The sequence below is a fragment of the Arachis hypogaea genome, chromosome 3 (genome assembly GCF_003086295.3).
Source record: "Arachis hypogaea cultivar Tifrunner chromosome 3, arahy.Tifrunner.gnm2.J5K5, whole genome shotgun sequence".
In the NCBI taxonomy this organism is placed as follows: domain Eukaryota; kingdom Viridiplantae; phylum Streptophyta; class Magnoliopsida; order Fabales; family Fabaceae; genus Arachis; species Arachis hypogaea.
In genome coordinates this window covers 99,080,692-99,152,780 of record NC_092038.1, presented here as the reverse complement: position 1 = coordinate 99,152,780, position 72,089 = coordinate 99,080,692, and the positions used below count along the sequence as shown (strand labels likewise).

At 37.8% G+C, this 72,089-nt stretch overlaps 2 protein-coding genes and 1 non-coding gene across 5 annotated transcripts; all 3 read right to left on the bottom strand.

Annotated features, from left to right (window-relative positions):
- Positions 1 to 21,940: 21,940 nt before the first annotated feature.
- LOC112779111 (uncharacterized) lies at positions 21,941 to 24,759 on the bottom strand. Its single transcript, XM_072233187.1, has 2 exons — positions 22,931 to 24,759; positions 21,941 to 22,614 (listed from the first exon to the last, which is right to left on the bottom strand). Exon 1 carries the CDS (start codon positions 24,256 to 24,258, stop codon positions 23,521 to 23,523), a length of 738 nt encoding a protein of 245 aa, XP_072089288.1. The 5' UTR covers positions 24,259 to 24,759; the 3' UTR covers positions 21,941 to 22,614; positions 22,931 to 23,520.
- A 169-nt stretch (positions 24,760 to 24,928) lies between these two features.
- Positions 24,929 to 31,430, bottom strand: LOC112790785 (uncharacterized). Of its 3 annotated transcripts, none has more exons than XR_011880059.1 (12): positions 30,809 to 31,430; positions 30,390 to 30,550; positions 30,146 to 30,223; positions 29,544 to 29,623; positions 29,171 to 29,255; positions 27,248 to 27,667; positions 26,704 to 26,811; positions 26,201 to 26,275; positions 26,000 to 26,087; positions 25,816 to 25,887; positions 25,672 to 25,725; positions 24,929 to 25,332 (listed from the first exon to the last, which is right to left on the bottom strand). XR_011880059.1 is itself a non-coding variant. In XM_025833341.2 (12 exons), the coding sequence occupies exons 1-12, from the start codon at positions 31,239 to 31,241 to the stop codon at positions 25,252 to 25,254; spliced, it is 1,728 nt and encodes a 575-aa protein (XP_025689126.1). In that variant the 5' UTR covers positions 31,242 to 31,430; the 3' UTR covers positions 24,929 to 25,251. The 3 variants fall into 3 exon arrangements, 2 of the variants coding, with proteins under 2 accessions (XP_025689126.1, XP_072089287.1); XM_025833341.2 differs by having other exon boundaries at positions 26,208 to 26,275; XM_072233186.1 differs by lacking the exon at positions 29,544 to 29,623 and having other exon boundaries at positions 26,208 to 26,275; positions 29,171 to 29,277; positions 30,154 to 30,223.
- Positions 31,431 to 31,489: 59 nt separating this feature from the next.
- Positions 31,490 to 31,562, bottom strand: TRNAA-CGC (transfer RNA alanine (anticodon CGC)). Its single transcript has one exon. It is a non-coding gene; the product is annotated as a tRNA-Ala (tRNA).
- Positions 31,563 to 72,089: the final 40,527 nt, after the last annotated feature.

Genomic DNA, 72,089 nt, shown 5'->3' with positions numbered 1-72,089 from the left:
GTTAGGGTTGAGATATCCTCAACCCACAGGTAGGGTAGGGTAAAATTTTATTGAATTTTTTAACCTGTTGATGAGTGAGCATCTTTTCTATCTTTTCCTAGTGAATTTGCATTTAACTTAATAAGTTTAAGAAAGAATTCATTATCTTTTAGCCACTATGGATGCTACTTTGAGTCTTGTGCAATTCTATTTATTTTAGGTAGCATTTGGTTGGATTCGATGGAAAGGAAGTATGCAAAAATGGAAGGAATCGCAAAGCTGTCCAGCCTGACCTCTTCGCATTAAATCGATCATAACTTGAGCTACAGAGGTTCAAATGAAACGGTTCCAATTGCGTTGGAAAGCTAACATTCGGGGCTTCGCAACGATATACAATTTACCAAAGTTGACTTAATGTTTAAGGGTGCGCACGCGCACATCACGCGCACGTGCACATTGGCGAAAAGTCCATCGGCGTGCACGCGTACCTGGCGCGTACGTGCGACATGCACGACGTACTGCAAACTAAGAATTCACCCCCAGTGATTTCTGGGCTGCTTTTGACCCAGTTTTCAGCCTGGAAAGCACAAATCAGAGGCTGCAGAGTGTAGGAATCAAGTGGTCCCCATCCATCAATTGAAGGCTTGCTGATTGTCATAATTAATTCCATTTTAAATTTAATTTTTAAATAGGAAAAAATATTATTTAGTTTTAGAAAAGGGTAAGTATGGTTTTGGTCCCTAACATTGAAGGGCAGAATCAAAACCGTCTCTCATCTAATTTTTGATTTAGAATCGTCCTTAACGTTTTTTTCGTATTAAAATCGTCCTATTTATTTTATTCTTAAACTACCCCTGCTTTAAAAAATTATAAATTTTTTTTTTAAAAAAAAAGGGGAGACGGGGTGGGGATGGGGGGAGGGGGGAAGGGGACACGGGGGGTGGGGGGAAGAGGAGAACGGATAAGGGGAGGAGGAGAATGGGGACGGAGTGGGGGAAGGGGAGCTGGGGTTGAGGTTGGGGTGGGGGGAGGCAGAGGGTATTTTTGTCCAAAAAAATAAAAAGGACGATTTTAATACAAAAAAAATATTAAGGACGATTCTAAATCGAAAATTAGATGAGGGAGGGTTTCGATTCTGGCCCTCAACGTTAGGGACCAAAACCATACTTACCCCTTTTAGAAAGTAGATTTTAAATTTATTAGGATTAGATATAAAAAGATATGCAACATTGAACTTTTCATGGAATTCCATCTCAGACAATTTATCTGAATCCTTATTTTTCACTCTTTTCCATGAGCAACTAAACCTCCACTGTTAAGGTTAGGAGCTTTGTCTATTGTATGGATTGATACTATTATTTTTCTATTTTAATTCATATTTTGATTCATATTTCAATAATTGTTTTCGTTCTTTATTTTATGAATTTGGGTGGAACGGAAGTATGACCCATGTTCTAATTGAGTTCTTGTATAACTTGGAAAAGCTCTTTACTTGAACAACAGCTTGAAAACATATTATCCTGAATTTCTAATTGTTTGTATTTAACGGGATACGTGACATATAATCCCCTTATTTTTGGATAATTAGGATTCGTGTGGCATATAAATTGGAATTTGATCATCACCCTCTAATTGGAATTAATTGACCAAGGAATTGGCAGTTGATGAATTTTAGAGGAGACTAGGAAGGTCTAAGGAATTAGGGTCTAGTCACAAACAGTTTGCCATGAATTAAATCTTGTATGATTAAAATAGTTAATAAGAAAAGTCAACCAGGAAAATAGATAACTCTGAAGCCTTAACTGTTTTCTCCTATATTTTATTTTCAACTTGATTACTTGCTGCCTTCTGATATTTGGAAGTCACTTTTTAAACCTTTTGAACATCTCAAAACTATTTTCTGCTTGCCTAACTAAGTAAATCATTTAACCATTGTTGCTTAGTCCATCAATCCTCGTGTGATCGACCCTCACTCACCTGAGGTATTACTTGGTACGACCCGGTGCACTTGCCGGTTAGTTTGTGGGTTGTAAATTATCGCATCAAGTTTTTGGCATCGTTGCTGGGGATTGATAGTGATTAACAACTATTAGTTGTTTGATTTCTTAGATTAGGCATTTTTGCTTATTTCTTTAAATTTTCAAACAAAATAAAATAATTTTCTTAATTTCTGAAATTAAGTTTGGTGTCCCCTTAGTTGTTTTATTCTTCCTAATTAATTATTGAGTTTAAATCTCCTCTATGTTCTTTCTTTGTTGTTTTCCTGTTTACCACATGGTGCATTTAATTCTGTTTGGTGTTTTGTGCTAAGGAAAAATAATAGAGAGAGATCACATGGGTTACTACTCACACCCAAGTAGTGATTCATATTATGATAGATGGAGGAACTATCCAAATTTTGGTTGGCAAAGTCAAAACCAAAGAGACTTCAATGCTCCATGCTCTAACTATCAAGAGCCACCACCTCCATATTCATATCAAGAACCATCATCTTTCTATCCATACCAAGAACCATCATCTCCTTCTTATTCATATCAAGAGCCACTATCTCCTTATTCATCTCAAATACCATCAGATCTTGAGCTCCTCATGAAAGAATTCCTACATGATATAAAGACGAATGTCAAAAATGTAGAGAAACATGTGCGGTCGCTAATCAAGAACCAGGAAGAGGAACAAGCAAATTCCTTCCCAAAAGATACAATGCAAGATCCTAGGGAAGAAAGTGAGGAAATCAATCAAAGGAGTTTATACTCCAGTGAATTAGAGAACTTTCCACCCTCACATATAGAAGAAGAGGAAGATGCATAACCTGCCATGCCCTTGGTAAGCAATGAAGAAGAGATTGAATTAGAAGAAAGCTACCAAGAGGAAGAGGTTGAAATTGAGGAAGCTTACAAAGAGGTGGAAGAATTCAAAGAAGAACACAAGGGAGTGGAGCTTGCAAGACCTCTCCCAAAGCCATTACCATCCAATACAACATTCAAATGGGTAAAATTTCTATCCTTAACCCTTACTTTCCAACTTGAATATGGGCTACTAGAGACGGATGGTCAACTTAGAGCTCTTTGTGGCATTAAGAGTAAGAGGAAGATGGTTAGTGGTAAGAGTTGTCAAGCAAGGTTCAATATGGTTGCATGCTCCAAATTGAAGTGTAAGGATTAGTGTAGAGCTCAATTAAATGGGTCTAGAAGGCTGTTTGGATGTCTCTGTGAGAATTCAGATTGCTTGCCACCCGGTGGAAACAATGTGATCCACAAGAAGATGGGTGTAAAAGCAAGATTTGGGACCCTGGAATTCATTCCCACAATCAACACTTTTAGGACCTTGTCACTTGCTTTAACTTGCTCGAAGGCGTTATGCGCCTAGTTTGGAACCCCGGTGGCCATTGGAATTACAAATATTGGTGGAGATTCCTGGATCAGTACAAGCACAAGCCACTATGACAAGGAGCTCACCACATGTCCAACTTAAGGACTTTAACTAAAAGTGCTTGGTGGGAGACAACTCACCGTGGTATGATCGTTCCTTTTCATTCTTAGTTGTTTTTCGTAGTAGTAGTTTTCTTACTTATTTGAATTTTATTGAGTTTCCACTATTTTTCTGATCATGCAGCTATTTTAGAACAGGAACCGGATATTCAAAAAAAAAGAGGGGATCGACACGTGTGCGCCTAGTGCGCATCCGCGTCCATAGTGAATGCGAATTGAGGAGATTAAACAGAAATTTGCGCTGGACTTGTGCAGGAACTATGCCTCGCGCATCAGCTCACCCACGCATACGCGCACCAGACGCATACGGGTCCCACTGGTTCTCGGCAATCCACGCGGGAGCACACATGGCTCACACACGTGCCTTGAAAAATTGACGTAAATGGGTGCATGGCCGATAGTTGGGCTGACCTCGCGCTGGATTTATGCTAGAACCACAGATTGACCCACGCGTACGCGCCCTTTTCACCACTTGGCAATCCACGCGCAGGCGCACTGGACGCATCCGCGTCCCTTCCCTTTTTTGCAACCCGCGTGTACGCACGCAGTGCGCGTCCGCGTCGGTTGCGCCGCATCAATTACTCAGAGCGCCGCCTTGTTTTCATTCTCTCTCCTTCCAAATCCTAATTCTCTCTCATTCTTTTCCCCTCTTATTATTCTTTTATCATACTAATTGTTTTTTTCTTTTCCCTCTCTGTTTTCAGTTCTTCTTTGCTTGAGGACAAGCAAACCTTTAAGTTTGGTGTTGACGCTTCGCTTATGGCTTTTCTGTTTAGCACCAAAGGGAGATGAATGTTCTTTATCGAGGAATGAGATGGCCACCAGCATAACTGAGGTGGTTGAGTTCCTTTCATTCTATTTCTCTTCCGTTCTTATTGTGTTGTCTTCTGTTCTCTGTTGCTTTGATTTCCTGCATGATCTTTAGTACTATATATATATAAAATATTGTCTCATGTATTACTCACTAAGCTTGAATTCAAAAGAAAAAGAAGTGATGTATTGCATGAGAGATTGAGTTTAATTTTTAGAGTAGTCTTATTTACTTAAATGTGGTGGTATTATTTATAATTTGAATGCATGACATGAACAGTGCGTATTTGAATGTGAATCAAAGAATGTTGATGTATAAGGAACATGAATTTAGAGAATTATTATGACTTCTCTGAAATAAACAAAAATTTAATCCTTGAAGCAAAAGAAATAGCAAAAGAAATAGCAAAAGAAAAAGAAACTATAAAAGCAAGGTCCAAGGCTCTGAGCATCAATGACTAGGGAGGTTAGACATGATTAAAAGCTCAAAGAGTTATTTTTCTAGTCATCTGCTTGTGGTGTGATTGTGTCAAGTAATCCTTGAGACAGAACACTTAGAGTCGAGACCAAGTCCGTTCAACAGAATATGCCAAAGGCTTTGAGAACCACTGTCTGGGAGTAACTAAAAGAAAAATCATAACTTAAAGAGAGTTTCCCAGTTAAGTGCTTGTGGTGTTTCTGTATCAAGTAACCTTGAGACAAAACATTTAAAGTCACGGCTAGGCTCAAGGTGAAAAGCACCAAAGAAAAATAAATTAAAGAAAATTATGCTGTGTTCAAGGATTAAACTGAAGTATAAAGATCAGAGAATTCATAATATGATCCGGATTCTAATTCCGATGACACTGACGTTCCTCTGATTCAAAGGAGAGTGAGATGCCAAAACTGTTCAAAATTACAATGAATAAACCCCATTTTAAGAATAGACTTGAGCTTAATCGAACTATCATTCTCATGCAAATTCACATTCTAAGCCTATATTAGTTTGGTTGCTTGAGGACAAGCAACAATTCAAGTTTGGTGTTGTGATCCGTGAGCATCTTTTCTATCATTTCCTAGTGAATTTGCATTTAACTTGATAAGTTTAAGAAATAATTAATTATCTTTTAGCCACTATGGATGCTACTTTGAGTCTTGTGCAATTCTGTTTATTTTAGGTAGCATTTGGTTGGATTTGATGGAAAGGAAGCATGCAAAAACGGAAGGAATCGCAAATCTATCCAGCCTGACCTCTTTGCATTCAATCGATCATAACTTAAGCTACAGAGGTCTAAATGAGGCGATTCTAGTTGCGTTGGAAAGCTAACATCTGGGGCTTCACAATGATATACAATTTGCCATAGTTGACTTGTAGTTTAAGGGCACGCACGCGCACATCACGCGCACGCGCACATTGGCGAAAAGTCCATCGGCGCAAACGTGCACCTGGCGCGTACGAGCGACATGCGCGATGTACTGCAAACTCAGAATTCGCCTCCAGCTATTTCTGGGCTGCTTTTGACCCAGTTTTCAGCCCAGAAAGCACAGATCAGAGGCTGTAGAGTGAAGGAATCAAGTGGTCCCCATCCATCAATTGAAGGCTTGTTAATTGTCATAATTAATTCTAATTTAAATTTAATTTTAATAGGAAAAGATATTATTTAGTTTTAGAAAGTAGATTTTAAATTTATTAGGATTATATATAAAAGGATATGCAACATTGAACTTTTTAAGGAATTTCATCTCAGACAATTTACCTGAATCCTTATTTTTTACTCTTTTCTATGAGTAACTAAACCTCCACTGTTAAGGTTAGGAGCTCTGTCTATTGTATGGATTGATACTATTATTTTTCTATTTTAATTCATGTTTTGATTCATATTTCAATAATTGTTTTCGTTCTTTATTTTATGAATTTAGGTGGAACGGAAGTATGACCCATGTTCTAATTGAGTTCTTGTATAACTTGGAAAAGCTCTTTACTTGAACAACAGCTTGAAAACATATTATCTTGAATTTCTAATTGTTTGTATTTAACGGGATACGTGACATATAATCCCCTTATTTTTGGATAATTAGGATTCTTGTGGCATATAAACTGGAATTTGATCATCACCCTCTAATTAAAATTAATTTACCAATGAATTAGCAGTTGATAAATTTTAGAGGAGACTAGGAAGGTCTAAGGAATCAGGGTCTAGTCACAAATAGTTTGCCATAAATTAAATCTTGCATGATTAAAATATTTAATAAGAAAAGTCAACCAGGAAAATAGATAACTCTGAAGTCTTAACTGTTTTCTCCCATATTTTTTTTCAACTTGATTACTTGTTGCCTTCTGATATTTGGAAGTCACTTTTTAAACCTTTTGAACATCTCAAAACCATTTTCTGCTTGCCTAACTAAGTAAATCATTTAACCATTGTTGCTTAGTTCATCAATCCTCGTGGGATCGACCCTTACTCACCTGAGGTATTACTTGGTACGACCCGGTGCACTTGCTGGTTAGTTTGTGGATTGTAACTTATCGCATCACCCGCGGGTAGGGTTAGGGTAGGGTCCAAACCCTACCCTACCCTACCCATTTCCAGCCCTATATCGCATGCCCCATACCTGGTGTGTTGCACACCCACTCCTTGCCTTGCCCTGAGAGACTTGTTTTAGGCGTGTGGAATGCCCTATGCCTGGCGTGTTGCACGACCCTTTTAGTGCAAGAGTTGGCCCTTTGGGAGTTTAGCCCAGGGTGCCACTTACTGTGACTGGCATGTGGCACGCCAACTCCCTTGTTTTTGTTGTGTGGGCCTGTGGCAAGCCGTCTTGCTGGCATGTTGCACGCCACCCTCTTTGCCTCCTAGAGGTTGCTTTCCTTGTTGGCTCTCTTTGGTCATGCTTTGCTCTCCTTTTGCTATCATTCACCTACAATTATCAAGAAATCAAAAAAGTACTCATTCTCCTTTTGCTATCTTCTCTTATCTTATCATCAATTACCAACCTCAAAATTCTTCTCATTTAATCTCATACATCATTCTTTAATTAATCACTTTAAGGACTAACTAAACCCAACTTTCAAGATTCTCAAGTTCCATTCAATTTATAGCTAAATTTTCTTAGCTCTCATCTCAGAATTCTTAAAAAAGCATAACTTATTAAATAAAACTCATTTTTGTTTAACCAATTCCCAAAACAAATTTCAACTTCATTCTTGACTTTGACTTTTCCAAAGGACTCAAAAATCATTTTGTTTCACTAATCAAATTCAATTTCTTTTAAATTCACTAAAAACTTCTCAAAACATAATTCTTCAATCCAAATTTTCCAAATAAAGCTTCAAAAAATGTCTTTAGTGTTTTATGAAAATAAAAACCTTCATTTGAGTCAACCTATTTTTAACATAACCCCCATTCTTACACTTATTATTTCCAAAACCCTTAAATTGATAATTAATTAACTTTTTAATTCTTTAATCAATTACACTTCTTTGCAAGTTAACTTTAATTATTTATATATATTCTTTTCATTATTAATCTAATCAAGTAAGTTAATCCATCGAATAACTTCACAATTCAACTCAACCAAATAGAAACTCATTTGATTTTAACAAAATTATCACACTAACTTCAACTCCATGTTAAACTTATTTTAATCACCCCTTACTTTAAATTCATTCAAAACCCACAAAGGCATAGCCCTTCAATAGAAATTAATCAAGTTAAATTCCACAAAATATCTAGTCTTTATAGACATAACGATTCTCATCATCCTTATTATTCAATATCATTCAAGTCTTATTAAATGTCTGCAGCATATCTCCTAAAATTTTAACTTTTCCACCCTCCAAAGGTTTCCTCCAAACCAACATCTCTCAACCATTTCCAATACCAATCCAGTTTTCAATATATACCAATTAATTTCTATCAAATTTTCACTAAACCACTGCCACAACAACACCAACTCAAAGAAATCAACATAATCACCAACTCAAGGAAATCAATAGAATCTAGAATTCCAACAACCAAATCAAATCAATCACTTTCAAACAATCAGGTAAACAATCACTGTTCATAACCACAAATAATCCAACTTCTCATTTAATTTTATTGCTTAAAGACCAAAATCACTTAACCTATTCCATTTATCGAAAATAATTCAGTTTAATCCATAAAACTCACATAGTCACAAAGTTATATTTTTCACGTTGATATCAATTTATAACCATGCCTTGAAATAAAAGTGAGTTTTGAAAAAAATCCTACCTCAATTAACCAAAACCCATTTAAATGCAACAATTTCTCTTTTATACTTATTTCACAGTAGCAACTGATGTGTGGAAAACGATCCAACACAAAACTCACCGGCAAGTGTACCGGGTCGCATCAAGTAATAAAAACTCACGGGAGTGAGGTCGATCCCACAGGGATTGAAGGATTGAGCAATTTTAGTTTAGTGGTTGATTTAGTCAAGCGAATCAAGTATTGGTTGAGTGGTTTATCTTTAACAGAAGCTAAATTGCTTGGAATGTAAAGGGAGAGGGGAGAATTGCAGTAAATTAAAGAGCAGGAAAGTAAAGGATGCTGAATCTTAAAGAAAAAGAAATTAAATGACTGAAACTTAAAGTACAAGAAATGTAAATTGCAGTAACTTAAAGTGCAAGAAATATAAATTGCTTGAATGGAAAAGGGAATTGAGGACTGGGATTTCAGAATTTAAACAAGGGAAATTAAACTGCAACAATTAACTAAACAAGAGATGAATTGAAACAGATTAGCTCCCAAACAGAAATGGAAATTAACTTGCAGCAGAGGTTCACAGAAGAACCAAAAGAAATTAAAATGGAATCTCAGGACTCAAGAGACTAGATAGCCAAGTCTAGACCTCACTTGCCTTCCCAGATCCAAGTTCACAAAGTAATTAAGCAGAATTTAAAGAAGAAGCAATAAAGGAAACGAAATTCAACTCAAGTATGCAGAAAAGGAATTAAAGAGATTTTTGAATGGAGATTGAGACAGAATTTCCTCAATTCTTCACACCCAAAACTCAAAACAAGAAAAGTAAAAATGCTCGAGCAAGAACGAGGAAGAAGAGAGATCAATTCTTCTCCCCAATTCTCTAAAATTTAGTGAAGTCTCCAAGAGAAAGTTAAAAATAAAAATGAAGATTCAAAGCTCAAAAGAAAGATCAAAGTTCAAAAGTAAAGGAAAAGGTCCTAATTACATCAAACTATCTCCTATTTATACACTTTCTATTCTTGGATCTTGGGATTTGGATGGGCTTATGATTTGGTGAAGAAATGAGTTAAATTGGATTTTTAATCCAATTTTTAAGCCCATGAAAAATTGCTTCCAGGAGGCTGCCCTGCCCTTGTGGAGGGCAGGGCAGAAAATGGTGCATCTGGCCCATGGTGCGTGCGTGTGGTGCGTTGTTGTGTGCAGGACGCTGCCCTGCCCTTGCGGAGGGCAGGGCAGAACTTTTTGGCGCGCCAGAATGGTGCCCGTGCGTGCTGCTGGTGCTGCCGAGTGATGCCTGTGCGCCAGAATGATGCTGCCGAGCCTTCCCTTGGTGCGCCAGAATGGTGCGTGTGTGTGCATCACCAAAATGCTGCCCTGCCCTTGCGGAGGGCAGGGCAATGTTTCCAAACTGAAGCCCCGTGTTCGATCCTTGTGTGACGCGCACGCTACCTCTTTTCTTTTGATTTTCTTGGCACCAAAGTAAGGCTTAGTTTCTTGTTTTCTCATGGTTCCGTGTTCGATCCTTGTGGCAAGCAATGGTGAACTTTTTCTTTGAATTTCTCCCCTTGGTGAGCCCGATACTGCCCTTGAGGAGGGTAGGGCAATGTTTTTACTTTCCTTGATCCAAGGCACAGATTTGTGCTCTGCCCTTGTCGTGGGCAGGGCAGCGTTGCCTCTCAAGGCTTGCTTGCTCATGTTGCCCTCCTAGAGGGCAGTGTGCCCTTGTGGAGGGCAATGCTTGCACTCCTCCTTTATGCGCCACACCTTTTTCTCCTTGGGCCACGCTTTCTTAAGCCACGCTTCTTCTTTTCTTCTTTTCTTCACCTACAATAAACCAAAACAACTACTCAAAGTATCACTAAATTCACAAGGCTTATAAATCAATTAAAATTCAATTAAAATTAGCTTAAACCTCATGAGTTAGCATCAATTTAATGGTAGTTGCTTGATTTAAAGAAGTTGTGCATTTTTATTCCAAATCACTTACTTAGGATGTAAGAAAGTGCATAAAGACTAATAAAACAAGTGAAATTAGCTTGAAAAATAGGTATATGATGACTTGTCATCACAACACCAAACTTAAACATTGCTTGTCCCCAAGCAAGCATCAAAATTAAGAGAAATTGAAATGAACAAGAAGAGAACACATATCCTTATTAGGCATATAGCAGAACTTGATTTATGGAGTCTTTATGCAGACAATGATAACTCAATTATTGTTGCTGTTACATAATATATATCTTTCCTCAAAGGCTTGCTAAACTTGCTGTTATAAGACTTACTTTTTAATTACTCCCTTGCTAACTTTTCTTTTCTTATATTGCTTAACAAGCTTATTATTCTTTTGGAGGTTTGGTGTCTAATGTTGCAGTAGTAGCCTTTGGCTTTAATTTTTTTTTTCTTTTACTCAACATCTTTCCACCACAGACACATGGCTCACTATTTCTTCCTGGGATCATTGATGCCCAGCATCTCTTTGGATCACTAAATGTTCTGTATCTAAGTTGCTCTTTATTGTGGACTTTCAATTGGCCATCCCAAATCAGTTGATCTAAGTGACCGGGTTTTAAAATACCCCTTAGAATTTACTTATCCAAGCATATCTTAGTACAAGAACACCACAGGCATATGTCCTAGGGTCCAAGCTATTGGTGTCCAACCTTTATTCTTTGTTTTTCTTGCCACTTTGGCTTTTTCTTCTTTTTTTTCTTTCTGTTTTTGTTCTCAAGGGCTTTTTCTTTATTGATAAGAATCTTTATAACAGCAAGCTAACTCACACTTTAATGAAAATGATATTATGCAACAATTATTTCATGAGTTATGCATTTAATCAAACACATATACCACCATTAACTTCCATTCTTACTTATGCAACATTGGATATTTCACTTTTCAATTCTAACAATTCTCTTTTATTCAAGCTTATGGGAAACAAAACAAAATTTAACTAAGTGATGGATAACAAACAACATGCAGATTTAGCATTTCTCTAGCTATTTATTAAATGACTAAAAGAAAAGCAAAGAACAAAAATTGCATGAAGTAAAAGAAATAAACAATGGAGGCATATCATGTTTCAGACATGCATCTCCTTATTAGAGACATGAAAGAGGAAGTATGAAAGAACTTTGCCACCTTCTAATGATTGTGGCTGCTGCTTGATTCTCCCTTTTTCTTCTTTCTCTTTCCTAGCTTGGAGTAGTCTCAGACTTCTTCACTAGGACATCTTCTATCCCAAACAGAATCCAAGAGCCCTGAGAGTCCAACTTCTTCCAATCTGTTAAGTGTTAGCTCCGTATAATGATGAGACCTTGCTTTTTGCTTGGCGTCAAATTCAGGGCATTGCTCAAATGGCTTGATCTGTGGATTGAGTGTTGGCAAATTGTGGGTCAAGTACTCCAACCTTGCTTGTATGTTTTCATCACTCTCCATTCTTTGCACATATCTAACTTCTTCCATGGTGTGATGAATATTCTTCCATTGGTACAGGTTGTGACTATATTCCCCTGCTTTAGCTTGACTAAAATACAGCTTATCATATGATTCTTTGAATTCTTTGTATTGCTCTTTTTGTCCTTCAAGAATCTGTGCTTGAAATTCTTGCTGCTGAGTCATCATTTGTTGTTGCCATCTCTCTTGCTTCTCCTCCATTTGACACTGCCAAGCTTCTCGTTCCTCTTTATCTTTTAAATATTGCTCCCTAAACTCTGGATGGGGCTCTAGATATTGCTCTTGGCGCCCCTAATTTTGGCCTTGTTGAGCCTGCATGAGTTGCTGAGATAGTTCTTCAATTGATCTTTGTAACTGGCTCATGTCTATGGCATCATGAGCTTGATTTCGTCCTTCCTCTCTTTGTGATCTCCTTTGTCTGGGAGCTACCACCCCCTCTTGATCATCGTCTTCATTCATTCCTTCCATACTTTTCTTGGTGATTCCTTTCCCTTTTTTTTACCTTTTCTGTGTCCTCATCTTCAAAGATCACTCCCGCATTGTTGCATAGCCTAAGAATGGTACTTGGATGTCCAAGACCACTTGATTTACTTGTGCTGTTAGCCATCTCTTGAATACTGTTGGCTATGAGTTGTGCGAGGTTGATTTCACCTCCATGTAGGATGCAGTATGTCAAGAGTGCTCGTTTGATTGTGACCCAAGATGCGTTTCCAGTAGGGAGAATAGACCTCCTCACTATCTCATACCATCCTTTGGCCACAGGAGTAAGGTTTATTCTCCTCAAGTGACTTGGAACTCCTTTTGAGTCTCTCTCCCAGTCTATATTTTCCACACATAGCCCTTGCAAGATCTCATCAGGATTGTTTTCCATTTGCAATCTGGTCTCATAACTAGGCTCTGCATAAGTTATGGTTCTCAACTTTAGAGCCCTAGTGATGGCTGCTGGACTGAAGCTCACTTCAACTCCTCTGACATAACTTGTGTAAGGAGCACTATCTTTATTTTCTTTTACAGCATTTGCATAGAACTCCCTGATCATGACTGCACTGATGTCAATGAGAGGAGCACATAAGAGTTTCCACCTTCTTTCTTTAGTGATTTGCCTAATGATGGGGTATTCTCCTTCCTTCAACTCAATGCCCTTCTCATAAATAACATTCTTTGTCTCCATGAATCTATGATATCTTCCTTCATGGAACTGTGACCTAAATTTTCTTGTGTCAAACGATGGAGGCTCGGTCACCATTGGTTCCTTTCCTGGCCTTCTTTTTGAACTTGAGGAGGCCATCAGATTTGAAGTGAAAATGAGGTAAAAATTGGAAGTAAGAGAAGAATGTGTTGTGTTTGGGATGAAGCTCGGTTTTGTTGTGCAAGAGAAAGAAGTTGTTGGCTTTAGTTTTTGGGAGTAGAGGAAATTATGGCTTACAAGTGAAAGTGGTTTGTCTGAGTGTGTAAGCTATTTGGTGCTAACGGCTATTTATAGGCAAATTCCTCAGACCTTCTAACAAAACCATAATGAATGAGGAAAGAGTTCGTTGGTGTTCATGAAGGGTTGAGATTGAGTTGATCATACAAAAGGTTCATAGATTGAACGGTCTGCATGCCTTGTTGAGGCTTTGACGAGGATTCTCTTCTCATTGGTTGCATGCATTTATGTGTTTGATGGTGCATGCATGCAGATTCTGCTTCCCAAGGAGCGCATTTCTCTAGGCACATGTGACCATCCTCTTTTAGCCTATCCTAGCCGTGGCCCCTCCTTGCTTTTGTCGCAATCTCTTCCTCCTAAATAAACCAAAACAGCTAGCCTTAGAACATTAATATAAACGTTGGCAATTGACTTGTAATAAAGAAGAACGTTGTTTTGTTTTGTTTAATTATTATTTGAAATTTTTTGATCAATTGTGTCCCTTAATTAAAGATGCTAAAAGTTGGTGAACACCAAACTTATCTCTTATTGAGGGGATGGCTTAGCAATGCAAACCATTCTTCATAATTGATGTATTTTATATTAAAAAAATAATGATGCATGATCCCTTTCTGTATGGTTTTGATTCCATGAATAGGAAACTGATCTGTAGAACAATATTACATTTGTAGACACCAAACTTAGTGTTTGGTCATATGCTTCATCAAAATGACGTTTCATATGTTATAAGAATAGCCCCCTTTCTTTTGAAAAGCAAAAGTTGAGTGTGCCTTAAGGGACACCAAACTTAGAAGTCTGACTTGTGTATGCATTTATCAAATATGAAAGTTCAAAATCATACTCAGGGGAATCATAGCTTATTAGATGAAAGAAAAGACAGAAATCTTAAATCATGGGTTGCCTCCCATGAAGCGCTCTTTTATTGTCACTAGCTTGACATTGAACTCCCTTTAGGGTGGTTGATGCTGGTGATGTCTCAACTTGTCACCTCTCACTGTAAGCTTTCTCTGTGTGCCGTGATGCTCAATTTCAATATGCTCAAGAGAAAGTACTTGGTTGACAGTGTAATAATCTTCTGTTCCCAGCTGTTGATACACTAATTGCACCTTATCACCTTTGGAAAATCCTTCAGTTGGGATTTTCTTATTCTTCCACCCTTTGTGAGCCTTCTTCTTGTTCTTCATCTTTGTTTTTCTTATTGATCTTTCTTCCTTGACAGTGGCCTGGGTTGTAATACCTTCCTTCTTGTTTATCATCCCAACTTCTTTTTGAATTCCTTTTTCTTCTTGCACCTGCTTATTTTTCTGTTCTACTACCTTGTTGGTTGCTTGCTTTGGAGGGAAGTCACTACTTGTCTTGCTTGTTTCTTCATTACTTTGTGATTCTGGAAAGACTTTCAAGGTGATGCTCTCCTCATGCATCCTGAGGGTTAGCTCTCCCTGCTCTATATCTACAATGGCTCTAGCAGTGGCCAAAAATGGTCGACCAAGTATTATGGAGTCATTCTCATTCTCTGCTGATTCTAGGATCACAAAGTCTGCTGGAAAGATGAACTTGTCAACCTTAACTAAAAGGTTTTCAATCAACCTTTTAGGATATACCACTGATTGGTCTACCAATTCCAAGGACATCTGTATTGGTTTCACCTCTCCTATGCCAAGCTTTTTCACTAAAGAAGATGGAATTAGATTTATACTTGCTCCTAAGTCACACATCCCCTTGTTGATGAATAGGCTTCCAATAGTGCAAGGTAGGAAGAAGCCTCCAGGATCTTCAAGCTTGGGAGGAAGTCCTTTTCTGATTAATGCACTGCATTCTTCACTGAGCATTACAGTCTCTTTCTCACTCCAACTCCTTTTCTTATTGATGAGCTCCTTTAAAAACTTGGCATACAGAGGCATTTGCTCCAATGCCTCAGCCAAAGGTATGTTGATTTCCAGTTTCTTGAAAGTCTCAAGGAATTTGTGGAAATGTTGATCCTTTGTCTCTTTGTGGAATCTTTGGGGATAAGGCAATGGAGGTGTCAAGCTTTTCTCCACTTGTTGTTGTCTTGGAATTGGTTCTTCCATGATCTGCTTTCCCTTCTTCAGATTTTGTGGTCTATTTTCTTTCTCTTGAGGTTGATTCTGAGAGTGAATGAGTGATTGCTTGCTGTTGCATCTTCATCATTTGCTGCCTCATTTTCAACTTGTTTCTTGTCACTTTCCTTGGGCTTCTTGGTGGCTTCTTCATCTTTCAGCAGTATTTTTCCACTCCTCAAATGTATTGCCTTGCATTCCTCTTTTGGATTAGGAATGGTGTCACTTGGTAGTGAGCTTGATGGTTTTTCAACAGAAATTTGTTTGGAGATTTGCCCAATCTGCCTCTCCAAGTTCTTCATGGAAGCTTCTTGGTTATTTGTTGTCAATTCTTGGTTCTTCATCATCTTTACCATGAGCATCTCTAGATTAGTGATCCTCTGAGAGTCTTGTGAGATTGGTTGGTTTTGGGGTGTTGATGGATGGTGATAGGTGTTTTGATTAGTTGGGTGGTTATTTGGTGGATAATGGTTAGAGTTGGGATATGTATTTTGTGGTTTTCTGTATGAGTTTTGGGTAGCAGTTGGTTGGTTGTTGTGGTTTGTGTTTTCCCAATTGTTTTGAGTTGAGTTCCTTTGCCATGGCTGCTGAATTTGATTGTGGTTGTCTCCCCATCTGAGGTTGGGATGGTTCTTCCAAGAAGGATTGTAAGTATCTCCATAGACTTCATTAGCTCCAGGATTTTGGTTGTGCATGTATTGGACTTGCTCTTGCTGTTGCTCTTCTTGAATTTCTTCATTTTGCCCCCAAGGAGTTGATGGTTGGCTTGTGGCACTCACTGATGCAACTTGCAGGCCATCAATCCTTTTGGCCATTTGCTCAAATTGTTGTTGAATCTGCTGCTGCATCATTTTGTTTTGAGCTAAGATTGAATCCACTCCTTCCAACTCCATTACTCCTCTCCTTTGTGATGGTTGGCGTTGCCTTTGGTGAGCAAAGAAATATTGGTTGTTAGCCACCATATCAATGAGATTTTGAGCTTCCTCTGTAGTTTTCATGAGTTGTAATGAGCCTCCAGCTGAATGGTCAATTGCTTCTTGAGCCTTCAGAGTGAGTCCCTCATAGAAGTTCTGCAGCTTATCCCACTCCGTGAACATCTCTGGTGGACATTTCCTCAATAGTGCCTTATATCTTTCCCATGCTTCATATAAATTTTCAGCCTCTATTTAAGTGAATGTCTGCACCTCAGTCTTCAATCTTATGATCCTTTGAGGGGGGTAAAATTTGGCAAGAAACTTACTCACCAAGTCATCCCAAGTGTTGATGCTCTCTTTTGGAAATGTCTCTAGCCATTGAGTGGCTTTGTCTCTGAGATAAAATGGAAAGAGCAACAACTTGTAGCTGTCAGGAGGCACACCATTGGTTTTCACAGTATCACAAATCCTCAAGAAGGTGGATAAGTGTTGATTTGGGTCTTCCAATGGCCCTCCTCCAAAAGAGCAGTTGTTTTGAACCAAAGTGATGAGTTGTGGCTTTAGTTCAAAATTGTTTGCATTGACATTAGGAGTAAGAATGCTACTTCCACAGTGTCTAGCATTTGCAAATGTGTATGAAGCCAGGACTCTTCTTTGTTGTGGGTTATTGTTCGCCCCTCCTCCTGGTTGATTAAGATTTGATGGATCTCCTTCCATTTCTTGGAATTCCTCCTCAGATTCTTCCTCTCCAATAACGTTCTTCCCTCTTTCAGCTCTTCTTATTCTTCGAAGAGTTCGTTGGTCAATTTCAGAGAGGATAGGGGAAGATCTTCCTGTACCTGACATACAAACACACAACAATAAACACACAGATCCAGAAAACTAATGAAAACTTCAATCTATTGCTAGAATGAAGTTTTAGTTAGTTTGAGCAAAAATTCAAACAGTTAATGTGTTAGTCAAAATTAGAGAAACAGAAAAAAAAAAGTGCTTGATCTAGATCTCCACTTCACTTAATCATTGTCAATCTATTTCAATCCCCGGCAACGGCGCCAAAAACTTGATGTGTGGAAAACGATCCAACACAAAACTCACCGGCAAGTGTACCGAGTCGCATCAAGTAATAAAAACTCACGGGAGTGAGGTCGATCCCACAGGGATTGAAGGATTGAGCAATTTTAGTTCAGTGGTTTATTTAGTCAAGCGAATCAAGTATTGGTTGAGTGGTTTATCTTTAACAGAAGCTAAATTGCTTGGAATGTAAAGGGAGAGGGGAGAATTGCAGTAAATTAAAGAGCAGGAAAGTAAAGGATGCTGAATCTTAAAGAACAAAAAATTAAATGACTGAAACTTAAAGTGCAAGAAATGTAAATTGCAGTAACTTAAAGTGCAAGAAATATAAATTGCTTGAATGGAAAAGGGAATTGAGGACTGGGATTTCAGAATTTAAACAAGGGAAATTAAACTGCAACAATTAACTAAACAAGAGATGAATTGAAACAGATTAGCTCCCAAACAGAAATGGAAATTAACTTGCAGCAGAGGTTCACAGAAGAACCAAAAGGAATTAAAATGGAATCTCAGGACTCAAGAGACTAGATAGCCAAGTCTAGACCTCACTTGCATTCCCAGATCCAAGTTCACAAAGTAATTAAGCAGAATTTAAAGAAGAAGCAATAAAGGAAATGAAATTCAACTCAAGTATGCAGAAAAGGAATTAAAGAGATTTTTGAATGGAGATTGAGACAGAATTTCCTCAATTCTTCACACCCAAAACTCAAAACAAGAAAAGTAAAAATGCTCGAGCAAGAACAAGGAAGAAGAGAGATCAATTCTTCTCCCCAATTCTCTGAAATTTAGTGAAGTCTCCAAGAGAAAGTTAAAAATAAAAATGAAGATTCAAAGCTCAAAAGAAAGATCAAAGTTCAAAAGTAAAGGAAAAGGTCCTAATTACATCAAACTATCTCCTATTTATACACTTTCTATTCTTGGATCTTGGGATTTGGATGGGCTTTTGATTTGGTGAAGAAATAGGTTAAATTGGATTTTTAATCCAATTTTTAAGCCCATGAAAAATTGCTTCCAGGAGGCTGCCCTGCTCTTGTGGAGGGCAGGGCAGAAAATGGTGCATCTGGCCCATGGTGCGTGCGTGTGGTGCTTTGGTGTGTGCAGGACGCTGCCCTGCCCTTGCGGAGGGCAGGGCAGAACTTTTTGGCGCGCCAGAATGGTGCCCGTGCGTGCTGCTGGTGCTGCCGAGTGATGCCTGTGCGCCAGAATGATGCTGCCGAGCCTTCCCTTGGTGCGCCAGAATGGTGCGTGTGTGTGCATCACCAAAATGCTGCCCTGCCCTTGCGGAGGACAGGGCAATGTTTCCAAACTAAAGCCCCGTGTTCGATCCTTGTGTGACGCGCACGCTACCTCTTTTCTTTTGATTTTCTTGGCACCAAAGTAAGGCTTAGTTTCTTGTTTCCTCATGGTTCCGTGTTCGATCCTTGTGGCAAGCAATGGTGAACTTTTTCTTTGAATTTCTCCCCTAGGTGAGCCCGATACTACCCTTGAGGAGGGCAGGGCAATGTTTTTACTTTCCTTGATCCAAGGCACAGATTTGTGCTCTGCCCTTGTCGTGGGCAGGGCAGCGTTGCCTCTCAAGGCTTGCTTGCTCATGTTGCCCTCCTAGAGGGCTGTGTGCCCTTGTGGAGGGCAATGCTTGCACTCCTCCTTTATGCGCCACGCCTTTTTCTCCTTGGGCCACGCTTTCTTAAGCCACGCTTCTTCTTTTCTTCTTTTCTTCACCTACAATAAACCAAAACAACTACTCAAAGTATCACTAAATTCATAAGGCTTATAAATCAATTAAAATTAGCTTAAACCTCATGAGTTAGCATCAATTTAATGGTAGTTGCTTGATTTAAAGAAGTTGTGCATTTTCATTCCAAATCACTTACTTAGGATGTAAGAAAGTGCATAAAGACTAATAAAACAAGTGAAATTAGCTTGAAAAATAGGTATATGATGACTTGTCATCAGCAACATCAGTTCCAACCGTTTTGTGACAATAACCGCCACAAACATAGTATGCAATGACATTAACTCAACCCCTGATACATTAATGTTGCAAAATCCTTAATAATCTATAATAAAACACTAACAATGAGGGTTCCAGAACAAAAAAAACATAATGTACTAAAAAGGGATAAAGAAATCAGGCAGCAACACCTCCGACGGTGCTTCCGGCGACCACAATGCCATTTTTTAACGACCAAGCACGATTCGAATAGAACCAGAAGAAGTGATAGCGATCCCAAGAAATTTCGGTGAACTCCAGCGATGACGGATTCCACTGGTGACAACCCAGACAGCAGCGATAACGCAAAAGGTTCAGCTGTGACGATTGAGTGGCTTGACAGTGACAGGAACGATGGTAACGAAGCTGGCTCACGACTTTCTCTCTCCTTGCGCTCTGTTCCTCCTACGTTGATTTCCTCGATGACGGCCATAACCAAGATGACGACGACAATCTCGACGGCGAAAGCTTCTCATGGTAGCAGCGGGGCGCAACGACGACGGCCAAGCTCCTTCCTCTCTTCGCGATTTTTCTCTCATGGGTGTGTCACTCTCTCTCCCTCTCTGTATTGGTGATGGCACACCAATTCCTACCGACGTTGTCGGAAAAGGGGTGGCGGCAATAAGGTATGTGTGTGTGTGTGTGTTGAGTTTAAGGTTAGGGTTTATTTTGGGTAAAGGAGTAATAGCAGTTTGGTAATTTTAATAAAATTAGGGGATATAGTAGTAATTAAAAAACAAATATAATTATTTTTGAGAATACTATTTAATTATCAGCTTAAAAATTATTTTTAGATAAATACTCTAATTTAAAAATTAGAGATAATCAAATTAATTTTTCTTTATTCATAAAATAATACTCAATATCTCAATATTTGATTTAATTTATTTTGGTATATAATTTTCTGAAAATAAAATCATAATTAAGTATAATAATTCACAAATAACTCGTTATTTAATTTCTAAAAATTTGGGGTCTTACAAGAAGCATGATGGTAGCTGAGTACACCTGAAAGTTTGGGAACTTGTGTCGATTTTCAAAGGTATGCCAATAAAATCTTGCAGAATATAAAGAGTAGAAGTGTATTAATTATGAAGGAGGACTTAGGAAGGAACTAATGGCTTCAGTGGGACCGATGGAGATTAAGAACTTTGCGGAGTTGGTAAATTAGAGCCAGATAACTGAGGAATGCACCAAGAAGTTGGTAGTGACCTGAGCAAACCGTCAGAATTTTTTCTTCAGGAACTTCAATAGAAACCTGGCACCGCATAGAAGGAACTTTAAAAGCAATGGTTAGCTACAATGTCGAGATCCACCCAGCAGAAACCCGAACCCTCGACTTAATTTGGCAAGTCAAAACTAGAGACAGGATCCAAGGAGGCAGCCCCCCGATAGCTCAGGTAGATCCTACTTGTGCTAAGTGCGGGAAGAACCATGAGAGCAGGTCATGCTAGCATGGAGCGAGTATTTGCTATAATTGTGGTAGGCCAGGGCACATAGCGAGAGATTGCCATGTTAAGTGGAATGGACCAGTATCCCATTAACCTCAAAAATAGGGAAAGTTTTTTGTGATGACCACCGAGGATGCTTCTACGTCGGATTCCCTCATCCAAGGTGAGTGGTGCACGAAATTGTGATCAATACTTTTCACAATTCAAATAATCCCCGGTAATGAAACCAAAAACTTGGTGTTCAATACCATGGCATAAACACAACTTCGCACAACTAACCAGCAAGTGTACTGGGTCGTCCAAGTAATAAACCTTACGCGAGTAAGGGTCGATCCTACAGAGATTGTTGGTATGAAGCAAGCTATGGTCACCTTGTAAATCTCAGTCAGGCAAACTCAAATGGGTATGGTGATAAACGCATAAAACATAAAGATAAAGATAGAGATACTTATGTAATTCATTGGTAGGAACTTCAGATAAGCGTATGAAGATGCCTTCCCTTCCGTCTCTCTGCTTTCCTACTGTCTTTATCCAATCCTTCTTACTCCTTTCCATGGCAAGTTTAAGCAAGGGTTTCACCGTTGTCAGTGGCTACCTCCCATCCTCTCAGTGGAAATGTTCAACGCACCCTGTCACGGCACGGCTATCCATCTGTCGGTTCTCAATCAGGCCGGAATAGAATCCAGTGATTCTTTTGCGTCTGTCACTAACGCCCCGCCCTCAGGAGTTTGAAGCACGTCACAGTCATTCAATCATTGAATCCTACTCAGAATACCACAGACAAGGTTAGACCTTCCGGATTCTCTTGAATGCCGCCATCAGTTCTAGCCTATACCACGAAGACTCTGATCTCACGGAATGGCTGGCTCGTTTTGTCAGGCGAGCACTCGGTTGTCAGGCGATCAACCATGCATCGTGTATCAGGAATCCAAGAGATATTCACACAATCGAAGGTAGAACGGAGGTGGTTGTCAGTCACACGTTCATAGGTGAGAATGATGATGAGTGTCACGGATCATCACATTCATCAAGTTGAAGAACAAGTGATATCTTAGAACAAGAACAAGCGGAATTGAATAGAAGAACAATAGTAATTGCATTAATACTCGAGGTACAGCAGAGCTCCACACCTTAATCTATGGTGTGTAGAAACTCCACCGTTGAAAATACATAAGAACAAGGTCTAGGAATGGCCGAATGGCCAGCCTCCCAATGATCTAAGAACTAGATGTCCAAAGATGATCTAGAGATCTAAAGTGATCAAAAGATTATAATACAATAGTAAAAGGTCCTACTTATAGAAAACTAGTGGCCTAGGGTATACAGAGATGAGTAAAAGACATAAAAATCCACTTTCGGGCCCACTTGGTGTGTGCTTGGGCTGAGCAATGAAGCATTTTTGTGTAGAGACTCTTCTTGGAGTTAAACGCCAGCTTTTATGCCAGTTTGGGCGTTTAACTCCCATTTTGGTGCCAGTTCCGGCGTTTAACGCTGGAATTCCTGAGGGTGACTTTGAACGCCGGTTTGGGCCATCAAATCTTGGGCAAAGTATGGACTATCATATATTGCTGGAAAGCCCAGGATGTCTACTTTCCAACGCCGTTGAGAGCGCGCCAATTGGGCTTCTGTAGCTCCAGAAAATCCACTTCGAGTGCAGGGAGGTCAGAATCCAACAGCATCTGCAGTCCTTTTTTGGTCTCTGAATCAGATTTTTGCTCAGGTCCCTCAATTTCAGCCAAAAAATACCTGAAATCACAGAAAAACACGCAAACTCATAGTAAAGTCCAGAAAAGTGAATTTTAACTAAAAACTAATAAAAATATACTAAAAAACTAACTAGATCATACTAAAAACATACTAAAAACAATGCCAAAAAGCGTACAAATTATCCGCTCATCACAACACCAAACTTAAATTGTTGCTTGTCCTCAAGCAACTGAAAATCAAATAAGATAAAAAGAATAGAATATGCAATGAATTCCAAAAACATCTATGAAGATCAGTATTAATTAGATGAGCGGGGCTTTTAGCTTTTTGCCTCTGAATAGTTTTGGCATCTCACTCTATCCTTTGAAATTCAGAATGATTGGCTTCTCTAGGAACTCAGAATCCAGATAGTGTTATTGATTCTCCTAGTTAAGTATGATGATTCTTGAACATAGCTATTTATTGAGTCTTGGCCGTGGCCCAAAGCACTCTGTTTTCCAGTATTACCACCGGATACATACATGCCACAGACACATAAGAACTGGGGTTTTTTCAGTATGCCCAAAGCACTCTGTGGTTTGATTATGTGGTTGGTTAAGAACTGGGGTTGGGGTTTTTCTCTTCGAAGATTGGGCAGGAGTTACTTGGGATGTTTGGACCTCAAGATTGGGTTGGGCTGCAGAACTAGCCTTGAATTTTCTCATCTGGCTCCCTGAAAGGAATTCCTTTTGTATTTCATCCACTTGACTCCGAATAGGGGACATGGGTTGTACGTTGGGGTTGCCTGAATCATTTGCTGTGTGGTCCCCATTTCCTTTTACTAAAACCTCATAACGTGACCTCTCTCCTACTGCTTCCATTTCGCCCTTCTATGTCTCTTCGTTGTCTATTGTCATTTTTCATACCATTGTTGTCCTTTGTGTTGTTGCTCCTTTTTGTCCTATTCTATCCATTGATCACCATCCATGCACTGTACTTAGAATACTCGGAAATGACTTCCTTGCCCTTGACGGTTTGGTTCCCTCCTTCTTGCATGTTCTGGACACTTCCTTCAGTTGCACCCAGAATATTCTCTTCTCCGTCCTGGTTCAGGACACCCTCCCTTTCTTCTCTACTGTTAGCTTGACCAGATGTGTTCATACAGCTATCATGCACATGGCCAAATCTCCCACAACTAAAATAAATCATATGAAGCCCTTCATATTCAATGTAGTAAGTGCTACCATTCACAATGTATTTAGCTTCCAGCAGCTTGCCAGGGTCCAACTCGACACACAATCTTGCAAACTTGCCTCGAGATCGGTTAGCCGTGTTCATGTCTACCTTTAACGTCTTTCCTATTTGATCACCTACTGTTTCCAAGAATTGTTTATCGTAGTACTCTATCGGCAAGTCCGGTAGTCTAACCCAAGCAGTGACTTTGTTGATCTCAGCACCAAATGCATTGAAGTCAGGAGCCCATTGATGTATGGTCAGATAGTGGTCGAAGAGGAGCCATAGACCTCCCTCTAATACGTTCCAGTAGTCTTCTTCGCTATAGAATCTCACCACAAAGAACCCGTTCCCCACATCAATGAGGTTGATCCCGCCAGATTTTGCCCACATAGTATCCAGCCTTCTTTTGAGGATGCCATAGGCAACTTTTCTCCCAAGGAGCTTGACTGGCTCTGTGCCCCACACCATTTTGTAACCTTTTCACCGTGATAGAAGACTGGCTCTTTGCCTCTCACCAGGTATTCTAGATGGCTTCCCTTTGGGCTTGACTCATCTCAAGCAACTCTTCCATACTAACACGATATTCATCTTTAGACAAGCTGTCTTCCGAATCAGACTGTGACTCAGTGCTACCATTTATCACCAGATTAGCATATGTTCTTTTCCTGCCGTTAGCACCTACAAATGCTGCCTTATCACACATCTAGTCTTCATCTCTAGCGAATCGATGGTTGCAATAGGATAGGTCGGTGGAATTGAGCCAAGCAGAAGCTATTCCTTTTATGCCATTCATTTGTCAGCGAAGAATTAGCTTCCTTTTATCCCATTCATTTGTCAACGAAGAATGAAGGTGGTCCGTTTTTTTTTTGGCTCCAGTTACATTAGATGAGGCTCGAACTTGAGAACACTTAGCAGGGAGGGGGGACATATGGCGTCTGAGCTATGGCTCATTGGCAAGATGGTCCTAGTTGATTGGGCATCATTGCATAAACGGATAATTTAAGTGGTATCAAGCCGGGTTGAATTGCTGCTGGCCTTTGTTTGTTTTGATGCATATTTCATTGCTCGACTCTTTTTCATTGTACTATTATTCAATACCAAACCTCCAATTAAACCCATGTCAAGGAGAAGTTCTGCGGGAGGAAATCATGCAACAAGTGACATGATTGATTTTCATTAATAATTTTCCTGTCTGACGTAGCATTTTCAGTAGTTTTTAGGACCCCTAAGGATGTTTTCACTTTCCAGTGGCAACAAAGATATTTGCATCAGATGCCACATTGACACTGACACCCTTTTCCATATATGATCACAAGAAAAAGACAAAAAAAAAATGCAAGCCTTCTCCAGACAAAGTTGACCCTTGCTGCTTTATTACTCAGTCAAGAATAATAGGCCATTAAGCTGGGGAGTTAAGCTCAAGTGATGATGCAGCAGCACGAGCCAGTTGCACATACGAAATTAAACGTCCTCAGAAGGCATAGGTTGAGAACTAAGGATTCTTTCGGCCTCGTCATTGGCTTCTGCTTCTATTTTCCATCTCTGCATAAGAAAAATGGTATGGAGCACGTGTAAATAGTACTGTAATCCATTGAAGGATATGCTGCAATCTTAATTGCTTAGCCAGGAATTCAGGTCAAACAAAAAAGTCCAAAATAGAGATGGTATCATTGTTGGCTTTCTACTTCCTACCCTAAGAATTTGATATTCATCTCGGAGATATTTTTCTAAGCTATTGTGGAAAAAAATATATCAAAATCATTAGAAAGAGCATGAGAGGTATAATCATTGATAAAAGTTTACACATGACTAATGAAAAGATCCATTCCAATTTTCTTCCTACAAATCCAGGTAAGAGGTTTGCATTTTAGGAGAATATACCTCCTCCAGATTTTCCATCTCCATAATTTGCTCTATCTGTTCTGTGATAGTATCCTGCAAAACAACCATCCCTCTGCTAGGTAATTAAACTGTTATTGGCGAGATATTATGGCCCAAAAATAAAGAGATGATTAAGTGGTTCACCGCATTGCTAGCAGTTTCAGCAGCAAGAACATCTGTTTCCATCTCCACTTCAATTTCAATCATTGAAGAAATCTGGGTAAAGAGAACATTCAACACATATATTTATTCAAATTTTGCAGAGAACTACCACGTAATTTCAGGATGAGAAAATATTTCCCATTATACTTTTTTCTGAGAAGCATACCCTGGCATAGCTATCAATTAATTCAATCCTTCCCCCGAGGGAGTTTTGCAGGCTCTCTCGCACCCTTTTGACTTTACTTCTACGAGTCCTGCATAAATGGTCAATGAGGAGAAAATGATTATTTCAACAACATATTTATTTATTTAAAAACTATTTCATGAACATATCAGAAACAAAGAATCTATGATGCTGCGGATTCACAGTTCACCGATAAGAAGGTTCTCCAACAGCTGAAATTTTGTTCTCGAGTTGGCACATTCGAGCTAACATCCAGATCTACAAAGGAGGAAGTAAATATAACTGGTACAGGTAAAAATCCACATAAGGATAGGAAACAAAGTGCCTTTTTTCAATAAAGATTTTCGCACACTCTTTTATTCGGTGATAAATAAAATATACAATCAATGAGCTGTACTCAGACAATTTCTGGAGGAAACTGTGACATATTCAAGTATTTTCTATATGTTACTTATAATTAGATTGCTAGTGTATTATTTAGATGATTCAGTTCAGCATTCTGCATTCCTTTTCAATCAGGATGATTTTTCTACAACATAATGTAAATTATAGTCAGACATAACTATATCTTTCCCTCTTTACAGCAAAATATTCACACGAACATGCAGGATGGTTCAAACTGGATTATGTATGAATTATCAAATCATATATCACCATGCTAATTTCAAATCATGAATGTAGCACACCTCTTTTTCAGCAGCCTCTTTTAGGTCTTTGATGCGTGACAGAATCACATCATACTGAGATAGAAGTCGTTGTTTGATAGCAGTAACCTCAACCGACCCTTGTGGAAGCTGTGGTGGACAGAATAAAGAGCAGATGAACTAATTATATCTTCTTGAGAACCCTCATAATTGAGTAATGTAAGCAAAGTTAAGATAAGGGGAAATCAAGCCACACTGATTCCTCCATATTGCAATAACTTCCATCGAAGGAGCCCACAAGTCATGAACTAAAAAACGTTGCACCCTTTTGTTTCCTATTTCTCACATTCAAGGACGAGTAGTAAAAAAACAAAGCACAAACCGATGTGGATAGAGTTTAAACCACCAAAAGAGTGAAAGTAACAACTGCAGACATATTGCCATTCTTAAGTTATCTTTTCAAAGGGGAAACAACAATATAAGCATCATCAACAAGATTGCCTCTTTTAAGTAAAACTGGATAGACAAAAGATAGGCAAACAAGCATCTATCAATGGGACCAAAACTGATGAACTAACAGCAGTACCTGCTTCAACTGTGGAAAAACTACGGAATTTAACGTGGCTCCAACAGCAAGCGATGAAACTGCAACAACTGATAGGACTTGGGGCAAGCCGGGGTCAATAAGTCCAGAGGCAGCATCACCAGTGGCAAACACAGCAAGAAGGGGAAAGAGGACTGAGGGATTAAGTAATGATGAATTTCCTTCTTTCGTTGGGGCTCTTAACAGAATTGATTCTCGCCCATCTTTGTGGTTTGTTATGCACATAGCCTCGCCAGGATAGAGATCAGGGGCCCTTGGGCTAAATTTAAAGGGCCCCACCTTTCTATATACATTTAATGGAGCTGCCACCGCAACTGTTACCCTTTCACCTTCTTGTGCTGGAACATCAACCGTCTCGGTTGCAAATCTGTGGGTGCGAGCCATACCAGAAGGGGTTTGCACCTAAATGGCAGGAAAGTTATAGGTGGAAAGAGACATAGAAGTAAACCATCATAAAAAGAATTATAGCAACAATTTTTTGTTTTAAAAATTAAGAAATTCAAGCAATAGTTTCTCAAATCTAAGAGCTCGCTTTTATATGACATATTTTCATGACAGGCTTGCGACATTGTAAAAAGTAGATAAAAAGAAAAGAAATGTTGAAATAACAAAAATCTTGCATCAAAATAACCTTTGCATGGTAATAATTGTTGACTTAAGTCTCAAAGTAGCCTTTGAGGCATTTTTCTTTCATTAGAATCTTAAAACGACGTTGTTTTAAAAATAGAAAAAAAAGATAAAAGATAAAAGAAAAAGCATAGAAAAACGTCTCCTCCCAAAATTCCCAACCCGTTCCTTTCCCCTTCCCCTCCCCTCCCCCAACCCGTCCCCTTTTCCTCCCCCAACCCTTCCCCTTCCTCTTCTGCTTCCCCAACCTAACGTTCTTCTCCTTTTTTGTCCTCTTTTGCTTCCTCAATCTGAGATCCTTCCCCATTTCCTTCTTCCCAACCTGACGCCTTCCCCCTCCCCAACTATACTCTCATACTCACAAGAGCTCTCGTTAACCCTCGTTGTCGTCGCGTCTCGCCAGCCTCCGTTTCAGTGTCACGCCGCTCATCCCCCACCCCAACCTAATCTCTCACACTCACACAAAGCCTCAACCTTCTCTCTCATCGTTGTGCCATTCGCCAGCCTCCATCTTCGCTCTGTCACAATTCTCTCTCTCAGCCATAATGATTTATTTTTTAAGTTTTTTAGTTATTCAATCATTGTTCTTTAATCTTCTTGGTGCTTGTTGCTGCTGATCCTGTTTCAATATAACAATAATGATTAATTTTAGTTGTTTTCTATTCTATAATTATTACTGTTTTTTTTATTGTTGCTATTTTTTCGCTTGTTGCTGTTTAGATTGATTGATGCTTGCTATTTAAGTTAATTGATCTTTTCTGATTAATGCTGATTTTTTTGTGATATTTTGTGTTGGTTTTTATTTTTGTGATCTGTTGAAGAAGAAGAAGAGAATTGAAGAAGAAGGGGATTTTTTTTTAATATAAAACGACAATGTTTTTCTAATCTTTTTTTTTTCAAAACGTCGTTTCAAGGTTCCGATGAATGGAAAATGTCTCAACGACTACTATGAGTCTTAGAGTGCAACTTCGAGGATAAATTTGGGCAATTATTAACTTCAGAAATTACTTTAAGACTCGAGTGCAACTTCAGAGACTACTTTGAGATTTAACTCAATAATTGTTTGCAGTGAAAGTTTTACTACTTGAACAATGAGCATGTATTTGTATGTCATGGAAGCTATAGGTAAGGTGTCTGTTGTTTAAATGGCTTCTCTCGGATGACTAACCAACTTATACACAAGTCATATATAGGTCCTTGATTACAACTCTTGCATTAATCAGAGAAAGACGCCAACATTAGATGTCAAAGACTCAAAGGTGAGTGGAGGGTATATACCACCATAGAGTGAACAGCCGCAGGAATGCTTTGCTTCTTCAATTTCAGGAATCTTAACCCCCTTTCCCACGCTGTAATGTCCATGCTGCGTTCGGCAGGAGGAGATCCTTAGAAAAAGTGAATATTCCATGATCAACACCATGCACATACATAGCATTATATTAACTTAAGAGACAGACACTCAGACACTGGTTATACCAAAAATAAAACGGGAAGAAAAAAGATGATATTGAATGGCTCATGTATGGTGCTTCGAGCAGCAAATATAGAAAATACAAAAGTTTATAAAAACTCAAATCATCCAACAAAAAGGTTACATATATCCTAACTAAAAGTAAAATCAAAGGGAAAGAAAAAAGAGGACGATACCAACCTGATTTCTTCTGACTGAATACTAACTATGTCACCTGAAACAAGCTCATACTGGTAGCGACACTTTGAACAAGATACAATCTGCAGAAGAATTGTCCATATACACCTTATAACTATCACAAAGATCAAGAGTCGTAATCATACGAGATCTATCCAGAATTTGACTAATTAGACAGATGTCAATCAAGGCCTATATAGCATAACATTACTTCACTTGCTCTTGTCATATAAGTTTATGTCATCATAGCAGGCATGAAGGTTTGGCAAGAAGTTTTAGTAGCCGAGTTATCTTTTTAGTTTTTACAGATCCCATGGGTGCTAGGGATACACAATTTATTTGGTGATTAGACAGATATTGCCTCATCCTTGACTTATTCCATTATTTGTGGCCCGTATATTTTACAGAACATCAAGATCTCTACTCTACAGAAAGAAGGATCAATAAACTGTCTGCGTGTATTGATCAAAGCAATAATACAATTACCATGTATCATAATTCAAATAACCAATGAAATCATCAATATGTCTGCCACTCAAAATGATTGCATCCGTACCCTAAAACCGGTTATGGGCATCATAAATTCACAGTTGACATGGAGATACCTGAATACCTTGTTGTGGCTGTGCAACTGCAACAGCTATCTGACAACTAGGACACCTCACTACCTTTCCAAATCGGACCTGTGATAAGATAAAAGGAATATACAACAATATATAAATGAAATTTACATCAGTGAAACAAATTCAAGAGCCGAATATATCACATGCACGTGTATAAATTAGTAAGAATGCAGAACCATAAATAAAGCAGTGAAAGACGTTGGAGGATATAAGTGCTTAACCATACCTCCTCACCAGGGGATACCCCAACCTCACAGATATATTTGAGCACCCTAAGGGCATCAGAAACCCTCAGAGATGCCGCCAAACCCTGAATCAAGATCGTATATACATGTGCATTTGGCCTCGACCACTTCCATCCCTCAACAAAAGGTCCATTCCCGCCAACTGATCATAAAGCAAGCAAGTATCATTAAATTGCAGCTAAACGCTAAGCAAAGACGACACAATGAATACACAACAACACCACAATAAGAAGGCTTCTCTAGCAAAATAACCTCTCAGGTTTCAGCAGCAACATGAACTTCATCTTCTTTCATTGTTAAAAGAAATTAAAGGATAATACTATACAGTGTGAATGAGCTAAAATTAAAGGAGAAATTAAGCTTAAAGAAAAGAAAGATATAGCGATGAAGCATTCGTGACCTGAATCGAGACTTGAGCGCATGGCGTAGAAAATGGACAACGCGAGCTCGGAATTGTTCCGCTGAAGCGCGGCGGAGATGATGGTGGAAGAATCGTCGGCGGAAACGACGCCGCCTCCGTTTCTTGAAGAGTTTTGTGCAATCATGAGCAAGGCATCATCGGCGTCTTTGGCAGAGGCGGCGACTCGGAGGAGGAGCTGGTAGTGATCGAGCTGGCCGGCATCCTGAGAAATCTCATTGTGGCTTTCACTGAGGGAAGCTCTGGAAAGGTTGTTGGAAGTGAAGGGAAGAAACGGAGAAGAGGAGAAGACGAGAGTTGGAAGAAGAGTGTTGGAGCTGTGGTTTGCACAGGTTTCGGGGAGTTTGTTGAGCGGAGAAGAAGAGTGATGAAGGAGGAGGCGAGAGAAGCATGGAGAGCACAAGTTCAGTGTCATAACGGGAATCTTCTAGAAGGACCGGGGCGAAGCTAAGGTTGGTTTCGAAGCAAGTGGCGGTTATGGGGGCGGGGGTTGATGTTTGTTGGTATGCAATGATGAGATGAGGAACGAGGGGCTGTCAAGATTTTTGTGGGGAGTGAAACTTGAGTGAGAGTCCGTGCTGCAAAATTGGATAACGAACTTTTTCGGCCGTTGGATCTTTTCGCGTCTTAAACAGAATAAGACTAACAAAAAGGTTAACAAAATGGAGGTGCGGAGAATCGAACCCCGTGCCTCTCGCATGCGAAGCGAGCGCTCTACCATATGAGCTACACCCCCCGAGATAATGGTATTAAATCAAGATAGATAATCTTAACTCGAAATATTTAGAGTATAAGTTTATGCAAATTTAACGTCGAAGACACATTTCGTTTCCCATAACATATGTTTTATAGGCACATGAAGTACCAAAAATTTATAAAAGTTATTAGCGGTTTTCAGTTGATTCTAATTTATATAACCTTCCAAATCAACTCCAATTAGTTTGACACCATTCCAAAAATGTGTGTTTTGTATTTTAGGGTTAGGTATGATTTAAGCGGAAAATTTTTTTTATCTCTAACTTTTTTATATATATAAAACGTTCCTAAAGTTTAACTTAGTTTTAAAATCATTTTATCATCAAAATTTTAATTTTTATTACTAAACTACCCTTAATTAAAAAAATATAAAATGAAAAAAGAAAAAAAAAGAGAACACAAAAAAAGGGGAAAGGACAGAAAGGAAGAAGAAGAAGAAGGGAGAAGGCCAGAGGAAAAGACGAAGAAGGGAGAAGAGGAAGGGCGAGAGACAGACGAAGGGAAGAAGAAAGGAGAAGGGCGAGGGACGGATGGACGTCGACGCCAATGTTCGACGTCGACGCCAGCAAATCCGTGAGGGTGGATGTCGCACGCCGCTCGCCATTTCTGCTCCTCCTCCTCGCCGGTCGTCGCTGCTCCTCACCAGTCGCCGCTGCTCCTTGTCACTCGTCGTTGTACTTCGCATCCTCACAGCTGTGCTTCGCGTCCTCACCGCTGGTTCTCCCTAGGGTTCTAATTCTGCTTTTGATTTGTTGATTTTGTTAATTACATTATTTCTAATTCTATTATTATTGTTGATTCTAATTCTATTCTACTTCTATGGTTATTTTGCTTCTGCTTCTTCTGCTTCTGACTCTTGATTATATTATTCATTGTTGTTGTTGATGCTTCTAGTTGTTTCTACTTTAGTTTCTTTTGTTGTTGTTGTTCTTTGGAGTTGAGGGAGATAGTGATGGAGATTATACATATTTATTTTTTATTTTTATTTCTGCTTTTTTTATGTTTATTACATTGTTTTATTTTTGTTGTTGCTGATGCTTTGATGAAAAAGAAAAAAAAAAGAAAAAGAGGTGATGCTGTGATAGAGAAAAAGAAAAAGAAAAATAGAAAATGAAGATTTTGGTGAAGAATGGGAGGAGTATTTTGGTTCGAACGATGATTTTAAAATCAAGTTAAATCCTAGGGATGAATTCAAATGAAAAAAAAAAGATTGGAAACAAAAAAAAAAATTTTAACCCTACTTTAAGGATCAAAATCATACTTAACCTTCTATCTTACTAACACTTGGCTTTTGACTTTTCTATACATTTTATGATTTTAGTAAAGCTTGTTTCATGTTTGTGTTTGGGGCGTAAAAAATAAGACGATGATAAACTTGTTCTATCTTTTATTTTTTCTGATGTTTAAATCATTATATTTTTTTTAAAAACGGATAGTATTCTAATACCAAAAATATTGTTGTGATGTATTTTGGTATTAGTATGTATACCTCTCTCTCTTCAATTTATTTTAAAAAGATATATTTTTGTAATTATATGAAATCAGTATTTAATAAATAATTATACTAATTATCAATCATTTTTATTATCAATCATTCTAATTATACTAATTTTTAATTATACATAATTAGCATTTATATGATATTTATATTAATAACATCTCTCTCTTCTCATCTTATTTTAAGAAAATACTTCTTTATAATGATATGAAAATCAATATTTAATGAATAATTAAACAAATTATCAATCATTCTAATTATATTAATCATCAATCATTCTAATTGTCAATAATTATAATATAATTAGTATTTATATTATATTTACATTAATAACACATAAATTGATATATTATGCACATGTGTATTAATAACACATAAATTGATATACTAAAGGTTATATATAGTGCCATATATGAGGTTTATGAGTCTAACTTTACACAACAAGAATATATTCTTCGTTTTTCATCAAAATTGATTCTTTAAAGGTATAACCTATAACTTTTTACAATATCTTATTAACGTACACATTCTATTATTCTTTTGATAATTTGATTATTGTTCTTATTTGAGCTTTTTTTCCATCTAACCTTACAACGCAATTATTTTTTGCCGCAATCGTTTACAATGCACCACATCTATCAAATATTTTCTCGAATTATATTCACTAATTCGGGTTCTATTTACATGGATGTAAGAGTTCAACGAATGGTCAATAAACTCTATTTTATTGAAAAATGGTTGGATCTACTCATATATTATGACAAACCTAATGGAATGTGGGTAATGTTAGTTTTATTAGGAGGAGCTCAACTTTTAATTGAGCAACTACTTCTAAGGAACTTTATAGGCCAAATTCAAATTCCATACTCTCCATGTTTTTTACGTGTGCCACCAAATTTTTAAAGTGGAGATGCAATTTCAAATATTGATATTATGTTTAAATTTTCTTCTTTTAAACTTTTCATAATCAAAATATTTTTATAACATGTTATGATTTTTTTTCAGAAACTACCACCTTTTTTGGGCATCAATGCAATGTCATTGATGATGCAAATAAAGGTCAATTTGTTTTTCGGTGTGCTTATTCTATACCTTGCCATATTACATAATTAAATAGCGGATGATGAAGTTTATTTAACAAGAAGATACTCTAAATTTGCACGAATTCCAAATGTTTAAGTTGATGACATTATTTCAGTTAATTATTGTTACAAAAATGACTCTAATTTATATATGTCTAATGTCTAGAATAGTTTATATATTATTTAAATAGTTTAGTTCAAATGTTAGCATTTGATTAAATTAGTTTTAGAGAAATTTTAATTGTTATCTCAATTTATATATTATGACTATTATTTTTGAATGTGCTATTTTTTAATTTTTTAATATACATTTTTATTTTGATTTATAAATTTATTTTTATTGACTTCCAGTATAACTAAAAAAAATCAATAATTAAGTTAAAAAATGTTGCTAACAATAACTTATATTTTTCAATTATTAATTTAACAAAAACTAAATACTAAAAAATACTATGAGTTGTATTAAAAATTTTTATTGACGTTGTAATAAAATATCTGTATAGAATAATTTAAGATATGACAAATATTTTAATCAATTATGTGAAGTTATTGTAAATAAATAATAAATAGTGACCTTTTTTATAATTTTAAATAATCAATACACAAAAAAATTAATAAAATTTTAATAGTTGCACTAAAAAGTTTATAAACATATAAGAAAATAATCATTTGGTTAAAATTTATATATAAAGAAAATAATCATAGGTATAAAATATATTAAGTTAATAGCTATAATTAATGACTATAATAAATATATAATTATACTAATTGTCAATCATTTTAATTGTTAATTTAGTATTAATTGAAAATTTATTTATTCTATTTTAAAGCATATCACTTAGTCAAAGAATTTTTCAATTGAAGAGTTCATTAATAGAAGGGTTGTTGGTCGAAATTTTAAGAGTGTCCACTCGAAAAATGGATATTGATAGAAGGGTTGTTAATTTGACATAGCCCATCAAAGAATGAAGTTGACAGACAACATTTTAAGATTGATGATGCGGTGCACAAGGACAATTACTTGATTTTGCATTTGGTGGAAACATTTATTTTTTGAATTCTTCAAAAGCAAGACTTGGCAAGACAAGATTAGTCAGATTAATATATAAATTAACGGGCTCAGAAGAGACAAGTAGTTGAAATTTGTCTTCAGAAAATACTTTCACACACTCACATTCTAGCGACTATCTGAATCTGTCACGAGTTTATTTTCTATAGGGTTTCTTTCATGTCTTTTACATTTCTTTTCAATTTTCTGTAATTTCTTTTCAATGCAATTTACCTTTTGATGAGCGGATAATCACTACAAAAAAATAAGATTAAAATGGCATTAATTTTATGGTGGTTTTATAGAAACGCCATTTTTTCGGTAATTTTTGCGGTCTTACCTTCTGCCAGAATATTTGTGATTTTTGTGGCTGTTTTAGTCTATTATGGCGGCCACTATCATTTTTTTTTGTTGTATTCGACTATACCAGAGACTTAGAGTGATTAGCGTGGTTTCTCAATAAAAAGAGGAATGACGAACCCTAATCCCTTGTCTCTGTCATTCATCTCCTCGCTGCCGCTCATCCTCTCATCGCAACTCATATCCTTGCCGTTGCAAGAAACGTCATTGTTGCCTTCAGCGAGTTTCCGATATGGTTCTCGATCTGGCCTCGATCTGAAGGTTTGTCGCGGCCGCTTATTTCACCGCCATCTTTCATCTCCTCGCCGTCACTCACCCTCTCCATATCAAGCAACACCATGTTGTTGCCTTCAATGAGGTTCTGGCTTGGATCTGAAGGTTAGTCACCGCCGCTCATTTCCTTGCCGCCTTTATTTATCACATTTCCGCCGCAAGCAATGCCGTTGTTGCTACCTTTAGCGAGCCTATGCGATTTGGTTCTGCCTTCATCTTCTTTTGATTTTCTCTTCCTCTTCATACTTTTAGATCTAGTTCATGCTCTAGTAGGAAGAAACAGAGAATGCTTGTTCTTTTTTCTTATTTGTGTATTTTTACTTTGATTGATCTTCTGCATTGTTGTTCTTGTTGACGAGGGTACTAGAGATGGTGGAATTTTACCACATGTTGATGAAGAAAGAACCATCGCAACCGTCTCAACGCGAATGCAGCTCCAACGGAATCGTGGAGGTAGTGCTGGCTCCGAGAAATGCACGAAATCGCGGTAAGTGCTCTATTTTTTTCGTTTTCGGCTAAATTTACAATTATGCTCTGTGATGCTGTGAAAATCAACTAGTGAAGTTTTAATTTTGCGATAAGGTGTTAGAGTTTTGATTCTTTCGTGTGTGAGTATGAAGCTGATGGATGAGGTTGAGAAGGATACTTTGAACACCTTAGTTCCTGGTATACTTTAAATGTATGGATGGCATACTTTCAATATATAGATTCTATTAAAAGCTTATCTATCCAGTGTTCCAACAGATGTGGAAGCTAAATCCAAATGGGACCATGGTAAACAGTTACTCTGGTCTGTGTGCAATAGCAGAATTTGCCAAAGGTAAAACTGTAAAACTATAAACATTTCTCAATTGGATACCACTTTTATAAGTCTTTACGGTGCCTCTTTGTTATTCATAATCCAACTTGGTCGTTCATGCAGATGATATTAGTCCTGGTGGGATTCGCTCTTGGATTGCAAAAGGAAGAAGAGGTGAATTGCCAACCAACACTTTAGATGAATCTCAATAATAAATATATCATTCAAGCATTTAATAGAGTCTTAATTCCTTACTTTATATACATGTTTAGGTGAACTGTATGTTGCTTTCTTCAATTTAAGTGAACAAAAGGCAATGATAAGTACAAAGACATCGTCTCTGGCTGAAGTATCTTTTTCTGATGAATTGAACCAATTGAGAACTTGATTTGCAGAGAGCAATGCAAGGATTTACTAGAAGATTGTGGGATTGATGAAGAGTGAGGGTCTCTTGGCCGGAATCGGTCTATCACGTAAGTTTTCCAACTTCTCACTACGTTTATTGGGTTGTAACTATTAGAAGAAGACTTATTTTTATTGATTATATCACATAACCACATCCTCCATTTTCATATACACAACTACTTGTTTAAATTAAAGTAATTGAGCTTTGATCACTAATTTAACAAAAAATTTATTCGTTTAATGATGAGCGGATAATTTATACACTTTTTGGCATTGTTTTTAGGTTGTTTTTAGCATGATCTAGTTACTTTTAGGGATGTTTTCATTAGTTTTTATGTTAAATTCACATTTCTGGACTTTACTATGAGTTTGTGTGTTTTTCTGTGATTTCAGGTAATTTCTGGCTGAAATTGAGGGACTTGAGCAAAACTCTGAAAAAGGCTGACAAAAAGGACTGCTGATGCTGTTGGAATCTAACTTTCCTGCACTCGAAATGGATTTTCTGGAGCCACAGAACTCCAAATGGCGCGCTCTCAACGGCGTTAGAAAGTAGACATCCAGAGCTTTCCAACAATATATAATAGTTCATACTTTATTCGGAAATTGATGATGTAACTTGGCGTTGAACGCCAAGTACATGCTGCTGTCTGGAGTTAAACGCCAGAAACACGTCATGATCCGGAGTTGAACGCCCAAAACACGTTATAACTTGGAGTTCAACTCCAAGAAAAGCCTCAGCTCGTGGATAGATCAAGCTCAGCCCAAGCATACACCAAGTGGGCCCCGGAAGTGGATTTATACATCAATTACTTACTCATGTAAACCCTAGTAGCTAGTCTAGTATAAATAGGATAAGTTACTATTGTATTAGACATCTTTTGACAGTTTAATCTTTGGACTTGGTAGTCTTTGATCATTCGGTCTCTTGATCATTTAGGGGGCTGGCCATTCGGCCATGCCTGAACCTTTCACTTATGTATTTTCAACGGTGGAGTTTCTGCACACCATAGATTAAGGGTGTGGAGCTCTGCTGTACCTCAAGTTTCAATACAATTACTATTACTTTCTATTCAATTCTCTTTTATTCTTATTCCAAGATATACGTTGCACTTCAACTTGATGAATGTGATGATCCGTGACACTCATCATCATTCTCATCTATGAAACTCTAGGCCGGGCGCATATCTCTTAGATTCCCCAACAGAATCTTCGTGGTATAAGCTAGATAGATGGCAGCATTCATGAGGATCCGGAAAGTCTAAACCTTGTCTATGGTATTCCGAGTAGGATTCTGGGATTGAATGACTGTGACGAGCTTCAAACTCCTGAAGGCTAGGCGTGATGACAAACGCAAAAGAATCAAAGGATTCTATTCCAACCTGATTGAGAATTGACAGATGATTAGCCGTGCTGTGACAGAGCATAGGATCATTTTCACTGAGAGGATGGGATGTAGCCATTGACAACGGTGATGCCCTACATACAGTTTGCCATGAAAAGGAGTAAGAAGGATTGGATGAATGTAATAAGAAAGTAGAGATTCGAGAGGAGCACAGCATCCCTATACGCCTATCTGAAATTCCCACTATTGATTTACATAAGTATTTCTATCCTTTTTATTTTCTATTTATTATTAATTTTCGAAACCCATAACCATTTAATCTGCCTAACTGAGATTTACAAGGTAACCATAGCTTGCTTCATACCAACAATCTCTGTGGGATCGATCCTTACTCACGTAAAGTATTACTTGGATGACCCAGTACACTTGCTGGTTAAGTTGAACGGAGTTGTGGAAAGAAAAAGCTTCTCTAACAGTGCCTGGAACCCTTGTATCACAATTTCATCTGTAAAACCCGGTTAATTAATGGCTAATTAACCCATAAATGAGAATTTATTCTAGAAATCCCAAAATGTGATTTTTATGGTTAAATGTGATAGAGGAGATTGAGACGAGAATTTTGGTACCAATTTTATAGAATTCGGACCAAGATTGGACCGAACGGGCCAAACCGGGCCAATTGGACCCAAAGTGGGCCCTTGGCCCAACATAACTTAACAAAAACCCTAGTTTTCAGCACTCTCTCTCCTCATTTGTTACACACACAAGCTGAAATTTGAGAGAAAGGGAGGAAGAACACTCTCTCAAGTTCTCTCCCTTGGTTGATCTTCAAACCACCATAACTTTTGATCTAGAGCTCCGATTGCCGCTCCGTTTGCGGCCACGCGTTCACCGCGGAGAGCTCTACAAAACCCATACAACCAATCTTGAGGTAAGCCACGTGTTGCTGTTCGAAATCTCAGCCCTTATTTTCGAGTTTCATGGGTGAAATGTTGAGATTTTGGGTTCTTTGATGTTATAGGACCCAACTCTCTTGAAGGAGAAGGTTAATCTTGTCTCCTTGGACCTTGGGTGTGGTAAGATTCTCAACCCTAGTGTGATTTGTGATTTTATGATGTTTGGATTTTGAGATGTTGCGTATGGGTATGATGGTTGTGGCTTAGGTTGTGTGTGTGTGAATATTGGAGCTTGATTGGTGATTTTGAAAAGCTTGGAAAGGGCTTGGTGGTGAAAAATCTGTTCTTGGAGGTATTGAGGCCTTGAGAGCTTGTGGATAAGTGGTTTGGAAGTGCTCCGGTGGAGCTTGGGAAAATCGGCTAAGGTATGGTTTTAGTTTCCCGTATCTAATATGTAATGTGGTAGGAAATACTTAGGCTAGAGGCCCTAAGATAGGCATTGAATGGTTGATGTTGTTGAATTATTGATATATATGATGTGGTCATATATGTAATGATGATTAATGATGCCTTGGTGGTATGAGGTATGAGAAATATGCATGTTGTGATATATGCTTGATGATTAGTTATGGTTGAATTGTGGGTTGAACCATGTTTATGGTGAGTATGATATTGATTGTGTACAATGATGATTTAGTGGAATTGGTGTTGTTGATAATTGGCATGAGAAAGAGTATATGATATGTCAATATGTTTGAGTTTGAGCCACTTGGGTGAAGTGGGTTAAAATGATGAGATAGTGATTTTGTAATTTGTGGTAAAGTGTCAATGTGTGAGTTGACGAGGCTTGATGTTGAATTTGATATATTTTGATTGATTTCAAAGAAAAGGGATGAAAATGGCATGTTTTGATTGATTTTGAAAAGTGTTGGAAATGGCTTGTTTGAAAATGGCACTTTGTGGTTTTTATGAAAAATCTGGTTTTTGGGCATACTTTAATGGGACATAACTTGGACTACGGATCTATATTTTGTGCCAAATCTGTTTAGAAATGAAATTGGATCCAGGATATCCATGCCGTTCGAAGAACGGGTGAAAAACGATTTAAAATGAGAAAGTTATGTCCGTTGGAAGATTGGGGTTTAAATTGGTGAATTCTGCAGCTTTTAACTTAGAACATTTTTAGCATAATGACCCCTTGCGCGTGGGCGCACTTGGCACGTGCGCGCCGTTCTTCCCGAAAATGCCATCCACGCGTGAGCGTGATGTGCGCGGGCGCGCCGATTGTGCTGCACCTAATGCCCAGCCATTTTCCAGAGAGTTATGCCATAACTGTGCCAGTGCTGTGCCTGGGGCACGAGAACACCCACGCGTACGCGTGGTTGACGCGTACGCGCCGATTGGCAAATTTTTAATCCACGCGTTAGCGTGCATGACGCTTGCGCGTCGATGAGTTTTTGAGGCCATCCACGCGTGCGCGTGGAGTGCGCGTACGCGTGGACCTGTTTTCATCCCAAAGTTGATTTTTTGAGTTTTAAAAGTCAAATCTCATACTTCTAAGTCTCCGATCTCACCACTTATATCTTAAATCATTATGATATGTCTAGCTATGAGAAGAAAGGCTAGTGAATGTGGTAACTTGCGAGTGAAGCAAGGGAAAATGAATGATCAATGAGAATCATTGATGATTATATGAGATGTGGAGGATGGTGGTGGAAGTGCTTGTATGCCATTGGCCGAAGGGCCGTAATTGTTTATGAATATTGGCTGGTTCTGGATTGAACCGTGAGCCAGAATAGCTGTGTATGCTATGAATATTGGCTGGTTATGGATTTAACCGTGAGCCGGATGGCTGATATGGATGTTGATCCATGGATGAGAATTCATGCATGTTTATGCTGAATTATTGATAATTGTGATTTGCACTTCCACTATCGGAGATACGAGTTTCCCTGGGTAGTAGCAGTGGCTAGCCACCACGTGCTCCAGGTTGAGACTCGAAGCTCTTTTGACCCTATGTCATAAGTGTGGCCGGGCACTGTGAAAGACCCGGATGAGCTCGCCCCCGTAAATATTCACCAGTGAGGGTGATGGATATAGATCATGATTATGATCAAGTTTATGACGAGTATAACTCGAGTTGGGGATGCATGACAGAGGGACAGTCCAATGGTTAGCTACCAGGACTTGTCGGGTTGGCTCTATAACCGACAGATGATATCATCAGCCACTAGGGACAGGCATTCATCATATGCATACTATATGAATTGTTTGAGATTGCCTATTTGACTGCATAATATTTGCTAATTGTCTAAATGCCTTAACTGTTCCTATTTGCATATTCTTCATTTGATTTAACTGTGTTTGCTACATTATACTCCTACTGGTGGTTGGGAGGTTTGAAGGAATTAGAAAGGGAAGTATTAGTTAGACTGAAGAATCTTTAGTCAGATGCCCTTTATGGTTTAGCTTGTTTATAAGCTTTGATATTATCTGAAGGAAGTTCTAGGATTGCCTTTGGCTTTCCTCCATTATTATGTATTATATATGTGGAAGCTGTTACCATGCTGGGGACCTCTGGTTCTCACCCATGCGGATTTTGTGGTTTTCAGATGCAGGACGTATGGTTTCCCGTTGAGGCATGCTGGAGACTTCTAGATTTGCGAAGATCCTTTGTTCTCGGGGCTATGTTTCGGTTTATATGTTTTGCTTAGATACTTTTATCTCCATTAAATAATACAAACTGTGATGACTCCCCTTATGGGAGAATTTTGGAGAATAGGTTTATGTATTGGTGTCCCTTTGGATTTCCTTGGGGTTTTCCTTATTTTATCATATGTATATATTGTTATGCTCGGACCGGTTATCTTCGCAGCCGGATCTTGAGTCTTGATATTCCTGTTTTTGACACTCCTTTATATATATATAATCACGCGTTGGTTATCCTTGTTCTTTACGTTATCGATCGGAGTGTTACGCTTTCGAGTTGCGGTTTTTGTTTACCCCTTTTTCTACAAAGGCTCCTAGTTATAATCAATCATTCATACTACTATATGTACTAAACTTTTATTTTAGAGGTCGTAATACCTTGCCATCTTTGAATTATGACTTAAGCATAAGACTCTGTATGGTAGGGTGTTACATCATCCACCAAGTTTTTGGCGCCGTTGCCGGGGATTGTTCGAGTATGGACAACTGACGGTTCATCTTGTTGCTCAGATTAGGTAATTTTCTTTTCAAATTTTTTTTTCAAAAAAAAATCTTTTTCAAAATTTTTCTTTTCTTTTTCGTTTTTCTAATAATGTTTTTCGAAAAAATTAAAGAAAATACAAAAAATTCATAAAATCATAAAAACCAAAAATATTTTGTATTTCTTGTTTGAGTCTTGAGTCAATTTTTAAGTTTGGTGTCAATTGCATGCTTTAAAAATTTTTCTTGCATTTTTCGAAAATCTCATGCATTCATAGTGTTCTTCATGATCTTCAAGTTGTTCTTGACAAGTCTTCTTGTTTGATCTTGATGATTTCTTGTTTTGTTTTGTTTGTTGTTTTTCATGTGCATTTTTCGTTTGTTAGAGTCCATGCATTAAAGATTTCTAAGTTTGGTGTCTTGCATGTTTTCTTTGCATCAAAAATTTTTCAAAAATATGTTCTTGATGTTCATCATGATCTTCAAAGTGTTCTTGGTGTTCATCTTGGCATTCATAGTGTTCTTGCATGCATCATGTGTTTTGATCCAAAATTTCATGTTTTGGGTCATGTTTGTGTTTTTCTCTCATAATTAAAAATTCAAAAAAATCAAAAAATATCTTTTCCTTATTTCCCTCCAAATTTTCAAAATTTTGGGTTGACTTGGTCAAAAATTTTAAAAAATTAGTTGTTTCTTACAAGTCAAGTCAAAATTTCAATTTTAAAAATCTTATCTTTTTAAAATCTTTTTCAAAAATCACATCTTTTTCATTTTTATTATTTTCAAAAAATTCCAAAAATCTTTTTCAAAATATTTTCAAAATCTTTTTCTTATCTTTATATCTTATTAGCTAACAATTAATGTGATTGATTCAAAAAATTGAAGTTTGTTACTTTCTTGTTAAGAAAGGTTCAATCTTTAAGTTCTAGAATCTTATCTTGTAATTTCTTGTTAGTTAAGTCAATTTAAAAAGTAAATCTTTTTCAAACATATCTTATCTTATCTTTTATATCTTATCTTTTTCAAAATTTGATTTTAAAATATCTTATCTAACTTCTTATCTTCTTATCTTTTTCAAATTTGATTTTAATTTCTTTTTCAACTAACTCTTTGACTTTTTGTTTGTTTCCTATCTTTTTCAAAACCAACTAACTACCTATCCCTTTCTAATTTTCGAAAATATCTCATCTCTTTTTCAAAAATTCTTTTTTTTGTTTTAAATTTTAATTTTAATCTTATCTTATCTCTAATTTTCGAAAAATACTAACACCTTTTTAAAAATTATTTTCGAATTCTCCCTCTCTTTTCTTATTCTATTTAATTAATTATTTACTAACAATTCTCTTCACCTCTCTTCATCTAAATATCCGAACCCATTCTTCTTTACTCTTCTCCCCTTTCTTTTTCTACTAACATAAAGGAATCTCTATACTGTGACATAGAGGATTCCTCTTTCTTTTCTTGTTTTCTTCTCTTTCATATGAGCAGGAACAAGGATAAAGGCACTCTTATTGAAATTGATCCAGAACCTGAAAGGACTCTGAAGAGAAAATTAAGAGAAACTAAGTTACAACAATCTAAAGGTAACCTTTCAGAAATATTAGAACAAGAGAAGGAGATGGCAGCCGAAAATAATAATAATGCAAGGATAATACTTGGTGACTTCACAAAGCCAACGTCCAAATTTGATGGAAGAAGCATCTCCATTCCTGCCATTGGAGCCAACAACTTTGAGCTGAAACCTCAGCTAGTTGCCTTAATGCAACAAAACTGCAAGTTTTATGGACTTCCATCTGAAGATCCTTATCAGTTTTTAACGAGTTCTTGCAGATCTGTGAGACTGTAAAGACGAATGGAGTTGATCCTGAAGTCTACAGACTCATGCTTTTCCCTTTTGCTGTAAGAGACAGAGCTAGAATATGGTTGGATTCACAACCCAAGGATAGCCTGGACTCCTGGGATAAGCTGGTCACTGCCTTCTTGGATAAATTCTTTCCTCCTCAAAAGCTGAGCAAGCTGAGAGTGGATGTTCAAACCTTCAAACAAAAAGATGGTGAATCCCTCTATGAAGCTTGGGAAAGATACAAGCAGCTGACCAAAAGATGTCCATCTGACATGTTTTCAGAATGGACCATATTAGATATATTCTATTATGGCCTATCTGAATTTTCGAAAATGTCATTGGACCATTCTGCAGGTGGATCTATTCACCTAAAGAAAATGCCTGAAGAGGCTCAAGAACTCATTGACATGGTTGCAAACAACCAATTCATGTACACTTCTGAGAGGAATTCCGTGAATAATGGGATACCTCAGAAGAAAGGAGTTCTTGAAATTGATGCTCTGAATGCCATATTGGCTCAGAACAAAGTGTTGACTCAACAGGTCAACATGATCTCTCAAAGTCTGAATGGATGGCAACATGCATCCAACAGTACTAAAGAGGCAGCTTCTGAAGAAGCTTATGATCCTGAGAACCCTGCCATGGCAGAGGTTAATTACATGGGTGAATCTTATGGAAACACCTATAACTCATCATGGAGAAATCATCCAAATTTCTCATGGAAGGATCAACAAAAGCCTCAACAAGGCTTTAACAATGGTGGACGCAATAGGCTGAGCAATAGCAAGCCATATCCATTATCTTCTCAGTAACAGACAGAGAATTCTGAACAAAACACTTCTAATTTAGCCAATCTAGTCTCTGATCTGTCAAAGGCCACTTTCAATTTCATGAGTGAAACAAGATCCTCCATTAGAAATCTGGAGGTACAAGTGGGCCAGCTGAGTAAGAAAGTCATTGAAACTCCTCCCAGTATTCTCCCAAGCAATACAGAAGAGAATCCAAAAGGAGAGTGCAAAGTCATTGATTTGATCAATGTGGCCGAATGCACAAGGAAGGAGGAGGACGAAAATCCTAGTGAGGAAGACCTCCTGGGACGCCCCTCAAGCAAGAAGGAGTTTCCTATTAAGGATCCAAAGGAATTTGAGGCTCATACAGAGACCATAGAGATTCCATTAAATTTCCTTCTGCCATTCATGAGCTCTGAAGACTATTCTTCCTCTGAAGAGGATGAAGATGTGACTGGAGAGCAAGTTGCTCAATATTTAGGAGCTATCATGAAGTTGAATGCCAAGTTGTTTGGTAATGAGACTTGGGAAAGTGAACCTCCCTTGCTCATTAATGAACTAGATACCTGGATTCAGCAAACTCTACCTCAGAAGAAACAAGATCCTGGCAAGTTTTTGATACCTTGTACCATAGACACCATGACCTTTGCAAAAGCTCGGTGTGATCTGGGGTCAGGGATAAATCTTATGCCACTCTCTGTAATGGAGAAGCTGGGGATCATTGAGGTACAACCTGCCTTGTTCTCATTACAATTGGCAGACAAGTCATTGAGACAAGCTTATGGAATAGTGGAGGACGTGTTAGTAAAGGTTGAAGGCCTTTACATCCCTGCTGATTTTATAATCTTAGACACTAGGAAGGAAGAGGATGATTGCATCATCCTTGGAAGACCTTTTCTAGCCACAGCAGGAGCTGTGATAGATGTCAACAGAGGTGAATTAGTCCTTCAATTGAATGGGGACTACCTTGTGTTTAAGGCACATGGCCATCCCTCTGTGACAAAGGAGAGTAAGCATGAAGAGCTTCTCTCAGTTCAGAGTCAAGAAGAGCCCCCACAGTCAAACTTTAAGTTTGGTGTTGTGAGGCCACAACCAAACTCTAAGTTTGGTGTTAAGATCCCATATCCAAACTCTAAGTTTGGTGTTGGGACTATACAACATTGACCTGATCACCTTTGTGGCTCCATGAGAGCCACTGTCAAGCTATTGACACTAAAGAAGCGCTTGTTGGGAGGCAACCCAATTTTATTTATCTAATTTTTATTTTATTTTATTTTATTTTATTGTTATTTTGTGTTTTATTAGGTACATGATCATGTGGTGTCACGAAAAAATCATAAAAATTAAAAACAGAAGCAAAAACAGCAGAAAAAAATTTGCACCCTGGAGGAAGCACAGGCTGGCGTTCAACGCCAGTAAGATGCATCTGGTTGGCGTTCAACGCCAGAACAGAGCATGAATCTGGCGCTGAACGCCAGAAACAAGCAACATTCTGGCGCTGAACGCCAGGAATGTGCCTAGAGGAAAAAGCTGGCACTGAACGCCAGTAACAAGCATGAAACTGGCGTTCAACGCTAGAAACATGCTTTACATGGGCGTTGAACGCCCAGAATGTGCACCACACGGCGTTTAAACGCCAGAATGGTGTGCAAAGGCATTTTACATGCCTATTTGGTGCAAAGATGGAATTCCTTGACACCTCAGGATTTGTGGACCCCACAGGATCCCCACCTACTATATTCCCACTTTACCTCCTAATCCTATTTTGTGATGAGTATTCCCCATGTCACACTTCCTAACACTCTTCACCAATCACCTCAATCCCTCTTCCCAATCACCCCCTTCACCACTCACATCCATCCACTCTCCCCCATAAACCCCACCTACCTTCAAAAAGTCAAAACCATTTTCCCACCCATTCCCACCCTAAATGGCCGAACATACACTTCCCCCTCTCCCTATATATACCCTTCCATTCTACTTCATTTTCACACAACACAACCTCCTCTTCTATACCTTGGCCGAAACCTACACTCCCCCTTCTCTACCATATTCTTTTCTTCTTCTTCTTCTCTTCTTTCTTCTATTGCTCGAGGACGAGCAATATTTTAAGTTTGGTGTGGTCAAAGCACAATCTTTTTTGTTTTCCACTACCATCAATGGCATCTAAGGCCGGAGAATCCTCTAGAAAAGGAAAAGGGAAGACAAAAGCTTCCACCTCCGAGTCATGGGAGATGGAAAGATTCATCTCCAAGAGCCATCAAGACCACTTCTATGATGTTGTGGCAAAGAAGAAGGTGATCCCTGAGGTCCCTTTCAAACTCAAGAAAAATGAGTATCCGGAGATCCAACATGAGATCCGAAGAAGAGGTTGGGAAGTCATAACCAACCCCATGCAACAAGTCAGAATCTTAATGGTTCAAGAGTTCTATGCCAATGCATGGATCACTAGGAACCATGATCAAAGTATGAACCCGAATCCAAAGAATTATCTCACAATGGTTCGGGGGAAATACTTAGATTTTAGTCCGGAAAATGTGAGGTTGGCGTTTCACTTGCCCATGATGCAAGGAGATGAACGCCCCTACACTAGAAGGGTCAACTTTAATCAAAGGTTGGACCAAGTCCTTACGAACATATGTGTGGAAGGAGCTCAATGGAAGAGAGACTCCAAAGGCAAGCCAGTTCAACTAAGAAAACTGGACCTCAAGCCTGTGGCTAGAGGATGGTTGGAGTTCATTCAACGCTCCATCATTCCCACTAGCAACCGATCTGAAGTTACTGTGGATCGGGCCATCATGATTCATAGCATCATGATTGGAGAGGAAGTAGAAGTTCATGAGGTCATCTCCAATGAAATCTACAAAATAGCCGACAAGCCCTCCACCATGGCAAGGCTAGCTTTTCCTCACCTTATTTGCCATCTATGTTACTCAGCTGGAGTTATCATAGAAGGAGACATCTCCATTGAAGAGGATAAGCCCATCACCAAGAAGAGGATGGAGCAAGCAAGAGAGACCCTTCACGGTTCTCAAGAGATGCATGAGGAAGCTCATCATCAAGAAATCTCTGAGATGCCTCAAGGGATGCACTTTCCTCCCAACAACTATTGGAAACAACTCAACACTTCCTTAGAAGATTTGAGCCACAATGTGGAACAATTAAGGGTGGAACATCATGAGCACTCCATCATTCTCCATGAAATAAGAGAAGATCAAAGAGCAATGAGGGAGGAGCAACAAAGGCAAGGAAGGGACATAGAAGAGCTTAAGGACATTGTTGGTCCTTCAAGAAGAAGGCACCACTAAAGGTGGATTCATTCCTTGTTCTTATCTCTTTCTGTTTTTCGGTTTTTAATGTTGTGTTTATCTATGTTTTTTGTCTCTACTTCATGATCATTAGTATGTAGTAACCATGTCTTAAAGCTATGAATAAAATCCATTAATCCTTCACCTCTCTTAAATGAAAAATGTTTTAATTCAAAAGAACAAGAAGTACATGAATTTCGAATTTATCCTTGAATTTAATTTAATTATATTGATGTGGTGACAATACTTTTTGTTTTCTGAATGAATGCTTGAACAGTGCATATTTTTGATCTTGTTGTTTATGAATGTTAAAATTGTTGGCTCTTGAAAGAATGATGAACAAAGAGAAATGTTATTGATGATATGAAAAATCATGAAATTGATTCTTGAAGCAAGAAAAAGCAGTGAAAAGTAAAAAGCTTGAAAAAAAAACTGGCGAAAAAAATAGAAAGAAAAAGAAAAAGCAAGCAGAAAAAGCCAATAGACCTTAAAACCAAAAGGCAAGGGTAAAAAGGATCCAAGGCTTTGAGCATCAATGGATAGGAGGGCCCAAGGAAATCAAATCCAGGCCTAAGCGGCTAAATCAAGCTGTCCCTAACCATGTGCTTGTGTCATGAAGGTCAAAGTGAAAAGCTTGAGACTGAGTGGTTAAAATCGTGATCCAAAGCAAAAAGAGTGTGCTTAAGAGCTCTGGACACCACTAACTGGGGACTCTAGCAAAGCTGAGTCACAATCTAAAAAGGTTCACCCAGTTATGTGTGTGTGGCATTTATGTATCCGGTGGTAATACTGGAAAACAAAGTGTTTAGGGCCACGGCCAGGACTCATAAGTAGCTGTGTTCAAGAATCAACATGCTTAACTAGGAAAGTCAATAACACTATCCGAAATTCTAAGTTCCTAGAGAAGCCAATCATTCTAAACTTCAAGGGAAAAGTGTGATGCCAAAACTGTTCAGAAACAAAAAGCTACAAGTCCCGCTCATCTAATTATAATTAATATTCATTGATATTTTGAAATTTATAGTATATTCTCTTCTTTTTATCCTATTTGATTTTCAGTTGCTTGGGGACAAGCAACAATTTAAGTTTGGTGTTGTGATGAGCAGATAATTTATACGCTTTTTGGCATTGTTTTTAGGTTGTTTTTAGCATGATCTAGTTACTTTTAGGGATGTTTTCATTAGTTTTTATGTTAAATTAACATTTCTGGACTTTACTATAAGTTTGTGTGTTTTTCTGTGATTTCAGATAATTTCTGGCTGAAATTGAGGGACTTGAGCAAAACTTTGAAAAAGGCTGACAAAAAGGACTGCTGATGCTGTTGGAATCTGACCTCCCTGCACTCAAAATGGATTTTCTGGAGCCACAGAACTCTAAATGGCGCGCTCTCAACGGCGTTGGAAAGTAGGCATCCAGAGCTTTCCAGCCATATATAATAGTCCATACTTTATTTGGAAATTGACGACGTAACTTGGCGTTGAACGCCAAGTACATGCTGCCGTCTGGAGTTAAACGCCAGAAACACGTCATGATCCGGAGTTGAACGCCCAAAACACGTTATAACTTGGAGTTCAACTCCAAGAAAAGCCTCAGCTCGTGGATAGATCAAGCTCAGCCCAAGCATACACCAAGTGGACCCCGGAAGTGGATTTATACATCAATTACTTACTCATGTAAACCCTAGTAGCTAGTCTAGTATAAATAGGATAAGTTACTATTGTATTAGACATCTTTTGACAGTTTAATCTTTGGACTTGGTAGTCTTTGATCATTCGGTCTCTTGATCATTCATGGGGCTGGCCATTCGGCCATGCCTGAACCTTTCACTTATGTATTTTCAACGGTGGAGTTTCTGCACACCATAGATTAAGGGTGTGGAGCTCTGCAGTACCTCAAGTTTCAATACAATTACTATTACTTTCTATTCAATTCTCTTTTATTCTTATTCCAAGATATACGTTGCACTTCAACTTGATGAATGTGATGATCCGTGACACTCATCATCATTCTCATCTATGAAACTCTAGGCCGGGCGCATAACTCTCATCATTTTCACTGAGAGGATGGGATGTAGCCATTGACAACGGTGATGCCCTACATACAGTTTGCCATGGAAAGGAGTAAGAAGGATTGGATGAATGTAATAAGAAAGTAGAGATTCGAGAGGAGCACAGCATCCCCATACGCCTATCTGAAATTCCCACTATTGATTTACATAAGTATTTCTATCCTTTTTATTTTCTATTTATTATTAATTTTCGAAACCCATAACCATTTAATCTGCCTAACTGAGATTTACAAGGTAACCATAGCTTGCTTCATACCAACAATCTCTGTGGGATCGACCCTTACTCACGTAAGGTATTACTTGGATGACCCAGTACACTTGCTGGTTAAGTTGAACGGAGTTGTGGAAAGAAAAAGCTTCTCTAACAGTGCCTGGAACCCTTGTATCACAATTTCGTCCACCAAGTTTTTGGCGCCATTGCCGGGGATTGTTCGAGTATGGACAACTGACGGTTCCTCTTGTTGCTCAGATTAGGTAATTTTCTTTTCAAAAATTTTTTTCAAAAAATTTTTTTTTTTCAAAATTTTTCTTTTCTTTTTCGTTTTTCTAATAATGTTTTTCGAAAAAATTAAAGAAAATACAAAAAAACCACCGTAATAACCCTAAAAAACCAACGTAATTACCAAGATTTTTTGTAGTGAATTTATACGCTTTTTGGCATTGTTTTTAGGTAGTTTTTAGTATGATTTAGTTAGTTTTTAGTATATAATTATTATTTTTTTGAAAAAATCATATTTCAGGACTTTACTATGAGTTTGTGTATTTTTCTGTGATTTTAGGTATTTTCTGGCTGAAATTGAGGGACCTGAGCAAAAATCTGATTCAGAGGCTGAAAAAAGACTGCAGATGCTGTTCGATTCTGACCTCCCTGCACTTGAAATGAATTTTCTGGAGCTACAGAAGCCCAATTGGTGCGATCTCAATTGCGTTGGAAAGTAGACATCTTAGACTTTACAGCAATGTATTATAGTTCATACTTTGCCCGAGATTTGATGGCCCAAACTGGCGTTCCAAGTCAGCATAAAAATTTTGGCGTAAAACGCCCAAACTGGCACCAAAATTGGAGTTAAACGCCCAAACTGGCACCAAAGCTGGCGTTTAACTCCAAGAAAAGCCTATGCATGTGAAAGCTTCAATGCTCAGCCCAAGCACACACCAAGTGGGCCCCGGAATTAGATTTCTGCATCATTTACTTATTTCTGTAAATTCTAGGTTACTAGTTCACTATAAATAGGACCTTTTACTATTGTATTTTCATCTTTTGATCATCTTTGATCTTGGGATCAGGTATTTGACCCTCTTTTTTTATTGTTTCATGTTATTTAGGAGGCATGGCCGAATCCTAGACCTTGTTCTTATGTATTTTCAACAGTGGAGTTTCTACACATCATAGATTAAGGTGTGGAGCTCTGCTGTTTCTCATGAATTAATGCAATTACAACTGTTTTCTATTCAATTCAAGCTTATTCTTGTTCTAAGATATTCACTCGTACTTCAACCTGATGGATGTGATGATCCGTGACACTCATCATTATCCTCCCTTATGAACGAGTGTCTGACAACAACCTCCGTTCTATCTGCGAAAGCTTGAGTGTGTATATCTTGGCCTCCTGGTTCACGATGCATGGTTGCCTCTCTTGACAATAGAGCTTCCATTCTATGCGATAAGAGTCTTCATGGTATAAGCTAGAATCAATTGGCAGCATTCTTGAGATCTGAAAAGTCTAAACCTTGTTTGTGGTATTCCAAGTAGGATTTGTGATGGGATGACTGTGACGAGCTTCAAACTCGTGAGTGTTGGGCGCAGTGACAGTGTGCAAATGGATCAATGGATCTTATTCCGACATGATCGAGAACCGACAGATGATTAGCCTTGCGGGAAACCGCAGAGGACCATTTTCACTGAGAGGATGGATGGTAGCTATTGACAATGGTGATTCACCTACACACAGCTTACCATGGAACAGAGTATGAATGATTGGATGAAGACTGTAGGAAAGCAGAGATTCAGGAGGAACAAAGCATCTCCATACACTTATCTGAAATTCCCACCAATGAATTGCATAAGTATCTCTATCTTATTTTATGTCTTATTCATCTTTTAATTATTAAAACTCCATAACCATTTGAATCTGCCTAACTGAGATTTACAAGGTGACCATAGCTTGCTTCAAGCCGACAATCTCCGTGGGATCGACCCTTACTCACGTAAGGTATTACTTAGACGACCCAGTACACTTGCTGGTCAGCTGTACGGAGTTGTGAGAGAAGTGTGAACTCACGATTTTGTGTACCAAGTTTTTGGCGCCGTTGCCGGGGATTGTTCGAATTTGGACAACTGACGGTTCATCTTGTTGCTTAGATTAGGTATTTTTTTTCTTTTTATTTTGTTCTTCAGAATTTTTAAGAATGAACTCTAGAGTTTCGGATGATGTTTTTATCATCACAGGAGCTAGTTGATTCCCATCAATTTGGCTGTTGTATGTAATGTCCTGCTGAAGCTTGGTTAGCCATGTCTAATCTTTTTAGACTGAAGCTTTAGACTAACATTGCATGATTCCTGGAATTCTTATTAAAAATTTTGAGTTTCTTATTTTCTTTTTCAAAATAATTTTCGAAAAAATAAAAAAATTTTATAAAATCATAAAAATAAAAAATATTTTGTGTTTCTTGTTTGACTCTAGTGTCAATTTTTAAGTTTGATGTCAATTGCATGTTTTCATTTTTCTTGCAAATTTTCGAAAACTCATGCATAGTGTTCTTCATGATCTTCAAGTTGTTCTTGATGATTTTCTTTGTCTGATATCTAAATTCTCTTGTTTTGTGTCTTTTGTTGTTTCTCAACTGCATTCTCAATTTGTTAGTGTCTCTAGTATGAAAATTTCTAAGTTTGATGTCTTGGATGTCTTTCTTTTCTTAATTTTTTTAAAAAAATTATTTGTTCTTGATGTTCATATTGACATTCAAAGTGTTCTTGCATGCATTGTTTGTTTGATCTTAGTTTTTCATGATTAGTTTCATTTTGTTGTTTTTCTCTCTCATCATTAAAAATTCAAAAAATTTCAAAATTATGTATTTTCAAGTCAATAATACAGAGAATTGAAGATTCAGAACATACAGCAGAGGAATCACAGAGAAAAAGCTGGGTGTTCAAAATGCCCAGTGAAGAAGGAATTCTAGCGTTTAAACGCCAGCCAGGGTACCTGGCTGGGCGTTTAAACGCCCGACGCCCAAGAAGGTAGACAAGTGGGTGTTAAATGCCAGAATGGAAACCATTCTGGGCGTTTAACGCCAGGATAGCACTAAGGAGGTAGTTTTGTTTTCAATTCAAATCTTTTTCAAATTTTCAAGTTTTAAAATTAATTTTTCAAAATTTTATCTTTTTCATATCCTCTCTTATCAATCATATCTTTTTCAAAATCAAATCTTTTTTCTTTTTCTTTTAATATTTTCGAAAATCCTTGCTAACAATTAATGTTGTGATTCAAAAATTTCAAGTTTGTTACTTTCTTGTTAAGAAAGGTTCAATATTTGAATTCTAGAATCATATCTTTTAATTTCTTGTTAGTCAAGTCATCAATTTTAAAAATCAAATATTTTTTTTAAATTTGTTTTTCAATCATATCTTTCCAAACATATCTTTTTCAATCAAATCTTTTTCAAATCATATCTTTTTCAAATTTTGATTTCAAAAATCTTTTCTAACTTTTTATTTTTTCAAAAATTGATTTTCAAATCTTTTCACTATTTCTTATCTTTTTCAAAACCACCTAATCACTTTTTCTCTCCCAATTTTCGAAAATCACTAACCACTTTTTCAAAAATCTTTTTAATTTTCAAAAACTCTCTCTCTCATCTCCCCTTTGATAATTCGGACCCCCTCTCTCTTTATAAGTTCGAATTCTCTACCTGATCCTTCTATTCTTCTTTTCCTCTGACACATCAAGGAATCTCTATACTGTGACATAGAGAATTCTATACTTCCTTGTTCTCTTCGCTTTCATATGAGTAGGAACAAAGATAAAGGCATTCTTGTTGAAGCTGATCTTAAACCTGAAAGGACTTTGAAGGAAGCTAAGAGAAACTAAATCACAACTCTCTGGAGAGGACCTGACAGAAATCTTCGAAAAAGAAGAAGATATGGCAGCCGAAAATAACAACAATGCCAATAATGCAAGGAAGGTGCTTAGTGACTTTACTGCACCAACTCCCGACTTGTATAGGAGAAGCATCTCTATTCCTACTATTGGAGCAAACAACTTTGAGCTTAAGCCTCAATTAGTTTCTCTGATGCAACAGAATTGATAGTTTCATGGACTTCCATTGGAAGATCCTCATCAGTTCTTGGCTGAATTTTTATAAATCAATGACACTGTTAAGACCAATGGAGTTGATCCCGAGGTCTACATGCTTAAGCTTTTTCCATTTGCTGTAAGAGACAAAGCTAGTATATGGTTGAACTCATAACCTAGAGACAACTTGAACTCTTGGGAAAAGCTGGTCAATGCCTTCTTAGCTAAATTCTTTCCACATCAAAAGATGAGTAAGCTTAGAGTGAAAGTTCAAACCTTCAAACAGAAGGAAGGTGAATCCCTCTATAAAGCTTGGGAAAGATACAAGCAATTGATCAGAAGGTGTCCTTCTGACATGCTTTCAGAATGGAGCATCATAGGTATCTTCTATGATGGTCTGTCTGAGTTATCCAAGATGTCATTGGATCATTCTGCAGGCGGATCTATTCATCTGAAGAAAACGCCTACAGAAGCTCTGTAACTCATTGAAATGGTTACAAATAACCAGTTCATGTACACTTCTGAAAGAAATCCTGTGAACAATGGGACAACTCAGAAGAAAGAAGTTCTTGAGATTGATACTCTGTATGCCATATTGGCTCAGAACAAAATATTGACCCAGCAAGTCAATATAATTGTTTAGAATCTGACTGGATTGCAAGCTGCATCTGGCAGTGCTAAAGAAGCTTCCTTTGAAGGAAAAGCTTATGACCTTGAGAATCCTGCAATGGAAGAGGTGAATTACATGGGAGAACCCTATGCAAACACCTACAATTCTTCATGGAGGAATCACCCAAATTTCTCATGGAAGGATCAACAGAAGCCTCAACAAGGCTTCAACAACAATAATGGTGGAAGAAATAGGTTTAGCAATAGCAAGCCTTTTCCATCATATTCTCAGCAACAGACAGAGAACTCTGAGCAGAGTCATTTTGGCTTAGCAACCATAGTCTCTAATATATCTAAGACCACACTAAGTTTCATGAATGAAACAAGATCCTCCATTAGAAATTTGGAGGCACAAGTGGGTCAGCTGAGTAAAAAGGTTACTGAAACTCCTCCTAGCACCCTCCCGAGCAATACAGAAGAAAATCTCAAGAGAGAGTGCAAGGCCATAACCATGACCAACATGGCCGAGCCTGGAGAGAGTGAGGAGGACATGATTCTCAGTGAGAAAAACCTTATGGGATGTCCTCTGAACAAAAAGAAATTCCCCTTTGAGGAACCAAGGGAATCTGAGTCTCATACAGAGACCATAGAGATTCCATTGAACCTACTTCTGCCATTCATGAGCCCTGATGAGTATTCTTCCTCTGAAGAGGATGAAGACATTACTGAAGAGCAAGTTGCTAAGTACCTTAAAGCAATCATGAAGCTGAATGCCAAGTTATTTGGTAATGAGACTTGGAAGGATATTTTAGTGAAGGTTGAGGGCCTTTACATCCCTGCTGACTTCATAATCCTGTACACTGGGGAGAATAATGATGAATCCATCATCCTTGGTAGACCCTTCCTAGCCACAGCAAAAGCTGTGATTGATGTTGATAGAGGAGACAACTCCTTCAAGTGAATGAGGACTACCTTATGTTTAAGGCTCAAGGATCTCCTTCTATACACATGGAGAAGAAGCATGAAAAGCTTCTCTCAATACAGAGTCAAACAAAACCCCCACATTCAAACTCTAAGTTTGGTGTTGGGAGGCCCCAACCATGCTCTGAGTATCTGTGAGGCTCCATGAGAGCTCACTGTCAAGCTATTGACATTAAAGAAGCGCTTATTGGGAGGCAACTCAATCTTTATTTATTTATGTTAAATTTCCATTTTCCATTGTTATTTTATATTTTCTTTAGGTTGATGATCATGTGGAGTCATAAAAACAACTGCAAAAATCAAAGCAAACTCAAAAATAGCATTAAAAATAGCACACCCTAGATGAGGAGCTTACTGGCGTTTAATGCCAGTAAGGGTAGTAGAATGGGCGTTCAACGCCCAGTCTGGCACCATTCTGGGCGTTTAACACCAGAAAGGGGCACTAGACTGGCGTTTAATGCCAGAAAAGGGCACTAAGTTGGTGTTCAACGCCAGAAAGGAAAGAAAAGCTGGCGTTAAACGCCAGAAATAGGTAGCAATCTAGCGTTTAACCCCAGGATTAGCACTCAGAGGGCATTTACACGCCAGAATGGTGCAGGGATGAGAAATCCTTGACACCTCAGGATCTGTGGAACCCACAGGATCCCCACCTACCTCAACTCACACTCTCTCTTCTTCACACATTCCAATAACACCCTTCCCCAAATACCCTTCACAAATCACCTCCATCCACTCTTCCCTAAACACCCCACCTACCTCAACATTCAAATTCACATTCTTTCCCTCTCAAACCCAACCCTAATGCACGAACCCTAACCCTCTCTCCACTTCTATATAAACCCATCATCCCTCCTTCATTTTCACACATCATAAACACTTATTTCCCCTACTTGGCCGAACCATTCAAACTTCTCAATCTCCTCCATTTTTGGTTCTTCTCCTTCATTCTTTCTTCTTTTGCTCGAGGACGAGCAAACCTTTTAAGTTTGGTGTGGAAAAAGCATTGCTTTTTGTTTTCAATAACCATTAATGGCACCTAAGGCCAGAGAAACCTCTAGGAAGAGGAAAAAGGGAAGGCAGTTGCTTCTAACTCCGAGTCATAAGAGATGGAGAGATTCTTCTCAAAAGTCCATCACTAGAAAGAGGATGGAGCAAACAAGAGAGCCCACTCATGGACCTCAATAAGAGCATGAGGAATTCTCTCATCAAGAAATCCCTGAGATATCTCAAGGGATACATTTTCGTCCACACAACTATTGGGAGCAACTAAGGATAGGAGCACCAAAAGCACTAAGGATGGAGCACCAAAAGCACTCCATTATTCTCCATGAAATTAGAGAGGATCAAATAGTCATGAGGGAAGAGCAACAAAGACAAGAAAGAGACATAGAGGAGCTCAAGCGTTCCATTGAATCTTCAAGAGGAAGAAATAGCCGCCATCATTAAGGTGGACCATTCTTTGATTTCCTTATTCTTATCTTTCCGTTTTTCAATTTTTATGCTTTATGTGTGTCTATGTTTGTGTCTTTGTTACATGATCATTAGTGTCTAGTGTCTATGTCTTAAAGCTATGAATAATTCCATGAATCCTTCACCTTTCTTAAATGAAAAATGTGCCTAATTACAAAAGAACAAGAAGTACTTGGATTTCAAATTTTATCTTGAAATTAGTTTAATCATTTTGATGTGGTGGCAATACTTTTTGTTTTCTGAATGAATGCTTGAATAGTGCATATTTTTTATAGTGAAGTTTATGAATGTTAAAATTGTTGGCTCTTGAAAGAATGATGAACAAAGAGAAATGTTATTGATAATCTGAAAAATCATGAAATTGATTCTTGAAGCAAGAAAAAGTAGTGAAAAAGAAAAAAAAAGTAGCGAAAAAAATGGCGAAAAAGAAAAAGAAAGAAAAGGAAAAAGCAAGCAGAAAAAGCCAATAGCCCTTTAAACCAAAAGGCAAGGGTAAAGAGGATCCAAAGCTTTGAGCATTAATGAATAGGAGGGGCCAAAGGAATAAAATCTTGGCCTAAGCGACTAAATCAAGCTGTCCTTAACCATGTGCTTGTGTCATGAAGGTCCAAGTGAAAAGCTTGAGACTGGGTGGTTAAAGTCATGATCTAAAGCAAAAGAGTGTGCTTAAGAACTCTGGACACCTCTAACTGGGGAATTTAGCAAAGCTGAGTCACAATCTAAAAAGGTTCACCCAGCCATGTATCTGTGGCATTTATGTATCCAGTGGTAATACTGGAAAACAAAGTGCTTAGGGTCACGGCTAAGACATATAAAGTAGCTGTGTTCAAGAATCAACATACTGAACTAGGAGAATCAATAACACTATATAAATTCTGAATTCATATAAATGCTAATCATTTTGAATTTCAAAGTTAAAGTGAGATGCCAAAACTGTTCAGAAGCAAAAAGCCACTAGCCCCGCTCATCTAATTGGGACTAAGTTTCATTGATATTGTGAGATTCATTGTATATTCTCTTCTTTTTATTCTATTTTGTTTTCAGTTGCTTGGGGACAAGCAACAGTTTAAGTTTGGTGTTGTGATGAGCGGATAATTTCTACACTTTTTCGCATTATTTTTAGGTAGTTTTTAGTATGATTTAGTTAGTTTTTAGTATATAATTGTTAGTTTTTATGAAAAAATTACATTTGATTTTGTGTGTTTTTCTTTGATTTCATGTATTTTCTGGCTGAAATTGAGGGACCCGAGCAAAAATCTGATTCAGAGGCTGAAAAAGGACTACAGATGTTGTTGGATTCTGACCTCCCTGCATTCAAAATGGTATTTTTGGAGCTATAGAAGCCCAATTGGTGCGATCTCAATTGCGTTGGAAATTAGACATCTTGGGCTTTCCATCAATATATAATAGTCTATACTTTGCCCGAGATTTGATGGCCCAAACTGGCGTTCCAAGTCAGCATAAAAATTCTGGCGTAAAACGCCCAAACTGGCACCAGAATTGGAGTTAAACGCCCAAACTGACACCGAAGCTGGACGTGAAAGCTTCAATGCTCAGCCTATGGACGTGAAAGCTTCAATGCTCAGCCCAAGCACACACCAAGTGGACCCCGAAAGTGGATTTCTACATCATTTACTTATTTCTGTAAACCCTAGGTTACTAGTTCACTATAAATAGGACCTTTTATTTTTGTATTTTCATCTTTTGATCATCTTTGATCTTGGGATCAGGTCTTTGACCCCTTTTTCGATTGTTTCATGTTATTTGGGAGGCATGGCCATGCCAAGACCTTGTTCTTGTATATTTTCAACGGTGGAGTTTCTACACATCATAGATTAAGGTGTGGAGCTCTGCTGTTCCTCATGAATTAATGCAATTACTACTGTTTTCTATTCAATTCAAGCTTATTCTTGTTCTAAGATATTCACTCGTACTTCAATCAGATGGATGTGATGATCTGTGACACTCATCATCATCCTCCCTTATGAACGTGTGCCTGACAACCACCCCCGTTCTATCTGCGAGAGCTTGAGTGTGTATCTCTTGGCCTTCTGGTTCACGATGCATGGTTGCCTCTCTTGACAACAGAGCTTGCATTTCGTGCGATCAGAGTCTTCGTGGTATAAGCTAGAATCAATTAGCAGCATTCTTGAGATCTAGAAAGTCTAAACCTTGTCTGTGGTATTTCGAGTAGGATCTGTGATGGGATGACTGTGACGAGCTTCAAACTCGCGAGTGTTGGGCGCAGTGACAGTGTGCAAAAGGATCAATGGATCTCATTCCAACATGATCGAGAACCGACAGATGATTAGCCATGCGGGAAACCGTAGAGGACCATTTTCACTAAGAGGATGGATGGTAGCCATTGACAACGGTGATCCCCCTACACACAGCTTGCCATGGAAAGGAGTATGAATGATTGGATGAAGACAGTAGGAAAGCAGAGATTCAGGAGGAACAAAGTATCTCCATACGCTTATCTAAAATTTCCACCAATGAATTGCATAAGTATCTGTATCTTATTTTATGTCTTATTCATCTTTTAATTATTAAAACTCCATAACCATTTTAATCTGCCTGACTGAGATTTACAAGGTGACCATAGCTTGCTTCAAGCCGACAATCTCCGTGGGATCGACCCTTACTCACGTAAGGTATTACATGGATGACCCAGTGCACTTGCTGGTCAGCTGCACAGAGTTGTGAGAGAAGTGTGAACTCACGATTTTGTGTACCACCTTTCTTTTGTAAAGTCTTTTTCTTTTTTCTTTAAAGTTCTGAATTGTCATTTTAATTTCAAAGCCTTTCGACTTTGTTGAAGGCATTAGTTACTTTCTTTAAATTGAAGCATTTATTTTTCTATAATATCTTTCTTTTTGAATTTAAAGATCTTTATTCTAGTCTGTATTTTGTTTGATGTTCACTTTTCATTTTTTTCAAAGTAAAGTCTTTGGTGCATAAAGGAAAACTAGTACTCGCAAAAGAGGAGTACGTTTCGCTCTTAGATAATAGATATCAAACCAACTAAGATTTATAAAATCTGCATAACAAATTGGCACGCCCAGTAAAATAGTTTTTGTGAAATTATGTTAAAGATCTTTCTTTTTGATATGGTATTAATTTATTGCATGTGATGCGAGAGCATCTTTCCTATCTTTTCCTAGTGAATTTGCATCTAATTTGTTGAGTTTAATCAAGAATTAATTATCTTTTAGCCACTATGGATGCTACTTTGAGTCTTGTGCAATGCTGTTTATTTTAGATACCATTTGGCTGGATTTGGAGCACAAGATATAAAGATGACCAGCGAGGAGCGACGCGTGCATATATTTGACGCGTACATGTGACACCCAAAAAATACCATCGACGCGTACGCGTGACATGCGCCATGTGCAGAAAATGCAGAAAATGCTGGGGGTGATTTCTGGGCCCCATTTTGGCACTCAAGTAAAGCGCAGCTCTCTGCCAAGTTCGGCGCGAATCCAGTGAAGTCAAGTGGTCCCCACATTACAAGACGGGATTATTTAATTAATTCTGATTTAAATTTAAATTTCAAAATAGGAAAAAATATTATTTTAATTTTAGAAATTAGATTTTAAATTAATGAGGATTAGATATAAAAGATAATGGGATTCTATTCCAATTAAAATTCCGTACTTTACCTGAATCCTTATTTTCTCTCTGAATCATGAGCAACTAAACCTCCATTGTTAAGGTTAGGAGCTCTGTCTATTGTATGGATTGATACTATTATTTTTCTATTTTAATTCATGTTTTGATTTATATTTCAAGAATTGTTTTCATTATTTATCTTATGAATTTGGGTGGAACGGAAGTATGACACTCTTTCTAATTGAGTTCTTGTATAATTTGGAAAAGTTCTTTACTTGAACAACAGCTTGAAAACAATTTCTCCTAAATTCTAATTATCTGGACTTAACGGGATACGTGACATATAATCCTCTTATATTTGGATAATTAGGATTTTTCTGGCATAATAACTATAATTAAAGTTCACCCCTGGTGCACGGAATTGTGATTCACACTTTTCACAACTCCGATACAACTAACCAGCAAGTGCACTGGGTCGTCCAAGTAATAAAACCTTATGCGAGTAAGGGTCGATCCCACGGAGATTTCCGGCTTGAAGCAAGCTATGGTCATCTTGTAAATCTTAGTAAAGCAAATTCAATTGGTTATGGGTTATGATAATTAAAAGATAAATAAAACATAAATTAAAATAAAGATACTTATGTAATTCATTGGTGGGAATTTCAGATAAGAATTTAGGGATGCTTTGTTGCTTCTAAACCTATACTTTCCTATTATCTTCATCCAATCATGCGTGCTACCTTCCATGGAAAGCTGTATGTTGGTGGATCACCATTGTCAATGGCTACCATCCGTCCTCTCAGTGAAAATGGTCCAATTACGGTTTCTGTACGGCTAATCAACTATCGAATCTCTCGTCTCGGATGAAAAATACTAGGCACAGCAACCGCACGGCTAATCATCTGTCGGTTCTCACTTGTGTCAGAATAGGATCTCTCTATCCTTTTACACACTGTTATTGCGCCCAACATTCGTGAGTTTGAAGCTTGTCACAGTCATCCCGTCCCAGATCCTACTCGGAATACCACAGACAAGGTTTAGACTTTCCGGATCTCAGGAATGCTGCCAATTGGTTCTAGCCTATACCAGGAAGGTTCTAACCTCATGGACTTGGTCCGTGGATCAGAGACCCAAGAGACTATACTCTGGTTGTCGTCCAATGACTACGTTGAACATCATGTAGACCGCTTGTGGTTGTCAGGCACGCCGATCTTGGCTAAGCGAGTAATGAAGATAGTGGGTGATTGTCACGGATCACCCCTTCATTCTGACTTAACTGAATTAAGTATGAGAGTATATCTTGGAGAAGAAGTACGCGTGAATTGAAAGAGAAACAATAGTACTTACATTAATTCATTAAGAACAGCAGAGCTCCGCACCTTAATCTATGAGGTGTAGAAACTCCACCATTGGAAAATACATAAGAGAAGAAGGTCTAGGCATGGTTGAATGGCTAGCTTCCCCCCAAATAAGAAATCACATAAAAGTTTCCAAAGGTTCCTAATATAATAGTAAAAAGTGCTATTTATACTAAACTAGTTACTAGGGATTACAAAAAATAAGTAACTATGTGCAGATATTGCAGAAATTCACTTCTGGGGCCCACTTGGCATGTGCTTGGGCTGAGAATTGAGATTTACACGTGCATAGGCCTTTTTTGGAGTTAAACGCCAGCTTGGATGCCAGTTTGGGCGTTTAACTCCAGTTCTGGTGCCAGTTCCGGCGTTTTACGCCAGAAAAAGGTTTCTGGTGGGCGTTTGTACGTTCATTTGGGCCATCAAATCTCGGAAAAAGTATAAACTATTATACATTGATGGAAAGCCAAAGATGTCTACGTTCCAACGCAATTGAGAGCGCACCAATTGGGCTTCTGTAGCTCCAGAAAATCCACTTAGAGTGCAAGAGGGTCAGAATCCAACAGCATTTGGAGTCCTTTCTCAGCCTCTGAATCAGACTTTTGCTCAGGTCCCTCAATTTCAGCCAGAAAATACCTGATATTATAGAAAAATGCAAAAACTCATAGTAAAGTCTAGAAATGTGATTTTTGCATAAAAACTAATAAAAATATAATAAAAAGTAACTAAAACATACTAAAAATTATGTAAAAACAATGCCAAAAAGCGTATAAATTATCCGCTCATCACAACACCAAACTTAAATTATTGCTTGTCCCCAGCAACCAAAAACAAAATAGGATAAAAAGAAGAGAATATACAATAAATTTCAAAATATCAATGAAGCTTAGTTCTAATTAGATGAGCGGGACTAATAGCTTTTTGCTTCTGAACAGTTTTAGCATCTCACTTTATCCTTTGAAGTTCAGAATGATTGGCATCCATAGGAACTCAGAATTCATATAGTGTTATTGATTCTCCTAGTTTAGTATGTTGATTCTTGAACATAGCTACTTATGAGTCTTGGCCGTGACCCTAAGCATCTTGTTTTCTAGTATTACCACCGGATACATAAATGCCACAGACACATAACTGGGTGAACCTTTTCAGATTGTGACTCAGCTTTGCTAGTGTCCCCAGTTAGAGGTGCCTAGAGTTCTTAAGCACACTCTTTTTGCTTTCGATCATGACTTTAACCGCTTAGTCTCAAGCTTTTCACTTGGACTTTCATGACATAAGCACATGGTTAGGGACAACTTGAATTAGCTGCTTAGGCTAGCATTTTATTCCTTTGGGCCCTCCTATCCATTAATGCTCAAAGCCTTGGATCCTTTTTACCCTTTTCTTTTGGTTTAAAAGGCTATTGGCTTTTTCTGCTTGCTTTTCTTTTTTCTTTCTTTTTCTTTATTTTTTGCCATTTTTTTTCACAAGCCTTGTGTTTTTTACTGCTTTTTCTTGCTTTAAGAATCAATTTTATGATTTTTCAGATTATCAATAACATTTCTCTTTTTTCATTATTCTTTCAAGAGCCAACAATTTTAACATTCATAAACTTCACTATAAAAAATATGCACTATTCAAGCATTCATTCAGAAAACAAGAAGTATTGCCACCATATCAAAATAATTAAACAAATTTCAAGATAAATTTTGAAATTCATGTACTTCTTGTTCTTTTGCAAATAGAAACATTTTTCATTTAAGAAAGGTGAAAGATTCATGGAACATTCATAGCTTTAAGACATAGACACTAATGATCATGTAATAAAGACACAAACATAGACAAAGCATAAAGCATGAAAACCGAAAATAGAAAAATAAGAACAAGGAACTTAAAGAACGGGTCCACCTTAATGACGGCGGCTAGTTTTTCCTCTTGAAGATCCTATGGAGTGTTTGAGCTCCTCAATATCTCTTCCTTGCCTTTCTTGCTCCTCCCTCGTGGCTCTTTGGTCCTCTCTAATTTTATGGAGGATAATAGAGTGATCTTGGTGCTCCATCCTTATTTGTTCCATGTTAGAATTCAATTCTCCTAAAGAGGTGTTGAGTTTCTCCCAATATTTGTGTGGAGGGAAATGCATCCCTTGAGGTATCTCAGGAGTTTCTTGATGGGGGATTTCCTCATGCTCTTGTTGAGGTCCATGAGTGGGCTCTCTTGTTTGCTCTATCCTCTTTTTAGTGATGGGCTTTTGAGATGAATCTCTCCATCTCTCATGACTCGGAGTTGGAAGCAACTGCCTTCCCTTTCCTCTTTCTAGAGGTTTCTCCGGCCTTAGGTGCCATTAATGGTTATGAAAAAAAAAGCAGAGCTTTTTTCCACACCAAACTTAAAAGGTTTGCTTATTCTCGAGCAAAAAAAAAAAGAAAGAAAGGATTAGAGGAAGAAGAGATGGAGGAGATGGAGGTATGTGAATGGTTCGGCCAAGGGGGTTTTAGGTGGTTATGATGAGTGAAAATGAAGGAGTGATGAGGGGCTTATATAGGAATGGAGTGGAGAGATAATTCTTGTAATAGAGGTTGGGTTTAGGAGGGAGATGGTTTGAATTTGAATAGGTGGTGGTAGGTGGGTTGTATAATGGTTTTGGATGAGAAATGGAGGTGATTGGTGGAGGTTATTTTGGGAAAGTGTGTTATGGAAACGTGTGAATAGAAGAGAAAAAGAGTTGGGATAGGTGGGGATCTGTGGGGTTCACAGATCCTGAGGTGTCAAGAAATTCTGGTCCCTGCACTTTTCTGGCGTTTAAACGCCCTCTGTGTGCCATTTCTGGTGTTTAACGCGAGCTTTACTGCCCATTCTGGCGTTAAATGCCAGGGTGATGCCCCTTTCTGGCGTTTAACACCAGCCAGACACCAGACACCCCTTTTCTGGTGTTAAATGCTAGCCTGTCTACTAATTCTGGCGTTTAACACCCATAATGCTGCCAGACTGGGCGTTAAATGCCTATTTTGCTATCCTTACTGGCGTTTAAACGCCAGTAAGCCTGTCCTCTAGGGTGTGCTATTTTTTATGCTATTTTTGATTTCGCTTTAATTCTACAGCTATTTTTGTGACTCTATATGATCATCAACATAAAGAAAACATAAACTAATAATGGAAAATAAAATGAAAAAGTAATTAACATAGATAAATAAGATTGGGTTGCCTCCCAATAAGCGCTTCTTTAATGTCAATAGCTTGAAAGTAAGCTCTTTCAGAGCTTCATAGATGCTCAGAGCATGATTGTGGCCTCCCAACACCAAACTTAGAGTTTGAATGTGGGGACTCTGCTTGACTCTATATGGAGAGAATTGGATGAAGCTTTTTATGCTTCTTCTCCATGTTTACAGAGGAAGATCCTTGAGCCTTAAACACAAGGTAGTCCTCATTCAATTGAAGGACTAACTCTCCTCTGTCCACATCAATCATAGCCCTTGTTGTGGCTAGGAAGGGTCTTCCAAGGATGATGGATTCATTTTCATCCTTTCCAGTGTCTAGGATTATGAAGTCAGTGGGGATGTAAAGGCCTTCAACCTTCACTAAGACGTCCTCTAAAAGTCCAAAAGCCTGTTTCATTGATTTGTCTGCTATCTCTAGTGAGATTCTTGTAGCTTGTACCTCAAAGATCCCTAGTTTCTCCATCACAGAGAGTGGCATGAGATTTATACCTGACCCCAGGTCACACAGAGCCTTCTTAAAGGTCATGGTGCATATGGTACAAGGTATTAAGAACCTTCCGGGATCCGGTTTCTTTTGAGGTAATGTCTGCTGAACCCAGGTATTCAGTTTATTGATGAGCAATGGAGGTTCATCCTCCCAAGTCTCATTACCAAATAACTTGGCATTCAGCTTCATGATTGCTCCTAGGTATCGAGCAACTTGCTCTTCAACAATATCTTCATCCTCTTTAGAGGAAGAATACTCATCAGAGCTCATGAATGATAATAGGAAGTTCATTGGAATCTCTATGGTCTCTATATGAGCCTCAGATTCCTCTGGTTCCTCATTAGGAAACCCCTTAGTGGTCAGTGGACGTCCATTGAGGTCTTCCTCACTGGAAATCACTGCCTCTTCCTCCTCTATAGGTTCATCCATTTTGGTTATATTGATGGCCTTGCACTCTATCTTTGGATTCTCTTCTGTATTGCTTGGGAGAGTACTAGGAGGAGTTTTAGTAACTCTTTTACTCAGCTGACCCACTTGTGCCTCCAAATTTTTGATGGAGGACCTTGTTTCAGTCAAGAAACTGATAGTGGCCTTAGATAGATCAGAGACTATGGTTGCTAAGCCAGAGAGGCTCTGCTCAAAATTCTCTATCTGTTGCTGAGAAGATGATGGAAAAGGCTTGCTATTGCCAAACCTATTTCTCCCACCATTATTGTTATTGAAGCCTTGTTGAGGCTTCTGTTGATCCTTCCATGAGAAATTTGGATGATTTCTCCATGAAGGATTATAGGTGTTTCTATAGCGTTTTCTCATTTAATTCACCTCTTCCATTGCAGGATTCTCAGGGTCATAAGCTTCTCCTTCAGAGGAGGCTTCTTTAGTACTGCCAGATGTAGCTTGCAATCCAGTCAAATTTGAGAAATCATATTGACTTGTTGAGTCAATATTTTGTTATGAGCCAATATGGCATTCAGAGTATCAATCTCAAGAACTCCTTTCTTCTGAGTCATCCTATTACTCACAGATTTCTTTCAGAAGTGTACATGAACTGATTATTTGTAACTATCTCAATGAGTTCTTGAGCTTCTGCAGGGGTTCTCTTTAGATGAAGAGATCCACCAGAAGAGTGGTCCAATGACATCTTGGATAATTCAGACAGACCATCATAGAATATATCTAAGATGCTCCATACTGAAAGCATGTCAGAAGGACACCTTCTGATCAATTGCTTGTATCTTTCCCAAGCTTCATAGAGGGATTTACCTTCTTTCTGTCTGATGGTTTAGACGTCCACTCTAAGCTTGCTCAGCTTTTGAGGTGGAAAGAATTTGGCCAAGAAAGTAGTGATCAACTTGTCTCAAGAGTTCAGGCTTTCTCTAGGTTGTGAGTTTACCCATATCTTAGCTCTGTCTTTTACATCAAAGGGGAAAAGCATAAGTCTATAAACCTCGGGATCAACTCTATTGGTCTTAACAGTATCACAGATCTGCAAGAATTTAGCTAAGAACTGATGAGGATCTTCCGATGGAAGTCCATGAAACTTGCAATTCTGCTGCATTAGAGAAACTAACTGAGGCTTAAGCTCAAAGTTGTTTGCTCCAATGGCAGGAATTGAGATGCTTCTTCCATAGAAGTTGGAAGTTGGTGCAGTATAGTCACCAAGCATCTTCCTTGCATCTCTAGCATTGTTGTTGGGTTCGGCTACCATGTCTGCTTCTTTTTCGAGATTTTCTGTAAGGTCCTCTCCAGAGTGTTTTGCTTTAGCTTCTCTTAGCTTCCTCTTCAGAGTCCTTTCAGGTTCAGGATCAACTTTCAACAAGAATGTCCTTATCCTTGTTCCTACTCATATAAAAAAGAAGAGAACAAAGGGAGTAGTAGAATCCTCTATGTCACAGTATAGAGATTCCTTTATGTGAGTATAAGAATAGAAGAATAGAAGAATGAGAAGAGAGAGGAGATGAGTAATTCGAACAGAGAGAAGAGAGAGGGGTTCAAATGATGAGTAGAAGAAAAGTGTTAGTAATTAAATAGAATAAATAGAAAGAGATGAGAGAGAGTATTCGAATTTTAAAAGAGGGAAAAGAAAAATATTTTTATTTTTATTTAATTAATTAAGTTAGTTTTGAAAATATTAAAAGAACTAAAATAAAATTAGAATTTAAAACAATTAGTCAATTAAAAAGAATTTTGAAAAAGTGGTGGGTGATTTTCAAAAATTAGAAGTGAAAGAAATAGTTAGGTGGTTTTGAAAAAGATAAGAAATAGTAAGCTCCTTTAAAATTAAAGCAAACAAGTCAAGTGGTTAGTTGAAAAAGATTTGAAAATAATTTTAAAAGGATAAGAAGTTAGAAAAAGATTTTGAAATTAAAATTTTAAAAAGATATGATTGAAATTTATTTTGAAAAAGAGTTGAAAGAGAAAGTAAAAAGATTTGATTTTTAAAATTAAAGTTGATGACTTAACTAACAAGAAACTAAAAGATATGATTCTAGAATTTAAAGATTGAACTTTTCTTAACAAGAAAGTAGAAAACTTGAAATTTTTGAATTAAAACATTAATTGTTAGCAAGGATTTTCGAAAATATGAAATAAAATTAAGAAAAAGATTTTTGAAAAATTAGTTTTAAAATTTTCAAAAACATTAAAAATATTGAAAGATGAATGTTTAAAATATGTTTGATACAAAAAGTTATGAATTAAAACATGAAAAATTGAAAAAAATCGAATTGGAAACCAAAATTACCTCACTTGTGTCATCCTGGCGTTAAACGCCCAGAATGCCATCCATTCTGGCGTTAAACGCCAGGAATCCTTCTTTATTGGGCGTTTTTCTAAATGCCCAGAATGCTGCCATTTCTGGTGTCAAACGCCCAGAATGATACCTTTACTGGCGTTAAACTCCCAAAATGATAGCCATTCTGGCGTTTAACACCCAAAATGCCTCTTTACTAGCGTTTTAACGCCAGTGAGCTCTTTTTCTCTGTGATTCCTCTGCTTTATGTTCTGATCCTTTATTTCTCTGTATTATTTACTGAAAAGACATACATATATTATTTCTTTTTTTTTTAATTTGAAATTTTGACTTGACTAACAAGAAACAACTAAATTTTAAAATTTTTTGACCAAGTCAACTCAAAATTTCGAAAATTATGAGAAAAAAAAGGAAAAGATATTTTTTTTGACTTTTGAATTTTTTATGAGGAGAGAGAAAAATAACAAAATGAAACAAAACTTAAAATTTTAAGATCAAAACAAATAACGCATGCAAGAACACTTTGAATGTCAAGATGAATACCAAGAATACTTTAAAGATCATGATGAACATCAAGAACATTTTTGAAAGTTTTTAAGAAAAGAAAGACATGCAAGACACCAAACTTAAGAACTTTTGTACTAGGGACACTAACAATTCAAAAATGCACAAGAAAAACAAGAAAACACACAAAACAAGAAAATTTAAAGATCAAACAAGGAAAATCATCAAGAACAACTTGAAGATCAAGAAAAACACAATGCATATATTTTCGAAAATTAAGAAAAATTAAAACATGCAATTGACACCAAACTTAAAATTTGACACAAGACTCAAACAAGAAATACAAAATTTTTTTGGTTTTTATGATTTTATAAAATTTTTTTGAAAACTTTTTGAAAAGAAAATAAAGGTTGAAACAAGAAAGAAAGTTACCTAATCTAAGCAACAAGATGAACCGTCAGTTGTCCAAACTCGAACAATCCTCGGAAACAGCGCCAAAAACTTGGTGCACGGAATTGTGATTCACACTTTTCACAACTCCGATACAACTAACCAGCAAGTGCACTGGGTCGTCCAAGTAATAAAACCTTACGTGAGTAAGGGTCGATCCCACGGAGATTGCTGGCTTGAAGCATGCTATGGTCATCTTGTAAATCTTAGTCAGGCAGATTCAATTGGTTATGAGTTTTGGTAATTAAAAGATAAATAAAATGTAAATTAAAATAAAGATACTTATGTAATTCATTGGTGGGAATTCCAGATAAGCGTTTGGAGATGCTTTGTTGCTTCTGAACCTCTGCTTTCCTATTGGATGAACCTATTGTCTTCATCCAATCATGCGTGCTCCCTTCCATGGCAAGCTGTATGTTGGTGGATCACCATTGTCAACGGCTACCATCCGTCCTCTTAGTGAAAATGGTCCAGCTATGGTTTCTGTACGGCTAATTAACTGTCGGATCTCTCGTGTCGGATGAAAAATATCAGGCACAGCTAATCATCTGTCAATTCTCACTTGTGTCGGAATAGGATCTCTCTATCCTTTTTCACATTGTCACTGCGCCCAACATTCGTGAGTTTAAAGCTCGTCACATTCATCCCGTCCCAGATCCTACTCGGAATACCACAGAATAGGTTTAGACTTTTCGGATCCCATGAATGCTGCCAATTGGTTCTAGCCTATGCCACAAAGGTTCTAACCTCACGGACTCGGTCCGTGGATCAGAGACCCAAGAGACTATACTCCGGCTATCCTCCAATGACTACGTTGAACATCATGTAGACCGCCTATGGTTGTCAGGCACGCGGATATTGGCTAAGCGAGTAACGAAGATAGTGGGTGATTGTCACGGATCACCCCTTCATTCTGACTTAACTGAATTAAGTACGAGAGTATATCTTGGAGAAGAAGTACGCGTGAATTGAAAGAGAAACAATAGTACTTGCATTAATTCATAAAGAACAACAGAGCTTCGCACCTTAATCTATGAGGTGTAGAAACTTCACCGTTGGAAAATACATAAGAAAAGAAGGTCTAGGCATGGCCGAATGGCCAGCCTCCTCCCAAATAAGAAATCACATAAAAGTCTCCAAAGGTTCCTAATACAATAGTAAAAAGTGCTATTTATACTAAATTAGTTACTAGGGATTACAGAAAATAAGTAACTAAGTGCAGATAGTGCAGAAATCCAATTCTGGGGCCCACTTGGCATGTGCTTGGACTGAGCATTGAGAATTACACGTGCATAGGCCTTTTCTGGAGTTAAACACCAGCTTGGATGCCAGTTTGGGCGTTTAACTCCAGTTCTGGTGCCAGTTCCGACGTATTATGCCAGAAAAGGGTCTTTAGTGGGCGTTTGAACGTCAGTTTGGGCCATAAAATCTTGGGAAAAGTATAGACTATTATACATTGCTGGAAAGCCCAAGATGTCTACTTTCCAATGCATTTAAGAGCGCACCAATTTGGCTTCTGTAGCTCCAAAAAATCTACTTCGAGTGCAGGAGGGTCAGAATCCAACAACATCTGCAGTCCTTTCTCAGCCTCTGAATCAGACTTTTGCTCAGATCTCTCAATTTCAGCCAGAAAATACATGAGATTAAAGAAAAATGCACAAACTCATAGTAAAGTCCAGAAATGTGATTTTTTCATAAAAACTAATAAAAATATAATAAAAAGTAACTAAAACATACTAAAAACTATGTAAAAACAATGCCAAAAAGCATATAAATTATCTAGTCATCAACCCCCTAATTGGAATTTATTGACCAAGGAATTGGCGATTGATGAAAGTTAGAGGAGACTAGAAAGGTCTAAGGAATTAGGGTCTAGTCACATATAGTTTGTCATGAATTAAA

What these genes read in the sequence shown, in the direction of transcription:
- LOC112790785 (XM_025833341.2), bottom strand. Translation starts at nt 31,241, where the DNA reads ATGACACTGAACTTGTGCTCTCCATGCTTCTCTCGCCTCCTCCTTCAT. An exon ending in GCGCTCAAGTCTCGATTCAG is followed by an intron (nt 30,551 to 30,808) that starts GTCACGAATGCT and finishes CTTTATGATCAG; the next exon opens with TTGGCGGGAATGGACCTTTT. An exon ending in AGATGGAAAATCTGGAGGAG is followed by an intron (nt 25,333 to 25,671) that starts GTATATTCTCCT and finishes TTTCTTATGCAG; the next exon opens with AGATGGAAAATAGAAGCAGA.
- LOC112779111 (XM_072233187.1), bottom strand. Translation starts at nt 24,258, where the DNA reads ATGGTGTGGGGCACAGAGCCAGTCAAGCTCCTTGGGAGAAAAGTTGCC.